At 44.2% G+C, this 71,791-nt stretch overlaps 2 protein-coding genes and 2 long non-coding RNA genes across 5 annotated transcripts; 2 read left to right on the top strand and 2 right to left on the bottom strand.

Annotated features, from left to right (window-relative positions):
• Positions 1-25,131: 25,131 nt before the first annotated feature.
• Positions 25,132-26,064, bottom strand: LOC123144944 (uncharacterized). The gene is made up of 3 exons (XR_006472022.1): positions 25,775-26,064; positions 25,529-25,660; positions 25,132-25,445 (listed from the first exon to the last, which is right to left on the bottom strand). It is a non-coding gene; the product is annotated as an uncharacterized lncRNA (long non-coding RNA).
• Positions 26,065-26,571: 507 nt separating this feature from the next.
• Positions 26,572-31,076, top strand: LOC123144943 (vesicle-associated protein 1-2). The gene is made up of 8 exons (XM_044564217.1): positions 26,572-26,890; positions 27,194-27,264; positions 28,706-28,787; positions 28,895-29,010; positions 29,134-29,262; positions 29,442-29,483; positions 30,252-30,332; positions 30,622-31,076. The coding sequence occupies exons 1-8, from the start codon at positions 26,833-26,835 to the stop codon at positions 30,727-30,729; spliced, it is 687 nt and encodes a 228-aa protein (XP_044420152.1). The 5' UTR covers positions 26,572-26,832; the 3' UTR covers positions 30,730-31,076.
• Positions 31,077-32,645: 1,569 nt separating this feature from the next.
• Positions 32,646-37,516, bottom strand: LOC123144942 (O-glucosyltransferase rumi homolog). Of its 2 annotated transcripts, XM_044564215.1 has the most exons (8): positions 37,224-37,516; positions 36,408-36,673; positions 36,250-36,294; positions 35,005-35,627; positions 34,236-34,428; positions 33,947-34,011; positions 33,657-33,867; positions 32,646-33,501 (listed from the first exon to the last, which is right to left on the bottom strand). In XM_044564215.1, the coding sequence occupies exons 2-8, from the start codon at positions 36,561-36,563 to the stop codon at positions 32,842-32,844; spliced, it is 1,953 nt and encodes a 650-aa protein (XP_044420150.1). In that variant the 5' UTR covers positions 36,564-36,673; positions 37,224-37,516; the 3' UTR covers positions 32,646-32,841. The 2 variants fall into 2 exon arrangements, with proteins under 2 accessions (XP_044420150.1, XP_044420151.1); XM_044564216.1 differs by lacking the exon at positions 37,224-37,516 and having other exon boundaries at positions 36,246-36,294; positions 36,408-36,592.
• Positions 37,517-38,082: 566 nt separating this feature from the next.
• On the top strand, positions 38,083-42,264 carry LOC123144941 (uncharacterized). The gene is made up of 2 exons (XR_006472021.1): positions 38,083-41,777; positions 41,994-42,264. It is a non-coding gene; the product is annotated as an uncharacterized lncRNA (long non-coding RNA).
• Positions 42,265-71,791: the final 29,527 nt, after the last annotated feature.

The raw sequence follows: 71,791 nt of genomic DNA, 5'->3' as shown, positions 1-71,791 counted from the left end.
TACAATTCCTTTCAAAACAATAAGGGTATGTATATACACTCTAACTTTTTAAGGTATCAGATATGACAAATAATACAAAACGTCACCCCAAAGGTTTGTGAGTATATTAAGGATGTTCTTGTGCATTTTTCTAAAGTTTTACTTTTCAAGATATCTAGTATTTTTTTTTAAATAAGGCCAGGTCACACTATTAGCGGCTAATATTTATATACAAATTAAGGTGACCAAATAATATAAAATGTGATCCTACTTATTTTTTAACTTGTACGAATATATGATACCCACACATGATTTTTTTTCCTACTTGCATATACCCACCTACGATTCTTTTTAGTTTTAGGAATGTATGTTACATATACCCACATATGATCCTATGTATTTATTATATCGGGGTATATACTCATAAATTTCATGTCGAGGTATGTAAATACGATGAGTATGCACATACAAAAAAATATATTGCGTACCCTGGGTATATACATACACAAAAATCTAATGGATACGTACTAAATAAGTGAATCCATACATACCTAATTCCAATTGGGCTGAAATTTTTGTGTACTATATATTGCGTACTATATATTTCTCTTCTATTCCGTGACCCCGTTTTCTAGCCTTTCACCATTTCTTAAGTTCCCGAAGATCTGTAATTCCATTTGGGCTGAAATTTTAACACGATTTTTATCCGGATATAAGCTTCCTTGCGGCCGAAGGACACCTCCAACCGACCTACAGGGTGGCCACAAGCTTTCCAGGTACGCCCTGGGTAGGAAGGCGCGCCCCTTGAGCTTGTGGGCCTCTCGAGCATCGTCTCGCATTGATTCCACTTCCCAAAAATCACATATATTCCAAAACAAATCTTAGTAAATTTTTATTGCATTTGGACTTCGTTTGTTATGGGTATTTGATACGTCTCCAACGTATCTATAATTTTTGATTGTTCCATGTTGTTTTATTATCAATCTTGGATGTTTTATAATCATTTTATAGTCATTTTATATCATTTTTTGGTACTAACCTATTGACATAGGGCCAAGTGTCAGTTACTGTTTTCTGCATGTTTTTTACATCGCAGGAAATCAATATCAGACGGAGTCCAAATGCCACGAAACTTTACGATGATTTTTTATGGACCAAAAGGATGAAGTTGGGCCCTGGTTGCACCTGGGGGAGTCCCGAGGAAGGGACAACCCACTAGGGCGCGCCAGGAGGCCCAGGCGCGCCCTGGTGGGTTGTGCCCACCTCTGTTGCCCCCGGACCGCCTCTTTGCTCTATAAATACCCCAATATTCTAGAAACCCTAAAGGAGTCGACGAAATATTCATTCAGACACCGCAGAGTCTAGAACCACCAGATCCATTCTAGACACCATCTCGGATGGGGTTCACCACCTCCATTGGTGCCTCTCCAATGACGCGTGAGTAGTTCTTTGTAGACCTTCAGGTCCGTAGTTAGTAGCTAGATGGCTTTCTCTCTCTCGCTGGATTCTCAATACAATGGTCTCTTGGAGATCCATATGATGTAACTCTTTTTGCGGTGTGTTTGTTGGGATCTGATGAACTTCGAGTTTATGATCAGTTATATCTTTTTATATCCATGAAAGTTATTTGAGTTTCTTTGATCTCTTATATGCATGATCTCTTAAAGCCTCATATTTCTTCTCCGATATTTGGGTTTCGTTTGGCCAACTTGATCTATTTATCTTGCAATTGGAAGAGGTCCCCGGTAGTGGGTTCGATCTTACGGTGCATGATCCCAGTGACTGATAACCCACAAGTATAGGGGATCGCAACAGTTTTCGAGGGTAGAGTATTCAACCCAAATTTATAGATTCGACACAAGGGGAGCAAAAGAATATTTGAAGGTATTAGCAGCTGAGTTGTCAATTCAACCACACATGGAGATTAATTATCTGCAGCAAAGTGATCAGTAGGAAAGTAGTTTGATAGTAGTGATAGCAGCAACGGTAACAGTAACAGTGATAGCAGTAATTTGTAGCAAGTGTAACAGTGATGATGGCAGTAGTAACTTAGCAGAAACAATATAAGATAAATTCGTAGGCATTGGGTCGGTGACTTGTTGGATGATATTCATCATGTGACAGTTATAACCTAGGGCGATACGGCACTAGCTCTAGTTCATCGATATAATGTAGGCATGTATTCCGTAAATAGTCATACGTACTTTATTAAAAGAACTTGCATGACATCTTTTGTCCTACCCTCCCTTGGTAGCGGGGTCCATATTGGAAACTAAGGGATATTAAGGCCTCCTTTTAATAAAGAACTGGAACAAAGCATTAACACATAGTGAATACATGAACTCCTCAAACTACGGTCATCACCGGGAGTGGGCCCGGTTGTTGTCACTCCGGGGTTGCCGGATCATAACACGTAGTAGGTGACTATAACTTGCAAGATCGGATCTAAAACATGGATATAATGATGATAACATAAACGGTTCAGATCTGAGTTCATGGCACCCGGGCCCAAAGTGACAACCATTAAGCATAGCAAAGTCATAGCAACATCAATCTAAGAACATAGTGGATACTAGGGATCAAGCCCTAACAAAACTAACTCGATTACATTGATGAATCTCATCCAACTCCTCACCGACCAGTGAGCCTACGAAGGAATTACTCACTCCCCGTGGGGAGCATCATGGAATTGACGATGGAGATTGGTTGGTGATGACGAAGAACGAAGATCCCCCTCTCCGGAGCCCCAAACGGACTCTAGATCTGCCCTCCCGAGGAAGAACAGGGCTTGGCGGTGGCTCCATCTCGTGGATCGTGATAATTCTTTCTCCCTGATTTTTTCTAGAATAATGTGATTTTGTAGTATTAGGGGGGTCGTCAGCGGGGCCACCAGGTGGGTACAACCCACCTGGGCGCGCCAGGAGAGGGGGGCGCGCCCTGGTGGGTTGTGCCCACCCAGGTGCCCCTCTCCAGCAGGTCTTGGCTCCAGAAATTCTTATTATTGATATAAAAAATCCTCGCAAAGTTTCGTTCCATTCTGAGAACTTTTATTTCTGCACAAAAACAGCATCATGGTAGTTCTGCTGAAAACAGCGTCAGTCCGGGGTTAGTTTCATTCAAATCATGAAAAGTAGAGTCCAAAACAAGAGGAAAAGCGTGAGAAAAAGTAGATACGTTGGAGACGTATCAGTGACAGAAAGGGAAACGGCACGGATGTATCGTTGCTACTAAGGATAAAAAGATGAGATATATATCTACGCAATAGATAAACGGATCTTGTTTACATCATGTCATCGTTCTTATTGCATTACTCCATTTTTCCATGAACTTAATACACTAGATGCATGTTGTATAGCGGTCGATGTGTGGAGTAATAGTAGTAGATGCAGGCAGGAGTCGGTCTACTAATCTTGGATGTGATGCCTATGTAATGATCATTGCCTCGATATCGTCATAATTATTTGAAGTTCTATCAATTGCCCAACAGTAATTTGTTTACCCACTGTTTGCTATTTTTCTCGAGAGAAGCCACTAGTGAAACCTACGGTCCCCGGGTCTTCTTTCTCATATATTTGCTTGCGATCTACTTTTCCTTTGCATTTTTATTCAGATATATTAAACCAAAAATACAAAAAATACTTTGCTGCACTTTATTTTATTTGCAATCTATTATTTCAATCTATTACAAATTTCTGGCATCGTTGCCCGAAATGGATTGACAACCCCTTTAACACGTCGGGTTGCGAGGTGTTGTTATTTGTGTGCAGGTGTTGTTTATGTTGCGTTGCTTGGTTCTCCTATGTAGCGACCAGACCTCAAACAGTCTGTGCTGCTGTGCACCAGTGTCATCCCTGGATCAGTAATGCTGACACGCACAGTACAAATGGAGGATTTATAACAGAGTAGCAATCACACACTTATTACAACGAATATCTCAAAAGAGAATAAGTATGATAAATATGGCTTAAGGCCATCTAATACGATAACAGCGGAAGACTTTGAAGAATAGTGAGTCCATCAACTCCAACGGCATCACTGAGTATAAGACCACGACCTAAGGCACCTTACTCGTCGTCTGAAAATTCTACAACATGAAACGTTGCAGCCCGGAAACGGGTCAGCACATGGAATATGCTGGCAATGTAACACATAGAGAATAATGAACATAATAATGCTATACTACATGCATATATGGCTGGTAGAAAGCTCTATGGTTACAGTTTTGTGAAAAGCCAGTTTTTCCCTACTGCAAAGGAATAAATTTTATTTAACTATCATGGTGGTTGTTAAACATTGAGATGGTTGACAGCATCTCAATCCCAATTAAGTATCATCATTAACCCAGCAAGATTAATTAAAGTAACATGATGAGATTCACATGATAATCCAAGTACTAGATACTCAAGATGTCCATAACCAGGGACATGGCTAACCATGATTAGATTGTACACTCTGCAGAGGTTTGCGCACTTTTCCCCACAAGACTCGATCACCTCCGCTTGATTCTCGCACTACATGATGTTTGAGAAACGGATGACCGAGACACAGTCTTTCAGAAGCGTTAGCACCTTACGATGGGTAGACCGGTACACCTACATCCCCTACATCTGCTAGTCTACCACTGTAAGAGTTCACACAACTTAATCAACTATGCTAGAGCCCATAATAGCTTGTGGCTGCACACGGAAGTTTCTAGCATGAATAATCTCATGATCCCTTTGAACCTGGGTGGCGGTCCAAAAAGAAAAACAAGCAATCCTGGAATACCCAGGTACCTCAATCCACCCAGATGTGAGTTTTAGTTGCCACCTTAAGTAAACCATTAATTAACAATCTCACATCTGTCGTGAATATCTCTCAAACCCAATCCACGTCTACAAGCATAGCATAGCAATATAAGCAAACGTAGAAGTAACTCCCAAAGGTTTGATAATGAAACAGGTGATAGGTACTACCTCTTCTACTTCCCAATACCCACAATTTAATTAGATCCTAATCATGCAATGTTGAGGATTGATCTAATGCAATAAAACTGGGTAGTAAAAGGGGTATGATCAAAGTGTTACTTGCCTTGCTGATGATCCGCGAAACCTAGCGATTTGAAGTAGCAAGCGGCGCACTCCGGGTACTCTATCGTAAACAAACAAGCAAACAATAAGTACTCATCTAATGCACGGGTAAAACTCAAATAAGAGAACTAACCAGAAAGTTCAACTTAAGAACTCCGGTTTGCAAAAAGAATCAAATCGAACGAAGCAACGAAAGTCAAACGGCAAAAGAAACAAACTTCGTTTACTAATCTGGACCTAGGTCAAATTTTACAGAAACAGAAAACTTGTTTGAGTTGGTTAAACGGAAAGATAATTTTGAGACGAAACTCTAGGCGCTTGAATCGCCTGATTCCGATAAACGAGCGAAAAGTTATACTAGTTCGAAAATCTGATCTGAAATCGCGATCAGAAAAATCGCGGAATAAATCCGAGAAAAGAAAAACGTCGAACAGATTAACGAACGAACGTTCGTTAACTGGATCTAAACGACGAACGCGTTCAATAAAACGAACGACCGAGCGAACGCTCGCTAATTAACCTAAACCAAGAAACACCGATCTAAAAAAACGGATCTAGAAAAAAACCGACGAAAAACCGCGGAAAAACCGAACGGTTTTTCGCGAGAAAACCGGCGCCTACCTCCGGCTCCGGTGAGGCGGCGGCTCCGGCAACGAGGTCGGGCGGTGGCGGCGGGACGGCGAGGGGCGGTGACGGCGGCGGCGGCGGGCAGCGCGGCGGCGGCGGCGGCGGCGGCGGGCTGTGGCGGCGCGGGGCTCGAGGCGGCTAGGGTTTGGCCTCGGGCTGGGCCGGCTCGGCACTATATAAAGCCCCGGTCAGGCAGAGTCCTGACCGGTTACGGCCCATAGTTAGTTTCTTTTTTTTAAAATAATTACGCGCAGAAAAACGATTAAGAGAATTACCAAACGGACTCGAAAAATCCCGAAATAAATTTTCCCCGGCTTCTAAAATCAAGCCGGACAAGATGAACATTTATTTGGGGCCTAAATGCAATTTTGAAAAAGGACATTTTTCCTAAATTCAAATAAAATATCCGTAAACTCCGAAATAAAATCTTATTTGATTTTTTTAAATCTTCAATATTCCTATATTTTGGGAAAGTCATTTTATTCCCTCTCTCATATTTTTATAATTGGAATAATTAAGGATAAAATAAATAAAACCAAATGATCCTATTTTCAAATTTTGATAAATCTCAAATACAAAAATAACGAAATCCCCAACTCTCTCCGTGGGTCCTTGAGTTGCGTATAATTTCTAGGATCAAACCAAAATGCAATAAAAATATGATATGCAATGATGATCTAATGTATAGCATTCCAAATTGAAAATTTGGGATGTTACATCCTACTGGTTCGATAACCTTGGATTCATCACTGAGGAGAATACCTACCTTCGCTGTGCTACATCATCCCTTCCTCTTTGGGGAAATACCGACGTAGTCCTAGCAGACAGGAGCTTTCTGGCGCTATAGTCAGGGAGTAATCAAAAGGAATTTCTGGCACTGTTGCCGAGGAGGATTTTCAACATAACCAGGTTCCTAATCACAAATCTCATCTCCTCGCAATTTACATTATTTGCCATTTGCCTCTCATTTTCCTCTCCCCCACTTAACAAAAATTTGCCGTTTTATCCGCCTCTCTTTTTCCGTTCGCCGTTTCCTTGCCAGATCTGTTTTTGAGTGCAATCTTGTTGGGTGGTCATCATGACTCAAGAGAACACCAAATTATGTGATTTCTGAAATACCAACAACAATAATTTTATTGGCACTCCGCTTGCTCCTCCCGCCACTAGTGCGGAGACTTGTGATATTAATACTGCTTTGCTGAATCTTGTTATGAAAGATCAATTTTCCGATACTCCTAATGAGGATGTCGCGTCCCATCTTAATACCTTCGTGGAATTATGCGATATGCAAAAAAAGATGTGGACAATGATGTGGTCAAGATAAAATTATTTATGTTTTCTTTGCGTGATTCTGCAAAAATTTCATTCTCTTCTTTGCCTCGTAATGGTATTGATTCTTGGAATAAGTGCAAAGATGCTTTTATCACTAAGTATTTTCCGCCCGCAAAAATTATTTCCCTTAGAACCCAGATCATGAATTTCAAGCAACTTGAACATGAGCATGTTGCACAATCTTGGGAAAGGATGAAAATGATGCTAAGGAATTGCCCAACTCATGGGTTAAATCTTTGGATGATCATACAAAAAATTTATGCGGGGTTGATTTTTTTTTCTCATAATCTTTTAGATTCTGCCGCGGGTGGTACTTTTATGGAAATTACTTTGGGTGAAGCCACCAAATTTCTTGATAATATCATGGAAAATTATTCACAATGGCATACCGAAAGAGCTCCTACTAGTAAAAAAGTTAACTCGGTTGAAGAAATTTCTTCTTTGAGTGATAAAGTTGATGCTCTTATGAAATTGGTTGCTAGTAAAAGTGGTCCTATTGATTTTAATGATATGCCTTTGTCTACTTTGATTGAGCAAAATAGTGATGCCATTGATGTGAATTTTATTTCTCGCAATAATTTCAACAACAATGCTTATAGAGGAAATTTTAATCCTAGGCCTTTTCCTAGTAATTCCTCTAATAATTATGGTAATTCCTATGGAAATCAATCTTACAATAATAATAGGAATACCTCTGATATTGAGAATAATATTAAATAATTTATCAAGACGCAAAAAGTTTTCAGCACTTCCATAGAAGAAAAGTTGAATAAGATTGATGATTTGTCTAGAAGTGTTGATAGAATTGCTCATGATGTGGAAAATCTCAAGTTGAAAATTTGTGTGCCTAAAGTTGATGAATCAATTAAAGCTCTTTATGTTTCTATGGATGAAAGTAAGAAAAGAACTGCTATGCTTAGAGCTAAAAGAGATTTTTTAGAGAAAGCTTTTTCTAGTGATTATTCTTGCAAAAATGATGAAGATCTTAAAATGATTGGTGTTTCTTCTATTGATTCCTTGTTTAGTAAAGATAAGATTGATGAAAAAGGTACTTGAGAAGAGTCAACTTTAGGTAGAAGGCGTCCCAATATTTCGAAGGGTGAAAATCTTGTTGAGAAAATTGATAAAACTGGGTTTGGCGAGGTCAAAAATTTAGTTAGTGATGCACCCACTCTTTTGGATTACAAAGACTTTAATTATGATAGTTGCTCATTGATTGATTGTATTTCTTTGTTGCAATCCATGCTAAATTCACCCCATGCTTATGAACAAAACAAAGCTTTTACTAAACATATTGTTGATGCTATGATGAAAGCTTTGGAAGAAAAATTGGAATTAGAAGTTTCAATTCCTAGAAAATTGCATGATGAATGGCAACATACTATCAAAGTCAAGATTAAAAATTATGAGTGTTTTTCTTTGTGTGACTTGGGTGCTAGTGTTTCTACAATTCCGAAATCTTTATGTGATGTGCTTGTTCTTACCAATCTTGAAGAATGTTCCTTGAATTTGCACTTGGCGGATTCTACTATTAAAAAGCCTATCAGAAGAATTAATGATGTTATTATTCTTGCAAATAGGAACTATGTGCCCATAGATTTTATTGTTCTTGATATTGATTGCAATCCGTCTTGTCCGGTTATTCTTGGTAGACCGTTTTTACGCACTATCGGTGCCGTGATTGATATGAAAGAAGGCAATATCAAGTTCCAATTTCCTTTGGGTGAGGGTATGGAACACTTTTCTAGAACAAACATCAGGCCACCTTATGAATCAATCATGAGGGCATCTTATGTATCTCGAACCAAAGATGACAAAACTTAGATCCTTGCCTTACGCCTAGCTAAGGGTGTAAAACTATAGTGCTTGTTGGGAGGCAACCCAATGAATAAAATTTATTTTTGCTTTTTACTTTCTGTTCTTGTGTGTTTGCACAATTATGCTACTGGTATGATTGTCTTTTTATGTTTTAATTAGTGTTTGTGACAAGTAAAGCCTTTAGGATCTTCTTGGGTGATAGTTGTTTGATCTTGCTGAAAAAAACAGAAACTTTGATGCTCACGAAAACAATTGTTAAAAATCACCAGAACGTGATAAAATGCCAATTCTTTTTGCATAAGATCAATATACAAATTACCCTGGTCTTCCTAATTTTTCAGAATTTTTGGAGTTACAAAAGTATTCGAAAGTGTCAGATTACTACAGACTGTTCTGTTTTGACAGATTCTGTTTTCTTTGTGTTGTGTGCTTATTTTGATGGCTCTATGTTTTCTTTGATGAGTTTTTGCCATAGAAAAGTTGGAATACAGTAGATATAATACAAAAACAAAATATGAATTGGTTTGATACAACACTTATAGTAGTGGTTTGCTTTCTTTTACTAACGGATCTCACAGAGGTTTTGTTGAGTTTTGTGTGATTGAAGTTTTCAAGTTTTGGGTTATCTTACGATGGATGAAAGAAGGATAGAAGAGCCTAAGCTTGGGGATGCCCCGGCATCCCAAGCTATTATCCAAGAATGAGCAACCAACTAAGCTTGGGGATGCCCCCGAGTGGCATCCACTCTTTCTTCTAACGACCATCGGTATTTTACTCGAGACTATATTTTTATTCGTCACATGATATGTGTTTTGCTTGGAGCGTCTTGTATGATATGTGTCTTTGCTTGTTTTATTTTGTGTTTTAAGTCATCAATCCTTGCTGGTCACACCTATTTGAGAGAGCCAAAATTATATCATGACTTGTTAGAATTGCTCTCTGTGCTTCACTTAAATCTTTTATGAGCTAGGACTTGCTCTAGTGCTTCACTTATATCTTTTTGAGCACGGTGTGCTTAGTATTTTTTGAAGAAATGCTCTCTTGCTTCACTTAGATTTATTTGAGAGTTAGTAAAATTTTGAAGAAATTCTCTCTTGCTTCACTTAAATTATTTTGAGAGAAATAAAATGTTTTATGCTCATGATCTTCACTTATATTTGTTTGAGCTTATGAAAAGCAACACATGAAAATTAGTCCCAAAGTGATAGATATCCAAGAAGGATAAAGTAAAAAAATTGTCATGAAGATCATTGGACAAAATAAACTTGATTCTTAGTAATAGTTTTGAGATATGATGATGTGATATGTGAGTTATGTTGATGAGTAATTGTGCTCTAGTAAGAATATTTGTGTTAAGGTTTGTGATCCCTATGCATGCACGAAAGTCATAATCATGCAATGAAAATTATATCCTACTTGTGGTGCATTATTCGGTGTTAATTATGCTTAACGCTTGCTTATGAGATTATTCGTTTCTTGGTTGGTCGCTTCTCAATCTTTTTGCTAGCCTTCATTTTGCACTAAGTATGACCTCTACTTGTGCATCCAAAATACTTAAACCAGTTTTGCCACATGAGTCCACTATATCTACCTATATGCGGTGTTCTCTTGCCGTTCTAAGCAAATTTACATGTGACATCTCTAATTTTCAAAATAAACTTCTCTTTTGTGTGTTTGTTTCACTCGCGGAACGGTAACGGGTGGCTAATTTCCATGCTGGATGTGTTATTCTCACAATGAGTGTTTATTCACTTGTCATTGCACGAGAGTAAGGCAAAGGTTTTAGGGATTCCCAGTCCCGAAATGCAAAAATGAATTTATTTTATGTTGTCAAATAATAAATTCCTTGGAAAGTGTTGGTATGGAAGGCACCCGTGGATACGGTTAGCCATGGAAAGTGAAAGTATGGTGGAAAAAGGAATAAACTTTATTTTCTGTTTGGAAAACAGCCTATGGCATATCTAGCATGGTAAGTGTTCGTAGCTCTACGTCGTTTTCATTGGTGGGATGGATACACCTCCCAAAATGTTTTTATCTCTATTTTTTCGCTTTGAGCTCTGGCACCTCTACAAATCCCTACTTCCCTCTACGAAGGGCCTTTCTTTTACTTTATGCAATTTTTATTTTGAATTTGAGTCTCCATCTTCTCTTATAAAAGCACCAATTAAGTGTAACACCCCCAGTGTCATGCTACAGTAATCCCCTGTTAATGGTGCCATGTCATCATGTTACTGTTGCTAATCTTCACTTGATCCAAATCACCATTCAAATTCAAATCCAATCTAAAGTCAAAAATTCATATTTATCAGACATGAAATCTAAAATGTTCATCTTTTGGCAACTAATTATTTGTTAATATTGGTGGTGAACCAACATTTTTGCAAGGTGTTTAAATGGCCTAAACCAATTAAAGCAGTGGCTAAAACAATAGATTAAATGGCTTTTAATTTATAAAAATTGCAAACTATTTCAAAAGCCTCACAATCTTTTTGTGGCAGTGCCAACTATTGCAATGTAATTATGTGGCCAAGTCCCACATTTTACGGAATCCTTTTGGCAGCTCAAATATTGCAGAGCATTTTTTCTGTAAAAAGAAAGGAAAAAGGAAAAGAGAGAAGCCACCCCCTTGCCCCACTGGGCTTTAGCCCACCCCAGCAAGCCGGCCCACCTTCCCCGCGTGGTCGATCCCCTTCCTCACTGCTCCTCCGACCGGGGCGCATCCCCGCCAGACCGGGCGCGCTGCCCCGTACTGCCACGTCGCCGACGAAGGGATAAGGGCAGCCCCGACGCCTCGGGCTCCCTCCCCACTCACCTGCCCTCCGCCCAGATCCATTCGCCCCCTCTCTCTTGCTCACTCGCTTTCCCCCTTTTCCCCCGAACGCTGCCGTCACCATTCGTCGTCGATCCCGCGGCCACCGGCCGGCCCGCGCCAAGCTGGAATGTCCATGAGCTCCACCGCGTTCGTCCTCATCGCCTGGGGCCAGCCGTTCCTGCGGGGGAGCACTGCAGGCCCCGGATCAAACCGGCGTCCGCCTCGGATCACCGGAGCTCCACCGCTTCGTTCGTCGCCTCCCCTGCGCTACAAAGCCGTCGAGGGCTTTTCTTAGCCGCACGGCGAGCTCCACCTCTCCTCCCTCCTCTTCCTGCTCGCCTTTGGGCATGTGCGCAACCGCCACCGCAACCGAGCTCCGGCCGCAGCCATTGCTGCCGTTGTGGTGCTCCCGAGCCGTTACGAGCTCGGCCGACTACCCTGGCGTGCTCCTCGTGCGCCGTAGACCCCGCCTAGTTGGTTACTTTGGCCGCTCGCGCGCTCTAACGCCGAACCCGCTCGAGCCCGAACTCCGGCGCCGCTTCTGCTCGTCGCCGGCGCTGTTCCGGTCGTTCCCGGCCCCAGCCATCACCTCCATCTTGCGTGCGACGTCGAGCCGCGTTGAACGCATCTAGCTACGACCCCGGAAACCCCCTGTGCGCGAAACCCGACCCCTCTCACGACGTGCGCCGCTGCGGGAGGCTCGCCGGAGCAACTCCGGTAGCCAGCGCCGACGTGGCCGGCCGGGGCCACTCCTCTAGTCACTGCCTCGTAGGCCCTGGGAGCTCCGTTGACTGGGTTGACCCAGTCAACGTGCTGACTGGGCAGCCAGTGTCACTGACATGCGGTCCCCACTGCATAATTAGTTTAACTAAAATGTTTTTTATAATTAAAATTAATTGGTTAGTTAAATGAGTCACTGACATGTGGGGTCCAGTAGCTAATTAACTCTGCTTAGTTTAAATAAAACTCTGTTAGCCCCTATGTTTATGACAGGTGGGACCCACTGGCCAGTTTGACCAGTCAGCGGGTCTGTTGACCTGCTGATGTCCTGCTGACACTCTGCTGACATCATAATTCCATTTCTGTTAATTTAAATAATTTTTGGAAATGCTAAAATCTTTGAAAAATCGTAGAAAAATAATCGTAACTCAGATGAAAAAGTTTTATATATGAAAGTTGCTCAGAACGATGAGACAAATACAAATACGTGATCTATTTACCTGTTAGATGCCTCTAACTATCTAAACATGGAACTTTCCCCCTCCGGTCATCTGTCTCACATAGGTCCGGAACTGGGAAAACATTCCCGGTTGTTTTCCCCCTTCACCTATTTCGTGCAGCACTACGTTAGGTCGACCCTAGTTCTGCTTTTCGCCATGTCATGCTTAGTCATGTATCTGTGTGCTTTATATTTACTGTTTCTTCCCCCTCTTCTCTCTGGTAGACCCCGAGACCGATGCTGCCCCTGTGATCGACTACGTCACCGACGACTCTTCTTCCTTTGCAGCAGAGCTTCCAGGCAAGCCCCCCCCCCTTTGATCATCCTGATATCGCCCATTCCATTCTCTCATGCTTGCATTAGATTTTGCTACTATAATTGATCGCTCCTATTCTGATGCATAGCCTGCTTTTGTAACCTGCTTATTATTACCTACCTGCTTATCCTAAACTGCTTAGTATAGGTTGGTTAGTGATCCATCAGTGACCCCCACCTTGTCACAGTTGCCCCGCTTTATGTTCGATGACTCGATCAACGTGATCGATGTCCAGGCCCCGACACCGCACATCACCCCTCTAGTTGTACGACTCTGTAAGGTTACTATCGAGTGCCGAGGGTGATCCCTCATCAGCACTTCTGATGTTAACCCTGTAGTGTAGCTATTCGGTCGTGGTCATCGAGGGTGATTCCTCTTTGACCACTCCCGATAATCACTCTGTCGTGCAACCCCTCAAGTGTGAACCTAGAGGGTGGTTCCTCTTATGTTCACCTTGATGATTACATCAAGTGGAATCCACCGAGGGTGGTTCCTCAGGGTTCCCCTTGGTGTTAGACACATAGTTACTATGGTTACTATGACTTTACACTGATCCATGTTACTAAAGACGGGTCGGCCCTGAGGGGTACCCGCGCGAGCTTAATTGCGAGTGATGTGGAGTCTGGTTGACCTGGAAGGTGCCCGCGAGATACTTACGAGGCATGGCCAGGCATTCTTAGCCCTTGCCGCAAGTCCTCGAGACGGGGCAACGGGGTCACATCGATTGTGAGTCTCTGCTCGTTACCGCGTGCTCCTAATCCACTATGATTTGGATATTTGATCCGAGGGGCCTCTGGCCTGATAGCACTAACCATCACGTGGGCATAGTATGGGCGTTCTGCGTCGTATGCATCAGCCGAAGCTTAATAGACGTCAGCGACTGACTGGCGCGCGCTGGGTTGGACTGCGTAAGCACCTGCCTTTTTTAGGAGGTAGCTAGGTCTGCTCACCGGCCGCGTACGCAACGTGCAGGAGTTCCCGGGGCGATGGCCCATGACCCCTGCGGGCATAGGTTTAGTCCGGCGTGCTGACCTCTCTATTAAGCCTAGGTCGGGTTGCAGCGTATTGTTTGGCCGAGGCCGGGCATGACCCAGGAAAGTGTGTCCGGCCGGAGTTAAGCGAGCGTGGTGGGTAAGTTGGTGCACCCCTGCAGGGAAGAAAACATCTATCGATAGCCTGTCCTCCGGTAATGGACACTTGGAGTTGTATCCCGATCGATACAACTAGAACCTGACACTTGAGGTGATAACTGGATAGTATGGCTCTGGGATTGCTTTCTCGCAGGGAGTCGAGAAAGTATCTCTGGCCGAGGTTGATAACACTACTACTACTTTACTTTATGCCACTCTTATCTCTTCTGATGCTGCAAGATGCTTGGAGCTGCTTGAAGATGCTAGTCTTCGATAGGCTAGGCTTTCCCCTTCTCTTATGACATTCTGCAGTTCAGTCCACATATACTACCCATTTCATTGACACCGATGCATATGCAGTGTAGATCCTTGCTTGCGAGTACTTTGGATGAGTACTCACGGTTGCTTTGCTCCCCCTTTTCCCCCCTTTTCCATTCTTCCCGGACGTCGCAACCAGATGGTGGAGCCCAGGATCCTGATGCCACCTTCGACGACGACTGCTACTACACTGAGGGTGCCTGCTACTATGTGGAGGCCGCCGACGACCAGGAGTAGTTAGGAGGCTCCCAGGCAGGAGGCCTTGCCTTTTCGATCGATGTTGCTTTTGTGCTAGCCTTCTTAAGGCAGACTTGTCTAACCTATGTCTGTACTCAGATATTGTTGCTTCCGCTGACTCTTGTGTATTCGAGCTTATGTATTCGAGCCCTCGAGGCCCATGGCTTGTAATATAAAGCTTGTTTTATTTTATTTGTGTCTAGAGTTGTGTTGTGATATCTTCCCGTGAGTCCTTGATCTTGATTGTACACATTTGCGTGTATGATTAGTGTACGATTGAATCAAGGGTGTCACATTAAGAGACAATATGATCATGCTTAAGTATTGGGTGTAGCTAATATTCGAGTGTGTTTCATGAATGGATCAATGTTTGAGCATGATGGGCTAGGGATAACTTATTTTAGCGTTGATATTTTGAAAGACATGGTTGCTTGTTGATATGCTTGAGTATCTAAATTATTATGTCAAAACTAGACTATTGCTTTGAATCACATAAAAGTCCAAATGTCCATGCTATAAAGAAAAAAAATGATATGACATGATAAACAGCACCCCACATCAAAAATTCTGTTTTTATCACTTACCTACTTGAGGACGAGGAGTTAAGCTTGGGGATGCTGATACGTCTCCAACATATATATAATTTTTGATTGTTCCATGCTGTTTTATTATCAATCTTGGACGTTTTATAGTCATTTTATATCATTTTTTGGTACTAACCTATTGACATAGTGCCAAGTGCCAATTGCTATTTTCTGCATGTTTTTTACATCGCAGGAAATCAATATCAGACGGAGTCCAAATGCCACGAAACTTTACGATGATTTTTTATGGACCAAAAGGGAGAAGTTAGGCCCTGGTTGCAACTAGGGGAGTCCCGAGGAGGGGACAACCCACCAGGGCGCGCTAGGAGGCCCAGGCGCGCCCTGGTGGGTTGTGCCCACCTCGGGTGCCCCCCGGACCGCCTGTTTGCTCTATAAATACCCCAATATTCCAGAAACCCTAAAGGAGTTGACGAAATATTCATCCAGCCGTCGCAGAGTCCAGAACCACCAGATCCAATCTAGACACCATCTCGGATGGGGTTCACCACCTCCATTGGTGCCTCTCCGATGATGTGTGAGTAGTTCTTTGTAGACCTTCGGGTCCGTAGTTAGTAGCTAGATGGCTTTCTCTCTCTCTCTCGCTGAATTCTCAATACAATGGTCCATTGGAGATCCATATGATGTAACTCTTTTTGCGGTGTGTTTATTGGGATCTGATGAACTTCGAGTTTATGATCAGTTATATCTTTTTATATCCATGAAAGTTATTTGAGTTTCTTTGATCTCTTATATGCATTATCTCTTATAGCCTCGCATTTCTTCTCCGATTTGGTTTTTTTGGCCAACTTGATCTATTTATCTTGCAATGGGAAGAGGTGCCCGGTAGTGGGTTCGATCTTACGGTGCTTTATCCCAGTGACAGAAAGGGAAACGACACGTGTGTATCGTTGCTACTAAGGATAAAAAGATGGGATCTATATCTACGCAATAGATAAACGGATCTTGTCTACATCATGTCATCGTTCTTATTGCATTACTCCGTTTTTCCATGAACTTAATACACTAGATGCATGCTGGATAGCAGTCGATGTGTGGAGTAATAGTAGTAGATGCAGGCAGGAGTCGGTCTACTAATCTTGGACGTGATGCCTATGTAATGATCATTGCCTGGATATCATCATAATTATTTGAAGTTCTATCAATTGCCCAACAGTAATTTGTTTACCCACTGTTTTCTATTTTTCTCGAGAGAAGCCACTGGTGAAACCTACGGCCCCCGGGTCTTCTTTCTCATATATTTGCTTGCGATCTACTTTTCCTTTGCATTTTTATTTAGATCTATTAAACCAAAAATACAAAAATACTTTGCTGCACTTTATTTTATTTGCGATCTATTATTTCAATCTATTACAAATTTCTGGCATCGTTACCCGAAAGGGATTGACAACCCCTTTAACACATCGGGTTGCGACGTGTTGTTATTTGTGTGCAGGTGCTGTTTACGTTGTGTTGCTTGGTTCTCCTACTAGTCCGATAACCTTGGTTTCACCACTGAGCGAAATACCTACCTTCGCTGTGCTACATCATCCCTTCCTCTTTGGGGAAATACCGACGTAGTCCTAGCAGACAGGAGCTTTCTGGCGCTATAGTCAGAGAGTAATCAGTATTTTGCGAAACAAAAAACATGCAACAAACAGGAACTGGCATTGGGCACTGAATGAATATGTTAGTCCCAAAAATAATATAAAATATTGCCAAAAGTATATGAAAGTTGTGGAATATTGGCATGACAGAATCATTTAGCAAGCATAGCCAAATTAAAACTCTGGATATCCCGAAAGCCCATTCCACCTCTGTTTTTAGGAACACACATCTTCCATCACGCAAACCAATGCATTTTACGTTGGTCTTCACTGTCAGCCCACCAGTAATGTGATATTGCATCAGTGATCCCCTTGCAAATTTCCTTGGGAAATTTGAATACACTCATCGCATATGTTGGAATAGCATGTGCCACCGCTTTAATCAAGGCCTCCTTACCCCCATAGGATAATGTTCTTTCTTTCCATCCATTAACAAGTTTCTGAATTCTCTCTATAAGGTGTTTGAAACAGTCAACACGGTCTACCCCAATCATAGATGGGAGACCCAGGTATTTATCAGAGAGGGATTCAGTCATTATACCAAGGATTTGACAAACAACCACTTTATCATCCACATCAGTATTGAGGCTAAAGTAAATAGATGACTTAACATCACTCACCATGTGAGCTGAAGCGGCACAATAGTCATCCAATATTCTCTTTAGGAATTAGCATTTCTATCATTTGCTTGCATCAATATAAGGGAGTCATCAGCAAATAATAGATGAGAAATTATCGGTGAGTCACGACAAACCTTTACTCCCTTTAGGTTACCCATTGCTTCTTCATGGGCAATTAAAGCAGACAGGCCTTCAGCACAAAGCAGGAATAGATAGGGAGATAGGGGATCCCCCTATCTCAATCCCTTGTAGAGCTAAAAGGCGCAGTCTCGTTGGAATTAAACCTCGCTTTATATTCCACTAACGACACACAGGCCATGATGAGTTGCACCTAACGACCATCAAAGCCTAGCTTTAGTAACATGGCCTTTAGGAACACCCACTCCACACAATCACATGCTTTGTGCATATCTAATTTAACTGCACATGACCCAATTTTACCTTTCTTCTTCTTCTTCATTGCATGCAAGCATTCATACACCACAATTACATTATCAGTAATGATACGACCTGGCACAAAAGCACTTTGATTCTCGCTTATAATTTCTGGCAAGGAGATTTTCAATCTTGCAGCTAGCATCTTAGCAATCACCTTATAAACGACATTACACAAGCTGATGGGTCTGAACTGTGTTACCTTCTCTGGTTTGTGAACTTTGGGAATCATAACTATAGTAGTTGAATTCCATCCCTCTGGAATGACTCCGCTATTAATAGACTACAAAACTTCTTTCACCAGATCATCTCCTACAAGGTGCCAAATTTTTTTGTAGAAAATTGCATGTAGCCCGTCTGCCCGGGCGCTTTCAGATCGCCTATGCAACAAGGAACCCATTAGTGGGATAGTGCAGTATTGGTACGTTGCCCTTATTCGTTAGTTGTTTCTTTTTTTCTTTTGTTTATATTTTAAATACATATATTCCAAAATTTAATTTACTTCAATTTTGAAAATTTCTCACCTCATATTTAATAAAAGTTCATGCAGTATAAAAATAATCTTCACACAACTTCTAAAATATGTTGATAGCATTCCAAACTATGTTTGTGCCATTACAAAATGTTCACACATTTCAAAAATATGGTCGTCATATGTCAAATATTGTTTATGCAATGTAAAATACTCACATAAATTAGAAAAAGAATATTATTCATACCACTCAAAAAAAATGTTTGTGCCATTTAGTAAGAAATGTTCACGTGTTTGCAAAAAATCTTTGTGACATTTTTAGAAAATGTTTATACAATGTAAAAAAAATTCGCTTAATTTTAGAAAAGATGTTTCATACCATTCAAAAATATGTGCGTGAAAATTTTAAAAATGTTCATACATTTAACAAATGTTTTGTGCGTTTAAAAAATGTTCAATGTCTATTAAAGAAATGTTCACCATGTATGAAAATGTTCAAAATTGGTTCAAAAAATGTTCAATCTTTATCTAAAAAGTTTTAAACATGTATATGAAAAGATGTATTTTTTAAAAATCAGCGTGTATTTGAAAAAGAAAATAGAAAAACCAATGAAATCCAAAAATAAAGCGAGAAGAAACTAGAAGAAACAAACAAATATAACCACTGAAAACTAGTAGGAAAACACACACAATAAATGTGTGGAAGATCTAAAACCGGTTCATAGCGGTGCTTAGAACCTTCCCAGAAACTTGCAGTTGAGCCGTTTGAGTTGAGCCTATCTTCCATCTGGCAATAGGTTTTTCCTTAAAGAAAAAAAAGAAGGATCAGGCAGTAGGTTTTCTTTAGGGGCATCTCGCAGTAGGTTTTTTTAGTACATCTCCTAGTAGTTTTTTAGTGGAATCTCATAGTAGATGACATGAAGCTTTTGCGGAGGAGATAAGTCAGCATCGAACAAAATTACATGTGCTCGTAAATAAGCCCACAGAGAGTGTCCTTTGAAATCTCTCAATCACCGGTCAACGGTTAGCCCTTGTAAGGTCACTTCCTACTTTCTCGGCTGCTAACAAATGGCGCACTGCATGTGCATCGCTTGTCGGAACCTGAGAGTTACCCCCTTTTTCGTAGATACGTTTATACAAAATGGTTTTCTATTGAATCGTGCGTCCAAATATCGGACAGTTTTCACTGTTGGATTTCTTGTGTCAAGATCTTCGAAACTAGATCTCACGTTAATAGGTTACTGCGTTGAAACTGGGGAAAAGGGAAAAAAATGAAATCCAAAAAATGAAAACCCTAAAAAATTCAGCAACTGGAAAAAAGAATAACAAAAAAATCAGAAGATAAAAACCGGAGCCATGAAGCACGATTGCGGTTTTCACTTTTTCTTTGGAAAGTCTAGTGGTGCTTTTCCCATTTATAGGAAAGCACAATCTGCTTCTCACGGAAGCTAAGGCGAATGTGCTTCTCGCGGAAGCAAATCTGTGCTCAGAAGTAAACCTGTGTTTCTTGTGGAAGCACAAAGTTTTTTATAAGAAGCACAAATGTGATTAACAAACAAAAAAATCTCAAAAACCTAAGAAAAGCCAAGCAAAAGCCAGAAGGCCAAAAAACCGGAAAAAACCATCTAAAACAAAAAAAACGTACTGAAAAATAAAAAACTGAAATCCAGATGGAACGTCCACCACGCGATACGTGGCGGTGGTTGAATGCACCACTTGACACGCTCTTAGACCACAAAAGCGACCATTGGGGATTCCTGCAAGGTGTAATCGTTTGTTAGTTGGTCTTTTGAAATCTTTCCGCACGAGGGTGAAGTGCCTTTTTATGCAAGAAGAAAAAAGCGTAGCTTGTTTTCTCAAATGGCTTTGCTAATTCTCACCTCATCAACAAAGTCTTATCTAACTCCTACTCTACTTGATTAACCAAATAAAAATAAAAATAAAAAATCTTTCAAATCTTCATGTAAAATTCAAAAGTGTAGGAGTTAGATAAGACATAATTATTTCTTATCTATAGAAGAGAGCTAGATATACCCTTTCTCAAAATAATAATACTCCCCTCCGTTTTAAAATAAGTGTCGTGGTTTTAATACAAATTTAAACTAAAATCACAATACTTATTTTAGATCGGAGGAAATAGTAAACAAGTGCATTTTAGAAAGAAAACAAGTGCAGATTCAGAGAGAGAGAGAGAGAGAGAGAGAGATGAGGCCAGGAATGCAGATGTGCAGCACCCGAGGTCCAGTGCTCTCTATGTTTGAACATTTTTGGAAAGAAGATCGATCTCCCTTGGTTCAGTGCACGCACGTCCCACTCTCAACCAACCCAGCTGTCGACGACGGTCCTACATAGCAGCTGCCGTGACGAAACAAAAGTCCCCCGGCGAGGAAAATAATACCAAGGACCAGATCTCCATTTTCGACCCGTTGCTCGCGACCATGTCATGTCGCTGGACTGGACCGTGAATTCCGACCTGGCACCGTCGCAGTAAAAGCGACTCCTCACCTCTCTTCTCCTTTATTCTTCGGACGATTTGTAGCAGCATTTCGAACCAAGCACTACCGCCCATTCCCATTCCCAAGTTGAGGAAGCGAGATCACAAACCCGTCGTTTGGTGTGACCGTTACGCATCGGTTGTGCCGGCGACCGGAGTACCGGACCAGCTGCTATGACTCCGCCGTGTACGTGGCCAGCGTTTGCCGCTATCCCGGACCACTGTTTGTCAGCAAGCTGGACTTCCTGCGGAGTCCACCGACGGTCATATATAACTCAAAGTCAGGGTAGACCATTTTTTTCTTCTCTTTTGTGAACACGTTTCTCGGATATTATTATTGATTCAGCACTAGTATAATCACACTGACCAAAAGAAACAGCTTTCTGCAGGGGCTTCCATTTTTATTTTTCCGTTTTAAGGACCGGGTCCAGGATTGCAAGAGTTTATTGCAGCCCAAAAATGCCATGTCCTATGTGCCTTTGAATCTGCTAATATCTTCGGCATGTTCCTTTGCACTTTGCAGGGAGTGCCATGTGATAGTGGATATTCTTGTTTGTTTGCATTACTGCAAATATGTCCATCGAAGGCAGATCGCACGTACTATATTCACCCAATAAAACAGGGAGATCGCATGTACTCAATATACCGCTGTTATATATTTTTAATTTGTTGTTATATATTGTCGAAAAAACATACTTTCGGCGTGGTGTGTTTAGATAGATATCAGAGGATACAGTGTAAGATTGACGATTTCAGTCGGACTTTACAGAGGGTGCGTAGAAACTACTACACACGCAAAGGGAGCAACCTCATGTTCTTTTCAACGCAGAAGACGTTGAAAATGACAGCGCGAACTAATTGTAAATCTGCCCTTTCGGAACGGTGCAGATTAATCGACGGCGTCCAACAAGAGAAGGGTGGAGCCAGGAGGTTCAAAGCGCAAGAAAAATTGACAGCTACAGAAGTCCGTAGTTATCTAGAACTGGTACTACCTTTTCTAGACTGGTCACTACAGGAACAGAGTACTCACACAAGATGGCCCAAAAGTCGTATACATCTGGGTTAATCCGGTCGAGTGCACAGCTTGGGTTACTGCTCTCAGACGTACTGTACGGGGCATGCATGCTTGCCATCTTGGTTGGGATCAGGATCACGAGTCGAAAGGGACCTCCTTCTCTTTTGACAACGGGTAGTACATTAATGGATCAACCATGAGCAGGTTACAGTTAACCTTGTTTGGTTGGAAGTCGTATGCCACTACCACAAAGAAGATAAATTTTGATATTCCTCATCGCGTATGGTTGGGAAAAAACGTCACTCAGGCAAACATCGCACACAGTTAAGTTCATTTAATTGTATGTACACGATGTGCATGTGCTCAGCCAAATTTACCTTCACGAAGCAGGCTTGAGCTTATAGACGAATAGCTGCAGCAGCGCTATTCGTCACGTAAGAAATTCTTATTCCTCACCCCACCCATCTAGCAGGAACACAACACACGGGAGGTAAAATTATGGATACTAGAGGCCGTTCCGTAGTTTACTACTTACGGCAGCATGGAGTGGAGTGTAATCTTACGGCCTGGAGTGCAATGTAATCATACGGAGAGGAGGCGTGGAGCACTAAGGGCATGCCCTGTATCTGTATGTAACATAATTTTACGGGAAGAGATTAGTAAATTACCTCGATATATCTGCTATACATGGGCATTGCGGCGTCATAATTGTCTCCCTATCACAGGTCAATTTTTTAAAAAAACTTTATATTCAATTCCTAGGCCTGTAAGAAATTTGGAATCCAAAAAGCAAACAAGAGGTTCTAATTTTATTTTGACGGTAAAGAAACAAGTTCTATTAATTCAGATGAGAAACACGTCCTACTTGTATTTTATTTTGTGACACAAGAAACACGTTCTACTAATTCAGTTGAGATCCGAACGTAAGAAATTTGGCAGTAGACGTAAACAAGAGTATCTTCAACGTTCCATAAAAAAAGAGTATCTTCAACGTGTATGGTCCAGTAACTGAATGTCATGTCAACGTATGACTTACTTGTAAAATGATAGGCAAATGTAATAATTTATGCGGCATATTCCAAACTATTTTGTAATATTATTTCCGTCACACAACACTTAAGCCTGAAGGCCATCTCATCGACGTCATTTGTGGCTGACTCAATCTGATCTCAATACTCTACCTCATCAGAGGATCAAGGACATAGAGCTGAGCTTTTTTTTTTAAAGAAAGACTCGAGCTTAACCTGACTTTGAATTAACAAAGCGACCAGCCGGCTAGAATTACAATAACCACCAACACCTCTAAGAAAACACCAACAAACAAAGAAAAGAAAACAACAAAAGATACAAGGGGTTCAGCAAACCACTCACAAGTTACAACAAAAGCAACAAGCTAAGATAAACAACTAAGGCACATTTCCAGCTTAAAGTAGATGAAGCCCTTCTCGACGAACAAGACAGTAATCAGCAGCAAAAGCAGAGCCTTGGGAACGATGAACAACCAGCAGGAGAGGAAGCATCCTCGACATCACCATGGGCACAAGAGAAAATTAGTTGTGAGCTCATCCATCTCCGGAGGGCACTCCCTGCCCCCTCGCCTTGGCACAGGAGGCAACAATCCATCGGAAGATGGAGACGCTCCCTCGAGACCTCAGCTGAAAACAACCGCTGAGACCAACCGGATTACAAAATGACCACCGCTGAGACCAACCGGAATACAAAATGACCACCGCCACTGTGCTAAGCCGAGCTCATGGAGGTAGAAACTTCACTTGTTGAACAACACATCACACTCAAGGACGAGCAAATGCACAGAGGATGCTGCAAATGACAATAAGCAAAGCAACGGAGATAGCTGAGACAATACTTAGGAGCGACACCTAGTCTACAAGGAGTATCGGGCTCATGCCACCCCCGACACGCCACAGCAACTAGGGGACCCCTATGCCCTTCCAACAAGACCACGAAAGCAGCACACCGGCCAACCATATAAAAGAAGCAATTGGCAGCTGTAGAAATATTCATCTCACAGTCTGCACAGACAACCATAGCCTTCACCCTCCTCAGTTTATCACAAGAGATAAATTCATTCTCCAAAACATAAAAAATGTTGGCAATATCTCAGAATATTCATGCGTGTTGATTTATAAAATGGGCACAACTAACCTCCAAGTTCCTCATTGCACTGTAATGAAACAAAAAGTACCGAAAATAAAACCCAGCAAAGATTGACGCCCTGAAGAGGATCAGAATTCACCTCTTTGCAATGGAAATAAATCTAACTGGAAATTGGTACTAACCAAGCATTGCTCCGAACAGCATCAAACGAGAAAAAATTGACTACTCTGGATTCAGATAAATAATCAATGTAACTCATGCGGTCGGCTGAAGATATAATAGCTGGTTGCTTTTCTCGAAATAATCAATGTTACTCATGTAGAGAACTGTACATACAGATTTTTTGCTAGCCTAAACTCCAGTCAGTTATTTTTGTTTCAATGCATGTCTCATTTTCCCATTGTTTCAATAGGCAGTACATTCTATATAGGATCATGTGGTGCCGTTTTCTTGACTAGTGGTAAACTAATAACCATCTCCAAATGGCACGAAAGAAATAGCTTTATTTCCCTGACTGAGATGTACCTGAGGTTGTTGTTCATGTCGCAAGTAGGCATCACATGCAGAGCAATCAGAGGACGCACCGGCCTACCATGGCAATTCTTATGCACTTGTCTAACTACTTGAGTTAGCTTCTGAAAATTGTGTGGAAAAGAAAATGATTAACGAAATGCAGTGTTCTCAGCTGTCACTTAGAAGTACATGGGACTGAAACAAGGTGATAACATCAGCTCCATGCTTCAATTGGTTATATGGTGTAAGCCTGAAGAAACTGTATGCCATTTGCATTACTCCGACTAGAATCACGACTATTATCAATATTCATACTCTCCCAACATGAACTTAAAAAACAGTAACACAACCAGAGCTTCCAAAAACATTGCATGTCTAATATAAATCAGAGTGTGTTCCTAAGAAAAAACAATAAAAAAAAGTATACCATGCAAACACGAGCACGCATATAGCAGGTATGACATTTCGTCTCATGATCTCTCCATACTACCGATTCGACAGAAATCGAACACCGATTTAGCAATTTGGAAAGAACCAGTTCCCTAAGAGTTGTAACCCTGGTCCTTAATTAATGAAATTCCATTTCAGGTTGGATACCCCCTTCCCTTATTGCTTCAGAAAAACAGAAAATTTGGAAAGAACACAGACATAAAAGAAGTGTAAATATATTGGAACTGGGATCAGGGTTTCTCACATCCTCCCATGAGCTCCCCACCTGCAACCTTGCGGCTTCCTGTGGATGAGTATTACACACATCAATGACTCGCTCAACTCCATGCACCACACTCAGAAAGGTATCTGAAACACAAAGTTCACCTCAAATGGGGTGCTATATGGCTGTTGCCGCTCTCCACATCTAGGAGATGGCACACGTGCCCCCTCGTCCATGTCAGCTTCTGCCTACTTCCCAGGATACTTCTTCTCCATCTTCTTCCTAAACTACTGCAGCTTCAGGCAGACAACCCCAAACACTCAATCAGCCTGAAAATCGAAAAAAATCCTAAAAATAAAAATAGAAAACGTTGGACTCAGTACCTTCTAGCACCACCTCAACACACTTACCGCAGAGCCGCCGCATCCATTCACGGTAGAGCCACCGCGACCACCATATATACAAGGGCCGCCCAACATCGACACCAGCCGTTGAGCACCATGCCGCCCCGCCTGCCCGCCGACCACCGCACTATTGATCCCACGAGCAGCCCCTCACCGCATCGCCTGATTGGAATAGAACGGGAGGTGGGCCGCCAACACCGAGCAGTATCCACGAGCACCGCTGAAGATTTGCCGCCGAGGACCTCCCGTTAACGTTCGGCGCGCGCTGTCCAGACTCCAGAAACCGCTCGTATAGAATAGGATGGGGAACGGGGTATCTCCCAATCCCCACGATCAGCTAACTATCAAGGGAAAAGTAAAATTACATCGGTGCTAGTAGAAATTTACAGCGGTACGACAGTGTCTTGGTTCGGTTTAGCCCAACCTCCGTCTAGGTCGATCGACCAGGGTGATGGAAAACTATTATTTCATGAATTATACGCCATGCACTAATAAAAATCACCTGCCATAATGGGCCTAGGTGCCCCAAACAATTTACCTATATATATATATGTTAATTTTCGCAAAGACCTAGTAGTATACTTCAACGCTTGTGACATTTGAATTGACTGATGGACCGGTGGAAATGCAAATGCCATGATGTAACCACGGAACCACCTCCTGAAAGAAGCCCACGCTCCGTTTCTTCCCTTCACACCCGTTAATTCTCCGCCGGGGAAAACGTGAGAGCAAGAGAAAAATTTCTAAAAGTTGACAAGAAAGTACTCCTACTTACATATGAAAGGGTAGAAAGCGACGTCCATTTCTCTCGAACTCTCGATGTGGGTATATACGCACGTTGCCTACCGCGAGCAGGTGGCTCCTGTTTCCCTCACAAATTCGGCCCAGAAATTCCATGTTTCCACATCTTCCTCCGCTTCCTCCTCTGCTGCTCCAGGAATAGAAGAGGCGAATAGCGGGGACAGGGGGTGCGCAGGCAGAGGGGATCGAGAATATCCCAGCTTCCCAAACCCCACTCTAGCTAGACCCGTGCCGATTGATTTCCGGCTGAAATTCTGCGGAAGATGAGCTCCGAGTCCAGGGAGCTGCTCGGAATCGACCCCAACGAGCTCCGCTTCGCCTGTACGTTCTCTCGCCTTTCTTTCTTTATTTCTTTGTTTCTTGTCCTGAATTGCTTCAATTTTACAGTACTTGTTATTTCGGCAGTTTCGATGGGTTTCCGCGTAAAATATTTCTGCTTCCAAGTTCGTGACATGAAAGTCTTTTTTGTGGGGCTGATTTTGATGTTTCTCCTCTCTTGTTTTTCCTGACTTTGAGGCTCTCTTTTCAGCACTTCTTTTTTTTGGGTGTTATTATGATCGTATTTGTTCGCTCACTTTGCTAACTCTCCCCGTTTCTGTTTCCTCTGTTTATTCGACCATGCAGTCGAGCTAAAGAAGCAGATCTCGTGTTCACTGCATCTGACAAACAGGACAGACCAATACATCGCCTTCAAGGTGATCGAATCATTCTGATTGCTGTTTATTTGTTTCGCTCAAAATCTGAGCAAATTTACAGTCATCTTCCATCTAAGAAACAATATGGTCAGATGGTACCGAAATGAGCCCGCTCCCCCCGCGTCGCCCCCGCTCGGGCGACTCGGGCGGGATCGCAACCCTAGCCGCCGGGGCTCCTCGTCCTTCCTTCCCTCCCTCCGCCGCCGTCGAAGGACGCCGCCGGCCTATAGCCCGGGGGCTGACGGCGGTGGCGGGGGCCTTTCCTCTCTCCTGCGTCATGGGGGCGGGGCCGCCCCGCGGCGTGTGGTGGCACGGCCGATCTGGCCTTGGTGGCGCGGCAGGCCTGCCTTGACCGGCGGCGGCGCGGCAGCCGCCTCGGCCTAGGGTGGCGGCGGTGGCGGGTGCGGCGGCCGGCCCTGCTTCGGGCAGCGGCGGCGCCGGGTCTGCGGCGACAGACCATCTGACCTCGGATCGGCGGTGGCGGCATGGAGGGCCTGGTGGTGGGTCGGCGCCATGTGTGGTTTGCCCTCAGGACAGATCTGATCTGGCCGATGCGGCTTGCTCGATGTGCGGCGGCTCAGATTGGCGGCGACCCGTGCACACGATGCTTGATGGAGGTTCTTCGAGCGGATCCGGGTGAAAACCTCGTTCTCGGCTTGATGCCAAGACCGGCGTTGGCGGCACTCTTTTGTGTCATTACCTTCTTGAAGGCATCGCCGTGGAGAAGTTCCAGACCTCTATCCGCTACCTCCGGGGGAAACCCTAGATCAGTAGATCGGATGACGGCGGCGTGTTGGTGTCGTTTCCTCCTTGGGGGCGTCATTCTTGGAGGTGTACACGGGATCGAGGGACCAGTGGGCGGCTTTTTTGGTGGAGCTGTGATTCATCCTACACATTGATGACGGCGGATCTCGGTGGCGTGGCGCAGTGGAGACTAGGCACCCGATGCGCGGTGATAGACTCGCGCAGGAGGAGGCAGTTGTCTGGCGTCATGGTGGCGCGATGGCAGAGTGGCCTGACAAGGTAGAAGCCTCAATATCTGCTCTGAAGACGGACGTGTGGAAGATGGCGGCGACGACACATGTGAGTGCGTCAGACCAGTTTATGCCCCAGACCCGGTATGTGGCTCGGCTAGGGCTTCTGGCTTTTGATGATAGGCTTAGGTGAGTGGTCTATGTATTTGGCCCAGCTAGCACCCCTTCATCATATGGATAGGAGTAGTGGCATATGTTGCCAAGATGGCGGATTCAGGCATATTGTTATAATACTTTATAAGGTCCTCGAGAATAATCAATGAAGTGGCCGCATGCATCTCCCAGATGCAGAGGCCGGGGGTCATCCTCCTTTTCTAAAAAAAAATCTAAGAAAAAACTTACAGTTCTGTACAAAAATGTACTGTGGTAGTGACTCCTACTAAATTAGTGCAACCTTAGGTCTGTAGGTTAAGACAACGAGCCCAAAGAAGTACTGTGTCCGGCCAAACAACGGCATTGTGGCGCCGCGATCCACATTTGATGTTCTCGGTAAGTCGATGGACGGCATCAGTCAATCACTATGCATGTTGTTTTCTTGAAGCATCAGCTATCTATGCTAAGGTCTTGTCTTGTGCTCTCTGAATTGTTGTTTTCAGTAACCATGCAAGCACAGCGGGAGGCGCCGCCGGATATGCAATGCAGGGACAAGTTCCTTGTGCAGAGTGCCGTGGTCAGCCAGGACATTTCACCAAAGGATATCAACGGAGACATGGTACCCCATGTTATACTAGGCTGACTTCTATGTTTTATAGTACCATCTATTGTCAGTTTTCCTTTTCTTTTGGCGGGGAATTGTCAGTTTACCTTGAATAACCCTAGTGAGGTATTTTTGTAGTTCACCAAAGAATCGGGCAATGTGGTGGACGAGGTGAAGCTGCAGGTTGTTTATGCTCCACCGTCGAAACCGACGTCCGTAAATGAGGGTTCTGATCAGGAAAGTCTGGGCAGTTGGAGTTATCAAGAGGTAAAATCTTGATCTTATAGGTGCTCCCTACGGCTGTAACAACATCAGCTAAGTTTTCTTATTGCTGTCAAACTGTCAATTGAATTACTGTAGCAGATAATAACCCACGGTCATTCTCTGTTAGCCCTGTACCGACTAAATTCCAGTAGCAGATAATGAGTGCTGTTCTTTCTTTGCAGACAACAAGAGAACTTGCAGAACCAGAAACAATACCGTCTGACGTAAGCTCCCTATCAACAAAAATTCAACAAGCTATGTCTGAATCTTACTCTACGGATCGGTCTTTTGAATCTCACATGAAAGATTAGAAAGACTGAACTAACTCCTATTGGCCACGTCGGTGACTACTGCTAGAGAGGACACATCTAATAGTTTTGGTGTTTTTAAGAACACTAAGATTGTTAAATTTTTTTAGAAATCAACCATGGTGTATACAGTGTTGGTCGTCCAATATATCTTAGCATTCTTGAAGAAATCTGTGATGCAATTATATTCTTCAACTGCATTTTCTCATAACTCAAAACTTTTTAATTCCACATCGTCTTAGCCTATTTATGTCTTATCTTATGCCATATCATTTTGCACTATCATGCAGGTATTGTCCATGTTCAGTTATCACTCAATAAATGTGTTGAAAACATTTCATTTCTGAATTCAACCATGTTCTTTTCATTCGTTCCAAGTTCCAACCCCACCTCATATGCTAAATTTATAGTTGCTATTTGATCATGTTTTGTGAGTCGACATCTGTTACCTTTCTATTTATTGTGGTCTTTCTTTCCTATTTAGCTAGTCATATTTTTTCGTTATTAGTTGGAATTTCTATGTACTGTGCAATTGCTTGAATTTGGGAGGTGGTATCTACTATGTTGGAACTCAATGTGTCATTGTTCTGTACGTACTGTGTACTAAGTTCTCTTTAGCATTTCTGATGTTGCCCGGTGATGCCAAAGAACAACACATTGATCTCGTTATTTATATCTGTGCAGCCCTTGGCATTAATTTTGAAGTTGATGAAGGAGGAGAAGAATTTTGCTGTTCAAGAGAACAATAAGCTTCGAGAGGAACTGGTTAGTGGGTTGTACCTGATACTGATAATTCTACCTAGCTTTGTAGTAAAAATATTCACTCGTTGCTTTTACATTGCCTAAACGTGGTTTTGGATTTGCGCTTTGTGTCTTCAAGTACTATTGCATTTCATGATCTCAACAAGTGCAGAACTCTGCACCTATTTCCTGATCATTACGTTTTCATTACTTCTCTGTTACATCGTTTTCTGCATTTCAGTGAGATCTCCATGCCGGCATACAGTTTAGTTCAGTTTTTGACAAAGTTTATTGGTTCATTGATTAAATGCAGCGTCTCCTAAGACGGGAAATCAGCAGGCAGAACGTTGGTTTCTCGCTACTTTTCGTGCTCGTGGCGGCTATTCTAGGCATCCTACTAGGCTTCTTCATGAAGAGATGAGCTTGTGTAACCATGCAGGTTGTTTCAGTTCTCTGTCAAGACCTGAATACCATACGTGCTCTAGGTCTTGTTAGCCATATGTACAACTCATGGCCTCTTATCTTAGGATCTGATGCCTCTTGTAATTTTTTAATTCATATTAGCTGCTATAGTCACTCAATAAGTTGCCAGTCGCCCTAAGCTCCCGGTATTTGTGTCAGCTTGTTAGTGGCCCTACGGTTTAGCCTATTCGATTAGGTAAATATTATGGCTAATTATTTGCATCTTTTGGCACCTGTAAACAGAATAGTTGCTTTGGTACTATGGCTTTGCAGTAATATATACTCCCTCCGTAAAGAAATATAAGAGTGTTTAGATCACTAAAGAAATATAAGAGTGTTACTAAATTATATGTAGAAGTACATTACTATATTATTTGTAGAAGTTATCTTGTTACTTTCATCATATGACAAATGCTGCAGTATGTCTTTCAGGCATTTCTCACTTGAATAGTAGAAACTGAGACTGGTATGTGGTTTGCCCAGCCCAGTAGGTTCCTTTTATGCAAGGTTTGTCCTGGTTGGGAACTTGAAAGAGAGCATTTGGACCTAGCCATAATCTCTATGGAGTGTTGACCCTGCAGAATCATAGTTGAGTCCTGGCTGATATACATGATCAGGAGTTCCTGAATTCTGCTGCTTCGTTGTCGAGACTTCATCTGTCGCGTGGCCAACGGTTTGGTTAATGTGTGTCGATGCGCAGTCGGTGTCCTGTTGATATATGCTGACTTCGATACATAAATGCTCCATTTTTTCTCTTTTATTAAACCATAAAATGAGTGCGCTTTTCTAGAAGAAGAAAAATGCACTGTCGCTTACGCTTAAGTACAGTACAAAACAGAAGTATGAGTATAATGTAAAAAAAACAGAAGTATGAGCAGGCCTAGCTTTCCATGCTAATGCTAAGCTCCTTTTTTTGGCGAGGACTAATGCTAAGCTCCTTGAGAAAGAAAAAATGCTCTAAATGTTCAAACACGTGCAAAATTGTCTGTAATTGTATCGTACTAAAACTTCAGTACTTTTTTTCGAGAGCACGTAAATTGCGTGCCTTAGATTAAAATAGAAGGCAGGGGTAAAATATAAGAACGACGGACAGCTCCCACCACAACCTAGAGGAAGCAAATAATCCCTCCGTACTTGAAAGTTTTACATTTGTCCTAAGTCAAACTAGTTAATGGTGTCAAAAGCGCTCATATATTATGGGACGGAGGGAGTATATTCCAGAACCATGAATCGGTTGCGAGATCTTATGGGTTTTCAGCTCTAGCCTACCCAGTTTGTTTGGGACTAGAGGCTTTGTTGTTGTTGTTGTTGTTGTTGTTATTATTGTTGTTGTTGCAACTAGTTTAAGTTTGACCAACTATATAGAAAAATGTGCTACGATCTACAAAACCAAATACACATAATATAAAAATCTATTTCATAAAGAATCTCATGGGGCTAATTTGGTGTTCCAGATGTTAATATATTTTTCTATAGACTTGGTCAAAATTTTAACAAGTTTGACTTAGGACAAACCTAGAACTTCAATTATTTTGGAACAGAGGTAATAGCTTCTTTTGGTAAGCGAGACCACAACAAGCAGTCATAATACCCTGCAAACTTAAAGTTGGATATCTGATAACAGGCATATTCATTTTGGTCTTGAAGTTTAAGAAACGTAATTGCAGATGTAAAGAACATTGTCGCAGTAGGTTAACCCAAAATAACGCATTCACTATGGACATAATCGATCAAAGGAATGGCAAAAAAAAGAACATAATCTTAATAGGATTTCTAATACCCTTACAAAATATATTGCTCCAACTAAAATAACAAATGGAAACAAAGGCTAATGTAAAAAAAATCTTCAACAAGACGTAAATGGAAGGGGATCAGTGAGATACAAAATAATCTTTAACTTTTCTAGATGTTACACGTATGAACATTCAAATAAGAAGCTGTTGATATTACAATACAAAATTAGTACAACCATGAATACTAAAAAATTGAGCAAACTTTATACGTGAGTCCTCGGGGAAGTAAAAAAACTAGGGAGTTCTCAACGATTGCTATCCTCAAGTTTTGAAGCATTTCACTCCTTGGGCTTTGAAGCATTTCGCTCCTCGGGATTGCTATCCTCGGGTTTTGAAGCATTTCGCTCCTCGGGATTGCTATCCTCAGGTTTTGAAGCATTTCGTTCCTCGGGCTTTGAAGCATTTCGCTCCTCGGGATTGCTATCCTCAGGTTTTGAAGCATTTCGCTCCTCGGGCTTTGAAGCATTTCGCTCCTCGGGATTGCTATCCTTAGGTTTTGAAGCATTTCGCTCCCCGGGATTGCTATCCTCAGGTTTTGAAGCATTTCGCTCCCCGGGATTGCTATCCTCAGGTTTTGAAGCATTTCGCTCCTCGAGCTTTGAAGCATTTTGATCCAACGTTTCGACCTGTTTAATTGACTTTTCTTTCCTCTGTTGTAGCTTTTTGTATTCCTCAGGGCTGAAGGGAGGAGGCAGATTGCATGGGCCTGCAACGTTCGCAGACTTCACCATGGAGTCTTGCATAAACTTCTTCTCCCGACCTATGGCTTGGCAGGCCAAAGATTCGGGACAGACCTCAACAGCTTCAGGTGGCTTGGTTGGCTTGAATCTTAGGAGCTTAGCATACTCAGTTAAGAGGTGAAACATGTAATCGTATATATAGTCCATACTAAGTTCTTGTTGAATGAACTTGCTTGCCTTCTTTCCTATTTGCTGTGCCTGTGAACAGTTTTTGAAGGGGAGGTGTGAGAAACATGTTATAAGCATACAAAATGTTGAGTGGCATGATATTTTCTACAAAAGAACAATGTGTTTCAGCTCATAGAAAAGCCAGTATGGTCATTGTAGCTGCTAGATAGTGCTGCATAGCATACCTTTTTCTTGTGAGAATTTCCCCAGTCAACAGCATACTTTATGGAGCCACACTTATTGTCATCTCGAACTGGCCAATAATGCTGAGTGGGCATCAGCACCCTTGAGAAGAAATCGTAGTATTTTGGTTTAATCACCAGCGTCATCGAATCACAAGCTAGGATATACTTCTCACTGACTGACCATGCTGATCCTTCAATGTAGATCTTGTACCTATCACCCATCATAACAACTTCAATACTGACGACAGAACAAACAAGTCTTGCCTAACTTTTAATGAAAGAAAACGAACCTATGGGTGCATTGACTGGCCAAATTTGATTTCTTGTATCCTGCCTTGCTTTCTTTGATCCAATCCTAAATGAGAATGCAAAAGTAAAAACTCTATTCAGCCATAGGCATCATCAAAATTATTTTCTTTGGAAAAAAGGTTAAGCTCTAGGATCAGAAGGATTAGAAGATTTGTAAAAAAAAGATTTGACAAGATATAATAGGGTTTTCTACTTGTGAGAATAAAATGGAATGTTAAAACTCCCTTCAAGTATAACAGAGTGCACTGCAACATAAACACAAACAAGTACCTGTTTGAAAATCCGTGCATTCCATTCTTGTTTACTGGACACATTACACTTAACCAGCTCTTGCCTTATAGCTGCGACATCTGGATTCCCTTTCCAGTAAGCATAAGGTTCTCTATCTATCCATCTCACCCTCTTATTGCCTTCATTCAAATCCTTCTGCAGTGCATCCCACGGCTTTATGTTTATCTCGGCCCTGTAAGCACAGAAGTTAATTTAAGCATTTGTACTTTGTTTAAAAAAATCAAAGCATAGAAAAACAGAGCTAATTTTGGTTCACCATTTACTATTAACTTAAACTTATATACTTCCCAAGATACTGAACTTCAGGAAAGTGTACTGCTCTTTCTTCCCTTGTTTCCGGTTTGCGTTCATTGATTTACTCTCATAGCAACAGAACAGGGGACCCAGTTGATACTAAAGTAAAGATATGCATCCACGTTTCATGCATGCACAAAATATACTGTAGTCAGTACGACAGAGATATGTTTATCGGCCATGACTATTTTGAAGTTTGGGAAGTCCTTGGGCCTGTCAACGAATCAAAACTTATGTACTCCAAACCATGTGTCACATGAAGAACATTGTCTTTGTACTATTCATTCCTAGTAAAAACATGATTATCATAACAGTAATGGTGCATGAATCACAGGTGATGATTCAAGACTCCGGTCTCATTGCATTATTAGCGAGCAGCAACTCAGATGTTAGGAAGGAATGCCAAAATGCGTAAGAAATATAAGAGCGAAAGAAGGGAGGAGCAGTTGCTTACCAGCCCCAGAAGGACCAGTCCGGGAAGACCACGTCGAGCGTCTCGTTGTCGCCGCAGTAGCGGAAAAGCGGCGGCATGGCGGTGGCGTTGTCCCCCTGGTACTCGTCGGCGTGGACAACCGGCCAGTCCACGCAGTCGAACATGAGGTCGAGGTCGGGGACGCGGCCAGGGTAGCGGCGGAGCAGCTGGAGGATGCCCCAGATGGTGAAGAGGTCGCGCGTCTGGAAGGCCGGCGCGATGCGCTCGATGTAGGCGCGGCCGCGGAGCACGACGAGGCGGAAGTTGGCGGTGGCGCGCGCGCGGTCGAGCATCGCGCGCGTGATGCCCCCCGCCGCGCGCCATGGGTGGAGGTCCTCGTGGATGAAGCGGAAGTAGGTGGGGCAGGTGGCGTTGGCGTCGGCGTCGGCGTCGGCGGCGGGGGGGATCGGCTGGGGGTCGGGGACGGAGGCGCAGGTGGCGTTGGAGGAGAGCGCGAGGGAGAGGGTCTGGGAGATGTTGCTGGGGATGTCGGGGTCGCGGGTGAGCGGCGGCGCCGAGCAGGAGAGGGAGTAGGTGGGGCGCGGCGGCGGCGGGCCGGCCGGGATGGCGGGGATGGAGGTGGTTAGCGTGGCCGTCAGGATTGCCTGCACGGAGATCGGATCGACGGCTGTGAGTATTCCTGTTTGAAAAGCTGATATTTCGCAGCAAATTTGAAATTCCAGTGTTCTACACAAGCCAACAGCATTGTATCCTACGTGAAAAATGTTGTTATAATTCCATATATGCAGAAAATTATCCTTTCTTAAACAAATATTCTTGGACGAATCAACCCTGTAAAGTTCATTGTTGATAAGAAAATAGTCGCTTATATAGTCCCCTCTGTCCTATAATCTAAGATATTTTTTAACACTAGACTAGTGCCGAAAAACGTCCTACATTATAGAACGAAGGGAGTACAAATTTAGTGCATAATTATACTAATACTAAATAAACGACAGTAATATGAATCGGAGGCAGTAACGTAATTCCTGTCTGTCATCAAAACATTTCCTAGCCTAGGAAGAGTGATCTGGTGTTGGAAACAAGAACTTATAGTAGTACTGAAGCATCTACACTACCGATGTTCAAAAGTATATTAAATTACGAACAGAGAGAAGGAAAAAGCATAGGATATATATACTGTATGCATGTACCCATGTCACTCTCTCTAGTGGAGAGTAAAATAAGTTATTTGATTCAAAATAAGAAGGTTGTGAGCTTACCTACCGGCTGTGTGCGCCACTGATCCAGATTGGTGATTGCCAGATGAGTCTGCACGCATGATGACAAATCAAATCCGTGTAAGTAAGAGCCTAACGGATCCTTAAGTGGTGGTTCTTCCCTAAACATTCGCAACTTGCGAGCAAAAAAAAGGCCGGACTCACGGTGGTGGTGATCCAACGGGCGGAGACGAGGACGCCGACCACGACGACGAAGAAGAAGAGGAAGATGGCGGTGGTGACCGGCGACGAAGGACCGGCCTTGCTCCACCTCCGGGCGTCAGGGACGGCGGCGGCGGCGTCGGCGGCAGCCGTGGCCATCGCCCGCCTGGCCGCCCTCGACCTCCCTTCCACCTCTGCGTCTGCCTGCTTCGCGATTTATCTGCAAGTTTGTTTCCCTCCGCGGTTGGCTGGGCTGGCTCAACTGCCTCCTGAAAACAGAAAGGGCAGACGAATGGAGTGAGCCCGTGCCCCGTGCGTCATCGCGGAAGAACGTTGCGTTTCGCGCCGATCGCTCAGGAGGAGGCGTCCACGTAGCTGCAGCCTGCACTGCAGGTGTCTTGGGCCAGGACGCGGTCAGCACAAGTTTGTTTCGCTCACGTGAGGTGGATGGACGGTGCTTCCCTCGGAGAAAGAAAATGCGACGTGGACCATTTGGATTTGTGCTACTAGCATGTCCTGTCTCTGCGGCCCTATCCCTAGCATGTCCTCGTCGGTGTTCCATTTCGGGGAACGCATCGTCTTATCGTGAGCCTTCATTCCACACACACGTGAGCTTCATGTACTATGCTATGCAGATTATATCATGGTAATGCCTTGTAATAAAGGGCACGACAAACGACGCGATTTTCAAGACCTAAACCACGAGGCCAAGGCAGACAGATGCTGCGTCTGCTCCCAACACGGACGGAAACGGGAGCGAAATCTGACGGAGATTCCACGGAGGGGATCGTCAAAACAAGAAGGGAGAAAAGGCATGACCTTCTAGGCGCCCAACATCAATCGGCAGGTCCCCTTGCCGCTGCCGCCGTTCATGGCCGGCTACAAGAGATCGCCTTGGTGCGTACGTCTCTCTCTTCCGGCGCTCCCCTGGCGTGGCACCCACACGCCGGAATGGCCCGGCAGCGACTGAGATGATGACCGGGGCCAGTCCCGGGTGCCTTCACTACTGGAAGAACCAAGTGGTGGGGAAGGCTCCGAAGATGCGCGCGCGCGCGCGCATGTCTAGCTGGATCTCACTGGTTTGGAGGAAGACCGGAGCCGCAGGAGCATGTCTAAGCCTCAATATAAGGACGCCTTCGCATGGGCTGCCATGACTATGTCAAACTATCTGAGTGCATTTTTTTTCCCTTTTTATTATTATTACGGTAGGGAGACAGGTCAAAAGGCGAACCAGATTCGCGGGCGTGATGACAGGTCAACAGCTACGAACCTGATTCCTTATACTAAATTCGGAACCTAAAACAACCCAGATGCTTAATAGTGCAGCTGCACTGTTTCGTTGAAACGAGCTGCACTGTATATATGACTGTGACACGTGACTGTGGTAGGGACCGTGTGGTACTAGTGATGGTAGTGCACAGGGCTTAAGAATTGGACGGGGATTGCCTGCTCCCTCCCGGTGCTCCCGGTCCATCAATTCTTCATCCAATGGCCACGTTAGTTTCCACCCCAGGCTTTCTTTTTGCAACGAAAGAAAAGATAAATAAATCACGTATTTTCTTCTCCCATCCTAAATACTCAACGCAGTACGTACAAAAATACTGATGCCATGGGAGCACGCACAGAAGGGTGTCTCGCGCCATGGGAGCACGTACGTGACTGGGAGACATCTACATCGTTGCCGCTCCGCTTGAGCTCCATCGGGACGTGTGGTGGGACAGCCTGCGACGCCTCTGGGAGATCGAGATCGATGTAGAACAACAATGAAGGCATGACCCACGGCACCGCCGGCGCCAGCTTCTTGTGGTGTATGTCCGCTTGCGCATGAGGTCGCCGGTCGTCTCGTCGGACGCGGTCTGTCGTTGTTGATGGCCGGCAACCACGACAGAAGTGACGTCGGCGCGGCAGTGCGATGGCGCAACCGCGCAGCGGACAGAAGCTTCAAGTTGCTGAATTTCTGCTTTGTCGCGGACAGAAGCTGCTACGACGGTAGCGGGCAGCCTGCTTCGGTGATGGGACCAAGATCGAGGATGACATGTTTCACAGGTATAATCACCGCTCAAGCGACCGTATTGTACCGAAAGAGAAAAGGAACGGATTTGCTATTTTACAGTCGAGTGTTTTTCAATTCGTCGTCAATCAAATCCGTGTCCGTCCATTCTCGCGCAGAGATTCGTGTTGATTTCTTTTTGGCGTTCCATTTGTTCGGGTTGATTCGTGTTGGTTTCTCGGGTTTGGTTTTCCTGTCTCAGCCCGTTACCGCCCCCGGCCCGGCACTGTCTCCACTTTCATTTGGGGGGTTCTGTTTTGATAAGGCAAGGAGAAGGGAAGGAGCTCGAGCGGCGGAGGAGAGGAAGCGATTTCTTATGTTCATGGCGATTCCGGGCTATTCCACCGCCCGATTTTGATTTCTCCTCCCTTTTCTCTTCGATCCCCGCTGCCGCGGTTGGTTGTCCTTGTCTCTCGCGTTTCCCTGTGTTGTGGCTGTGTAGTTCCGGATCTAGGTAAGTTTTGGATCCGTGGTTCATCTGTTATTGGTGTTGTCCGTGGATCCGTGGTAGGTGCATGTTGCTGCCGTGTTTGTTTCTAGTCCGCCATGCCTAGCGCTCCATTTCCCATCCTTCTGCCCGCCTGAGTTGTGTAGGAGCTTGTTGTATGTGGGGAGTTCTAATCCATCTGCTTGTTGTGGTCCTTTTCTCCCCTGCTTGTAGATGTAGAGGTAGGCGTAGGTTGTTTATTCTGATGTAGATGTAGAGGTAGGCGAAGTTATAGTTGCAGCGGTGGATTCGCCCTATCAATTTTATTTCTGCTGGCCTGGGTGTCTGTTCCTTTGTCGTTAGATGTAGTTGCAGATGGTCTAGCATGGGTTTCTGCCTGCTTCTGCAGTTTACTTGTAGTTGCTGTTAGCTGCTGATGTTTGCTGTTGTAGTCCCTGGAATTCAGTATGATTTTTTTTTGTTAGATGTAGGTGTTCATTTCACCCGGTACCTGAATCTCTCTGAATTTGTGTGTACTAGGCTGCAGTGTTGTTGTAGTGTTAGTCCAGGAATCTCTCTGAATTTCATGCTTCTTTACGGTGTATTTTTACTCCAGACTTGAAGTGTAACTTACCCCTAGAATTACAGTGTATCCCCATCCAGAATTACTGTGTAATTTAACTCATAATTACAGTGTAACTTGCCCCATAATTGCAGTGCATTTACAGTGTATCCTGATGCTTCTTTATTTGTTGTTACTCTGTAATTTGTCCTAGTAGTACTGTGTATTTCCCCCCTAATTACAGTGTAATCCTGATGCTTCTTTCTTCAGTGTAAATTTTGCTATAATTACTGTGTAACATGTCGTAGAATTACACTGTAGGTTACCCTGCAATTACAGTGCAATATACCGTGATTACCGTGTGTTTTTTGTGCTTCTTTATTTGTAATTACTGTGTAATTTGTCCTAGAATTACTGTGTAATATTTCCCCCCATTACAGTGTAATTCTCATGTGTCGTAGAATCACACTGTAGGTTAGCCTGCAATTACAGTGTAATATACCGTAATTACATTGTTTTTTTCGTGCTTCTTTATTTTGTAATTACTGTGTAATTTTCCCTAGAGTTATTGTGTAATATTTCCCCCCGTTACAGTGTAATTCTCATGCTTCTTTCAGTGTAAATTGCAGTGTATATTTTTCAGTGTAATACTGCGCCAGTTTCTTTGTTATTTACATTGTAATTTTTCTCAGATGTTTTGCATGCATTCATGTGGTTTTGCACTGTAATATCCCCCATTCTTACTATATAATTTATCTTCAGTTTTTGGCAGTGTACTTCCTCTACCTTTTCATTGTAAGTTGCCCTAATTATTGTGTATTTTGACTCAGAGTTTCACTGTATTTAGGTTGGTTTTTACACTGTATTTTAAGTGATTCTTGCACTGTATTAATATGCCCCATTATTCTATAGTTCCCCTGATTGCTGCCTTTCAGTGTATTTGTTGTGAGATTTCCCTTGTAATTGAGCCCCATTACTCTATAATTTTCAACTTTCTTTAATTTCTTTTTTTCGTGTGTCATGTATTCTGTTTTGTTAGGTTTAGGTCAATGGGGAGACTACGGAAAGTCTCTCACAAGGATGTTTCGGTAGTTTCTTCTATCGTGAGTGCTGATTCTTGGAATGATCCTTTTGTGCCTAATGACTTTGCGGAAGATGGTTCTAATGCTATGTCTTTGGTAGTTATTTATGTCTTGTTCTCTACTTTCATTTTCGTTTTATTCTTTCTTTCAGTTTATTATTATTTTTTGTTTGTTGATTGAATTATTTTTCAGGATCTTTCTAGTGATGATAGAGGGTTTGATAAAGCTATTTTTCAAGAATTTCATTGCAATCCCCATGCTTCCTTTTTGTAATTGCAGTGTAATATACCCTAGAATTGCAGTGTAATTTAGCCCAGATTTTAGTGTAATCCCAATGCTTCATTTTTTTAATTACAGTGTAATTTTCCTAGAATTACAATGTAAACTCCATGCTTCATTTATGTAATTACAGTGTAATTTTCCCCATAATTACAGTTTAAACTTCATGCTTTATTTATGTAATTATAGTGTAATTATTCCCCAAATTGCAGTGTAATTTTTCCTAGAACTTCAGTGTAAATTTCATTTTTTTTCTAAACAAAGTAGTGTAATTTTCCTGCTGAACCTCTATTACTTGATATTTGAGCTTCATTCTTGTTCAGCTTTGCTTGAATTACAGTGGATTTTAACTCTGTTTAGTGCGATTATCCTGTGTAGTTCCTTGGTTATTATCATTGTAATCCACTAGTGTGATTATTCATTTCCTTCACTGTCCATGTGTACGAGCACTGTAACAAGCTCTGCTTTTCATTGTCAATATTAATGCCTTCATCTGATAGGACTTGTGTTCTTTATGCTGATAGGTATGTCTTTGTATTCATGACTTCGTCTGAACTTGCATGTATCTCTGTAATCCACTGAGTTCATGTTAGTTACATTGCCCTGTATCGCAGCAAAGATTTTTTCATGTGTACTACAGCAAAGATTTTTTCATGTGTACCTTACACTGGAATTCGTGTTGGTGTAGTGTTTTGACAGTGAAATATTAACAGTTTTACCTTCCGACAGTTAGAATTTTTCCCCTGATGATTCCAAAATTTTCACTAGATTGTATGACGTTTTTTTTTCTACAGGCTAGTTCATGTAGGAGGTGTATGTAGAGCAGCGGGGTGAGGAAAAACATGGAAGAGTTCAATAGAAGTGTGATCAAAAGGAGTAGGACATTACGTGAGCTGTGGACCGTCTCTTGGATGATCTTCCTCTGTCCTCCACCAATTATTCGGATCTGTTCTTCCCCCTTGCTTCTCTCCAGGTACTTGCCCCTCTGATGTGCCTCTCTGACTTGTTTTTGTTCTTCCTTCTTCTCACTCCCTCTCTCCCATGACGTCTCTCTGATGTTTTTCTACTCTTTCTTCTCCTCATTTCCCCTATCCCATGGCGCCTCCCAGATGACTTGTGTGATGCAAGTTAAAGGAGGGTCCTGGGAGACGCCAGTATTCTGCTGATTTTTGTTCCTTTTCTTCGTCAGGTGATTTGTTGTCCAGGAAAGGAAAAAAGAGCGTGGGTAACGGTCCAGGTGGGTTTCGTGATAGTTGCCTTGTTTTGTTTTGGTTATTAGTTAGAACCGGGTCAGATTTTAGCGGCCCGACCCATTTTTTTGGAAATACAAGCATACAATTGTCCATGGTATTTGGACATAGGTGTCAGCGCTTGATTTGTCAGGAAATTTGACTATAATATAGTGCTTTTTACCTTTGTATTGGATGACTTTCTTCGTTATTTAACTTGTTTACCCCTAACCCGGGTCTGATGTTCACCCCTGACCCGTTTAGGCGTTCTTTTTTGCTTTATGTTGATTTTCCTGCTCATACAGGTGTAATGTGTTGATTGGTCAGGAAATTTGACTGTTTTTGAATTGAAAAACAGTCAAATGTCAAATAGACAGTCCCAAAAGGGAAGTGGAAAGAAGGAAATACGTATGGTGGGCAGTCGGAAATACCGAAGCTGTGTGTTTTTTTCCCAGAAAATGAATGCGGTGACGGAGAAAAATATGAGTTGTTGGATGGATCGGGAGCACAGATGGGAACACCGGGAGGGAGCAGGCAAGCCCCGTCCATAAGAATTGGCTACATGCATGTGCCGATGTCATCTCACTTTATTTCGTCTTAATTTTTTTTAAAGCTATAACTTTTTAACCGAGAGTCAGAACAAAGATCCGTTTCCACTGTTACGTTTCTCGCGACGAGCTCTTCAAAACTAGATCACATATGGATATGTTTTGCGGATATTTTTTCAGAAGCAACTTTGGTTCTAGATGAGGCAACTTTAGTGCTAAACAGAAACAACTTCCTTGCACCATATGTACTAGTGAATTTACCTAGCAAGTACTCCCTTCGTCCCAAAATTCTTGTCTTAGATTTGTCTAAATACAAATGTATCAAGTCATGTTTTAGTATTACGCACATCCGTATCTAGACAAATTTTAAAAAAGAATTTTGGGATGGAGGGAGTATATTGTAGAGAACGTAGAAACCATGCCAGACTAATTTTCATCGTATATAGGCAACTGAGCATCATTCGTAGGCAACTTTGGCATTGCACTAAGGCAACTTTCAACACTAAATGAGGCAACTCCTATTATGAAGATGCATACAACATATATTATGCATATGTGATCCTATTATCGCCTATCCATGTTTTGTAAAAAGCAGATTTCTCCAGGTTGTCTACTATAATTACTATAATTATGAAGTTGCCTATAACATCACCAGTAGGCAACTAAGCATCACCGGTAGGCAACTTCATAGTGTTTGTACACAACTTAGAAAAACAATGATAAGCAACTTCACAATATTGTAGGCAACCAGTTTGTAAAGTTAGGCAACTGAGCAGCAATGGTAGGCAATTAATTACCAATTGCACCAACTGGGCATCAATGGTAGGTAATTTCATAGTATTTGTAGGCAACTGAGCATCAACCGCGGGCAACTGAACATCAACAATAGGCAACTGAGCATCAACCGCAGGCAACTGAACATCAACGATAGGCAACTGAGCAACCACGATAAGCAAGTAGAGATAATGTTAGCAAAATTCAAAGGTGCACATAGTGCAGGGAAATTGCTTATATGTAGCACTAAATGCACCTCATGTGTGTGATTTTCCTTTTTTTTACAAACCAACCTAATGTGTAGTTGTACTAGGCCAAAAAGAAGAAGTTGCTTCTCTATATCACTAAAGTTGACTCCATTGCATCCAAAGTTGCCCATGAAATAAAGTTTGATAAAATCTACCCACATGGGATCTAGTTTTGAAGAACTCGTCGTGGGAAATCCAATGGTGAAAACGGATCTGAATTTTGACACTCGAATCAAAAGTTATGACTTTTTTACATTTTTTCTCAAATGGAAAATAAATGCACGTTGGACAAAGGTCTTGGTTGATTCTATGGTAGCGTAGTAGGCACACGAAAGGTGGTGGGAGGGGGGACCAGGTGGCTTTCTATTCTGCTTGATCAAATGGACAAGCGCACATGCGCCCTAGCCACGTCCCTAAAACAATCCATCTGTAAACGTGACAGTGATGCGATAGTCGGCCATCCAATCGTGTTTGCATACATTTCAAAGTGAATTTGATCAAATCACATGTTTTTCATGCAAACCAGACCACATTCAATACATTTTTGACATCTTTCATTAAACAAAAGCATCGGTACTCTAACCTATTCGGCAGCGCCTACCTTCCAAGTCCTTGTTGCCTTCCCCCGCCCCATCAGTGTCATGTCAGGCTACCGTGTTCATGTCAGGCGGTCGTGAGACCTGCGAAGTGAAGGTGCGGTTGCTGGAAAGGAAGAGTAGGATATGGGATACAGACCGGCCAACATGGAACTCGAGGCCCCGCCGTCTCTCATGCCATACTCCTCATTGGAGTTCAAGACCTAACCGTCGACGATGGACGTTGACGGGCTGGCCCCATGGTCGTAGTGTCGAAGCTAAATCCGGCAAATCCCTCAGTAGGGTATCCTAATCTAGGTGCCTTCGGACGATGGTAATAAGGACATAAAGTTACCCTGGTTCAGACTCTCCAGAGGTGATAATGAAGGAAATATGCCCTAGAGGCAATAATAAAGTTGTCATTTTATATTTCCTTATTCATGATAAAGGTTTATTATTCATGCTAGAATTGTATTGATTGGAAACTTAAATACATGTGTGAATACATAAACAAATACCGTGTCTCTAGTAAGCCTCTACTAGACTAGCTCGTTGATCAAAGATGGTTAAGGTTTCCTAACCATAGACATGTGTTGTCATTCGATAATGGGATCACGTCATTAGGAGAATGATGTGATGGACAAGACTCATCCGTTAGCCTAGCATAGTGATCGTTCAGTTTATTGCTATTGCTTTCTTGATGACAAATACATATTCCTTCGACTATGAGATTATGCAAATCTTGGATACCGGAGGAATACCTTGTGTGCTATCAAACGTCACAACGTAATTGAGTGATCATAAAGATTCTCTACAGGTATCTCCGAAGGTGTTTGTTGAGTTAGCATAGATCGAGATTAGGATTTGTTACTCCGAGTATCGCAGAGGTATCTCTGGGCCCTCTCGGTAATACACATCATAAGAAGCCTTGCAAGCAAAGTGACTAACGAGTTAGTTGCAAGATGATGTATTACAGAACGAGTAAAGAGACTTGCCGGTAACGAGATTGAACTAGGTATGAAGATACCGACGATCGAATCTCGGGCAAGTAACATACCGATGGACAAAGGGAATTACGTATGTTGTCATAAGGTTCGACCGATAAAGATCTTCGTAGAATATGTAGGAGACAATATGGGCATCCAGGTTCCACTATTGGTTATTGACCGGAGAGGTGTCTCGGTCATGTCTACATAGTTCTCGAACCCATAGGGTCCGCATGCTTAACGTTCATTGACGATATAGTGTTATACGAGTTATATGATTTGGTGACCAAATGTTGTTCGGAGTCCCGGATGAGATCACGGACATGACGAGGAGCTCCGGAATGGTCCGGAGGTAAAGATTCATATATAGGACGATCGGACACTAGAAGTGTTTCGGAGTGTACCGGGTAGTCATCGGAATACCGGAAGGGGTACCGGACACCCCGGGAGGGTAATGGGCCTATTGGGCCATTAGAGGGGAACACACCAGCCCACAAGGGGCTGGCGCACCCCCTATGGCAGCCGGCCAAGTGGGAGAAAGGAAAGGGGGGATTCGGCCTCCCCCTTCCTTCCCTCTCCCCCCTTTCCCTTTTCCCCTCCGGCAAATATGGAAGGGGGGGCGCGGCCAAGGGCAGGAGCCCAAGTAGGATTTGGCCCTACTTGGGGCACCCCTTGGCCTCTCCCCTCTCCCCCACCTATATATATGTGGGAGGGGGCGCCACACATAACCACGACAATTGCTTAGCTGTGTGCGGCGCCCCCTCCACCGTTTACACCCTCGGTCATATTTTCGTAGTGCTTAGGTGAAGCCCTGCGAAGATAACTTCACCATCACCGTCACCATGCCGTCGTGATGTCGGAACTCATCCACTACTTTGTCGTCTTGCTGGATCAAGAAGGCGAGGACGTCACCGAGCTGAACGCGGAGGTGTCGTACGTTTGGTACTCGATCGGTTGGAGCACGAAGAAGTTTGACTACATCAACCGCGTTAACAATTGCTTCCGCTTACGGTCTACGAGGGTACGTAGACACACTCTCCCCTCTAGTTTCTATGCATCTCCTTGATAGATCTTGCGTGTGCGTAGATTTTTTTTATTTTCCATGCAACGTTTTCCAACAGATAAAACCCTACGTCCTGCTTATGCTTTATTGCATTAGAGTGTATGAAAAGTACAAAGTATCGAGAGATTGTAATGTGTATCTACGAGCCTTGCCCCTCGGCTTATGTAGCATACCAGGTGGCTCCTAGGTGATGTCTACTGAGGGAGTCCTGGATTACGGGGTCCTCGGGCGTCCGGGTTATGTGATGTGGGCCGGACTGATGGGCCGTGAAGATACAAGACGGAAGACTTTCCCCCGTGTCCGGATGGGACTCTCCTTAGCATGAAAGGCAACTTGGCATGCGGATATGAAGATTCCTTTCTCTGTAAACCGACTTTGTACAACCCTAGCCCCCTCTGGTGTCTATATAAACCGGAGGGTTTAGTCCGTAGAGGCAATCATAATCATACAGGCTAGACATCTAGGGTTTAGCCATTATGATCTCTAGGTAGATCAACTCTTGTAACCCCTATACTCATCAAAGTCAATCAAGCAGGAAGTAGGGTATTACCTCCATTAAGAGGGCCCGAACCTGGATAAACATTGTGTCCCCTGCCTCCTGTTACCATCCTTAGACGCACAGTTCGGGACCCCCTACCCGAGATCTGCCGGTTTTAACACCGACATTGGTGCTTTCATTGAGAGTTCCACTGTGCCATCATCGAAAGGCTCGATGGCTCTGTCGATCATCTACAACAATGCTTTTTTTGACTATAAACAGTAGGGAAAAACACCCCACTGCAATTTTTATAAATAACTAGGCAAGGTCCAGCAGTACAAAGCAACAAAAAGATAGCAAGGGCTTGAGAGGAGCCCCTTAAGAAGAACAGAAAAAAGAAAAGAAGAAGAAGCTAAAGAAGCTAGAAATAACCAAAAAAAGGCCAAGAGAAGGCTAGAGCTAAAGCTAAAGCTAAAGACCTAGGCAGGAAGGAGCTGCCAAGAGAGAGAAATGAAGCTATCCTTGAAGAGCCAGCCATGAGTTAAATTGGTTGGCATGCTTTGGTCTCATTCTGTGCTTGAGTAACTTCAGCTCCATCAAGAAGATGTTCTTCCATCCTTGAAAAGTGGGGTGGATATGTTCAAAGATCTTGTTGTTTCTGGAAATCCAGATAGCCCAGGAGGTAAGTATTATTATGTCCATGAAAAAAGGTAGTCTTAGCTTTTCTTTAATGTCTTGGAATGCCTCAAGAACTGATAAATTTGGGGTTCTGGTGGGACATATGTGATCCCAACATCTCTTAGCAAAAGTGCATCCCCAGAACAAATGGTACAGTGTTTCTTCCTGTTGGCACCCCCTGAGAGCACAGTTATAGTCTTCTAAAACAAATGTTTTCCTTCTTAAAAGATTTCTTGTATTGAGTCTGTCATGTAAAAGCATCCAGAAGAACATTTTGTGCTTGGGTTGGCATGATGAATTCCAGATCCAGTTGAAGTGTGGTGGAGTTTGTTTGTAACCAATCATAACATTGTAAGCCCTGGCAGAGGAAAATTGTTCAGTACCCCAGATGTAGCTCCATGTGTCTGTGTGGTTCTGGTACTGTGATTGCCTCAAGGAGTAACACATCTCTTCAAGCTGCAAGAATTGCTCATGGGCCTCCATTGATAATGGAAGGTGAAAAAGATCTTCAAAGTACTCTGTGGCCAGAACCTGCTGCACTGTAAGTTTGGCATTAATCACAAAAGAGAACAGAGGGGGGAATTGATGCTGCAGTATTTGCTCAGACCATAAGTCAAACCAGAAAAAAGCACTTCTGCCATCTCCCAAGTTGCACCTTGCTAAGCCTTTAAATTGTTGAACTAATTGCAAGTTTTCCTTCCACCAGAAAGAACCTACTAACTCATCTCCTGGCAACTTGTCCTCGTTGTAGTGTGCTTCCCAAATCAAGTTCACCCATGGAATGTCATGTCTGTTGTAAAACTTGTGTAAGTTCTTCATAAGCAGTGCCTTGTTCTGTGTGAAGATATCCATGACTCCTAGCTCTCCCTGGCAGTTTGGTCTACAAACTGTGGTCCATTTTACTAAAGCTGGTCTATGATCTTCCATATCTGTTCCTCTCCACAATCAGTGCCTGAAGTGTTTCAAGATTTGTTGCTTAATAGTGACTGGTACATCCAAGCAGCTCATATAGAAAATTGTGAGAGATGCCAGGACTGATTTAACCATTAACAGTCTGCCTGCATAGGTCATGAATGTGGCAATGCCAGCTAATCTTTTTGCAATCCTGTTAACAAGTGGTAAACACTGCTCCACTGTTGGTTTGTGAAGACCTAAAGGAAGCCCAAGGTATGTGAATGAAAAGTGTCCCATCTGACAATGAAGGGTTCCAGCATAAATTTGAGCCCTCTCTCCCTGAATATTAATGGATACCATGATAGACTTCTGGTAGTTTACCTTTAAACCAATGGCAGATGCAAAAGTGTTCAGAAGGGCTTTAAGACAAATGAGCTGTCTAGAATCAGCTTGCATTATTAACAAGGTGTCATCTGCATACTGGACAATTGGAAAGTCAGAGCTTGAATTTATTTGCAGAGGTGGATGAAGAAGGCCCATTCCCATTGCTTTATTGATTACTGATTGAAGCAGGTCAGCAGCTATAACAAACAACAGTGGTGATAGAGGATCTCCTTGTGGAACTCCCCTTCTACAGTAAATCTTCTACCAGGTACTCCATTCAACATTACAGCAGTTGAAGCAGAGTTAAAGATCATTTCTATCCATGAGATCCACTTATTGCCAAAACCTTTTGCTCTGAGAATATCTATGATTGCTTGGTGTTCAATGGTATCAAAAGCTTTTTCAAAGTCTAATTTCAACACAAGCAATTCTTCCCTGGATTTGTAACATTGGTGAATGTATTCATATGACCACCCCAAACAGTCCTGGATAACCCTGTCCTTAAGAAATCCATATTGGTTAATGTGGATCATTTGCAAAATAACTTTTTGCAATCTATTTGCCAATAACTTGGTGATGATCTTGAGCACCCCATTAAGCAAGGAAATGGGTCTAAAATCACTAGGGGTAAGAGGAGCAGAGTTCTTGGGGATGAGGGTGATATATGAGGTGTTGATGCTCTCTAGAGAAATATTACCTTCATGGAAGGCATGCACCAGGTTTCTTACATCAGCTCCAATAATGTCCCAGCAGGCTTTTATAAACTCATTGTTGAAACCAGCTGGCCCAGGTGATTTATCAGTAGGCAAGTCCTTAACCACATTATTTATTTCCTCATATGAAAATGGCTGTTCAATGTCCTTGAAGACATCTGGGTTGATTTGATTGCCAAGAAGGTTTTCCAAATCAAAATGCATAGTATGTCCCTCAGATTTTCCTAATCTCTGCTTAAAATATTCCCAAAGTAAGCCAGCCTTTCCATCATGATTAGTGATTTCAATTTGATCCTCATTAAGGAGCATAGCAATCTTATTATGTCTGTAATTAATTGAAGCTCTGGTGTGGAAAAACTTTGTATTTTCATCTCCAAATTTTACTCCTTTAACTTTTCCTCTTTGTTTCCAATAAATCTTCTGGTTTTTCAAAATAGCAAGCAAGTGTTCTTTTAGCAAGGATCTACAATTCCACTCTATGGTATCCAGCCTTCTAAATTCCTCAAAGAAATCAAGGAGAAAAATGCACTCATTGATGTCTGCAATCTGCTTCTTAAGACATGTCAAATTCTTTGACCATAATTTTAGGGCCCTCCTTAGGTTTTTAAACTTAGCATTGATCAATGTGGCAGGATTTGTGTAACCCACAGGAATGTCCCAAGCTGCTTTGATTATGTCTTTAAAAGAGTTGTGCTTCAACCAGTAATTCTCAAATCTAAACACTTTTGCTTTTGGAATAGAAGTTCCCACTTTAATCAAACATGGCAGGTGGTCAAAAATAGGTCTTGCAAGAGGAAGAGCTATGGAATCTGGGTATGAAATCATCCAGGAAGCAGAAGTGAAAAACCAGTCAAGTTTTTCTAATAGTGGGTTTTCCTGCATATTACTCCAACTGAATCGTCTGCCTTTTAAAGGTAGTTCAAGCAAACCTAAGTTACTAATAGCTTCATTAAAGAGGAGCATTTGATTGACATCTCCCCCTGCTTTGTTCCTGTCACTAGGAGATCTGATGAAATTGAAGTCACCCATCACTATCCAATCCACATCAGGGGGCATTTGGATGTTACTAAACCATTGCAGAAATTCAGCTTTGTCCTCCTGGTTGCTAGGACCATAGATGTTTGTCAAAACCCAAGACTGATTGGAAATGGTACAAGTGAATTTCATTGAGAGAGAAAACTTGTTTTGGAACAGAACTTCTCCATGAAAAAGAGAGCCAACCCAGATAATAATTATGCCTCCAGAGGCCCCAACAGAAGGTAGGTACTCAAATTTAGAAAATCTGTGAGGACAGAAGTTGTGGACATAAGACAAATCAAACCCCTCTCTTTTGGTCTCCTGCAAACATACGATCCCAGCAGCACTTTCTTCTATTTTTTGCTTTAAAGCTAGCCACTTGGCTTCTGCATTATGCCTCTAATGTTCCAATTTAGTATGTTCCAAGATCTCTTATTATTCATTATGTAACATGTTTGTTATAAAACTGCTATCAAAGACCAGCCTTTGATAGACCACCAAACAACACCCATAGGAACTGAGTAAATACTGAGTGGAACAGATAACTTGCAGAAATCCAGGTGCCCAGATTAGCATCATACAAGTCTTCCAGAAAAGCAAACCATTATAGCAAGAGTCAGACAGACTAGCCTGAAAGATCCCAGTCATACACATAACAAAATGCCACAGGCAGAACATAGAGTTCAATAACATTTTCCCCATGGACCTTGGCTATGCAGCCAACATATATAAAAGGTTTACTAATCATTCTGCACTAGAGTTGGAGTTGTTGTTCTCCTTGGCCTTGGAATTCTTGGCCTCCCCATCAGACTTCTTGCTTCTAGCCCTCTTTGCCATGTTCTCTTGCAGGTCCTCTCCAGCCACCTTGCAAAAGGATGAAGTGAGATTTTTAACTACTTTACTGTGCAAAACTGGGGGAGCAGCATTGCAAGGAAGACATGAGTTTCCAGAGTAAGAATTTCTTTTGAAACCTTTGTTTTCCTCTCTAATTCTTCCACTTCTCCTTACCTGGGTTTCAACTAGGGGTCCCTTTCCCCTCCTTTTCCTGGAAATTGCTTCACCAGCAGGCAAGAGAATCACATTAGTTGGAGAGACCATTTTCAGAGGACTGCCTGCTCCAGAAGAAGAGTGAGCTGCTGGGCTACATCCAGCATTTTCTTTGTTAAAACCAACAGGTGACTGTAACTTGCATACAGGGGCCTGGGAGACAGAGCAGTTATCAGGGATACAAAAAGTCATAGTATCTTCCTCGTTGCAGTTCTCAATTAAGATTTGCCATAAGGGTGATTTCATAAGGTGCAATGTCCAATCAAATTTGTCTGGAGTCAGAAGTAAGTGTAGAATAAAATTAAACCAACTTACTGGGATATCAGAAGTGAAAGAACTTGCCACCTGTGTGGGAGAAGGTGCAAAATGTTTTCCCTAGAGCTCAATGCCTTCCTCAGACATAAGATGGGCACCATCAATAACAGAAAAAGCATGCTGTGAGGCTAACTGAAACACTTCTTGTGGACTGATCAAGGAATTAGAAGAAATATCCAAATTAACATTAGATATACCTGCAGAAGGACCAACATTCTCCTTAAAAGAGCTCAATGGATCCTCAATAGCTGATGGTACTTCTTTGAGAATGCTTTGTTCTGCAGCTAGGTGTGGGTCATCTGAAATTTTCTACACAGCAGCAGCACCAAAGACTTCTACAGCTTCAGGAACTTGAATTTGCAGGGCCTCCTATTGAAGAGGACCAGAGACATTCTGAACAGCTTCAGGCACCTGAACTTGCTGGGCCTCCTGGTGGATGAGGTCAGTGTCATTCTGAATATCATTTACAATGTTCAGACCATGAGCAGGAGCATCAAACTGAACCATCTAATCAGCAAGAGCCACTTGTTGATTCACAGGTGCAATGAGTTCACCCTCTTCCACCTCATTTTCAGCATCAGATGGGTATGCTTGCAGTAAATTATGAAGTCCATCACCAAGAGGGGCCTCAGTGTTTCCCAAAGCCACTTGATTAACCTCTTGATTCTGAATATTAGGTCCACCATTGTGTGAGGACAAACCTTCAGATAAAGAAACTGTTGTGGTAATGCTGTTGTTGGGCAGAACTTCATTTGCATCCATCTGAACTTCCTCCTGCTGTTGCTGCTGGATTATATCCATAGGCTGAGCTGCTGGCCAAGGAAAAGCCCAATGCCCCTGCTCATCCTACTCCTCCCACTCTGCATTATCTGCAGGTGCATTGTTCAACTGCATGTTATGGAATCCTGGGAAATCATTAGCATTCTGAGGAATGGGATGCGGATCAACTCCTGGTGGAGGGAAAGGGTCCTCATCTGCAGGACCACCACCCTGCAATTCCTCCAGCAGAACCTCAACAGAGCTAGTTATAGATCCTTCTTCAAAGTTTTCTCCTTCAGACCAACGAATGCTCTTTGGTATTTCAATCAAGTCAGTCACTCTTGCCTTGACCAGGATCTTGCCCTTGAGAGCATCTTCCTTTTCCCAGTTAATGATTCTCCCAAATTTTGCTATTGCTGTGGCAATATCCTCAGTGTTACAGTGGTCGAAAGGAACACCAACAATCAGCAGCCAGCACACCCTATTAAATTGCACTCTCCTCCAGTTTCTGCCCTCGTTATGCTTAGTAAATGTGATGAAAACATCCCCAAAAGCATGAGGGCTGTCTTTGACCATCCTGTCCCTATCACGGATGTGCCTAAACTGAACATATGCCTCCCCAAATGGGCAAGGCTGAATCTCTCTAAAGCCAACTTGAGCATCTGGGTCATTCTGCAGAAAATATTAGAAAACATCACGGACGTTGGGGAAGTGTACCTCATCTGGAAGAGATTGGATGGTGGTGATGGCCCAATCCTCATGGCGACGCGGTCGAGGCGGAAGAACCACCCTGGTAACTCCATTTCTTCCCTCAATCTGCTGAATCTGGAACCCGTGCGGCACAAACGGCTGAGGATCGATGGGAATGTTCGCCATAATGGCCTCTGCAGATGAGTGGAGCTCCGAGTATGACAGCAATGGCGGAGAGGTTGAACGAGCTTGCACAGAAAGGGAAGCAGGAGTGGAATGCGAGGAGTCTGTCTGCGGTCTTGGTTGAAAATTTAGGAAATGCCTCGAGACAAGCTCCCTAAATGAGGCAGCCAATCTTGGCTCCTGGGTCGGCCCAATGTGCCTGAACCAGTTAGAAACCACCCCCTCGGCCCAGGCCTCGGCTGGTGGGCTACTGAAGGTTGCTACTGGGATAAATGGCCACAAACCAGTTAGCCTAGGCTTTGGACAGTAGCGCGCCAGGTGACCCACGTCACCACATGCAAAGCATGCACGTTTAAAATAACGTGTGTTATTATCAAATTCCGAAATGCGCTCCTGATCTTCAATAATGGGCCCATTAACTGCTGTAGTAAAATTCTCAATTGAAGGCTGACTGAAATCACAATCCGTATCAACTGCCCTGGATAACCGTTGGAAAACCGACCTATGATCCCTCACCGGAGATGCACTCCGACGATCGCCGGAGCAATGAACAATGGCTTTTCCCTTATGACCAACAACAGTCCACTCAGCATCTAACTCTTTGTAAAACAGTAATTCTTCACGACGCCAGTTAGGACCTCCATTACCCCAAAGACTAAAGACCATCTCAAAATATTTCTCAACCACTTTCCCCGCATTGTAAATGTGAAAACCCACCGATTTGGAAGCAACTGAGAACTTGAAAGAACGGTCCTTGAGAGAGGAGACCCTAAAACCTTGAGGATAACCTCCAAAAGTTGACTGAAGAGCAATACTAACCATATGCGTATCCAGCTTGAATGTAGCCCGGCAGAATGACACGACCAAGATGAATTCCTTTTGCCAAAAACCAGGAGAGAAGAACACGGGGGTGCCCAAACGTGCTCCTCATGTAGGCTTGAAACTTCTTGCCCCTCTCAAAGTTGAGAGAAAAAGGTGCCATTGTTCCACCGAGAAATGATCAACGTGGATGAAGCAAGGAGACCAGTGGACGCCGGGGCCGGAGTGGCCACCGGCGTAGAGGGAGGTGGCCGCCGGGGCCGGAGTGGCCATCGGCGGGTGAATCCCCTAGAGGGGCCTAGGAGAGCCTAGGAGAGGAGAGGAGAGGAGAGACTCGATTTCACATACAAATTTGACGGTATATCTACAACAATGCTGCCGGGAAGGAGATTTTCCTCCCCAGCCAGATCTTCATATTCGGCGGCTTCGCACTGTGCGCCAACTCGATTGGCCACCTGGAGCAGATCGACAGCTACACCCCTGGTCACCAGATCAGTTTTGGAAATCTGAACTATGTCGCTGATATCCGAGGATACTTGATCTTCCAAGGGTTTGCGACTTCAACCACCGCTCCGGCCTTAGATCCGGAGCGCGCCACCAGGTCCGAAGACGGGAGTCTAGAGCCCGCTGGACTCTCTGCGGCTATAAAGCTCAACATTGAAGAACCGGAGAGGATAGCGCCACCGGCAGTCATCACAAATCCGGGCTCTTCTACGGACACTGGCTCCGAGCCCTTGAAATCTGCGTCATGCGAGCTCGGCAAGGGAACTTCGGCCCCCGCCCAAGCCTCGCTCTTAAACGAGGCTCTGGACTTAATGTGATCCCTCGTCATCACAGAGGAACCGCTTCTGAATTGCGCCCAACCCGGACTAGGGGCTGAAAATAGGGAATTTTACTTCCCACCCACCTCCCACTTTATAGCCACTGTCGAGGATCTAACCGACATTCTTGACTATGCCTCCGAAGACATCGACGGTATGGACGACGATGCCGGAGAGGAGCAGACCCAAAACCCGCCGTTCACCGAACGCTGGACGGTCACTTCCTCATACGACGTGTACATGGTGGACACACCTAAAGAAGGCGACGGCGATGAGGAGAAGGACCCAGTCGAGGATAAACCTCCTGAGATACCACCAAAACGTCGACGTCAGCGGCGCCGCTCCAAATCGCGTCGCGAAAAAGACAGCAATACCGGCACCGGAAACAATGATATTCCGGAGTACACCGAAGACCAAGACGACCCCATCGAAGCAACATCCGAACAGGATGATCGGGAGGACGGGCAAGTCGACCCTGACGAGCAAGCAGGGAACGAAGACTCGGAGGATAGCAACTATCTACCACTCTCCGAGGACAACGTGATCCTCGGCGACGAAGATTTTATCGTGCCGGAGGAACCCCTCGAACAAGAGCGCTTCAAGCGCCGGTTAATAGCCACGGCGAGAAGCCTGAAAAAGAAATAGCAAAAGCTTCAAGCTGACCAAGATCTGCTCAACGACAGATGGACTAATGTCCTGGCAGCCAAAGAATACGGCCTCGAGCGCCCAACAAAGAGTTACCCGAAGCGTAAGCTGCTGCCCCAATTCGACGATGAGGCACTGGAGCCTATACCACCCACGCGTAACGCGACTGACAGACCCGACCGACCACCACGTGGCCGGGACAGAACGACAACTCAAGCCGAACACCAGCCCGCACCACCTCGCCATAAAAGCAGAGAAACAACAGTTCGGGGATACACATATGACCTACGACAGGACCTGGAAAACAGAGCAGGTCAGACTAGATCAATCTACGGATCACGGAGGCGTGCCCCCGCACGAGAAGACGACTATCAAGCCTGGCGCGACAAGCATAACCACGCCCGGGCCAAAAACCGCATACAGACTTCATCCGAACTGCGTCGTGACATGGGCCGATACAGAGGCGCCGCACACCCCCTATGCTTCACCGATGAGGTAATTGAGCACCAGTTCCCAGAAGGGTTTAAACACGTGAACATTGAATCATACGACGGCACAACAGATCCTAGTATGGATTGAAGATTTTCTTCTCCACGTTCACATGGCTCGCGGTGATGATCTACACACCATCAAATACCTTTCCCTAAAACTTAAGGGGCCAACTCGGCACTGGTTGAACAGCCTCCCAGAAAACTCTATTGGAAGCTGGGAAGACTTGGAGGATGCCTTTAGAGACAACTTCCAAGGCACTTATATCAGGCCCCCGGATGCCGATGACCTTAGTCATATAGTCCAACAGCCCAAAGAGTCGGCCAGGAAATTCTGGACCAGGTTCCTAATTAAAAAGAACTAGATCGTTGACTGTCCGGACGCCGAAGCCCTAGCGGCCTTTAAACACAGCATCTGTGACGAATGGCTGGCCCGACACCTCGGCCAAGAAAAGCCGAAGTCCATGGCAGCCCTTACAACACTAATGACCCGCTTTTGCGCGGGCGAGGATAGCTGGCTAGCCCGTAGCGGCAACAGTGCCTATGACCCCGGCACTTCCGAAGCCAGAAACGGCAATGGAAGGCCCCGACGCAACAAACATAAGCGTCGGAGCAACAATGATGATACAGATAATACGACAGTCAACGCCAGATTCAGTGGCTCCAAATCCGGCCAATGGAAGAAGCCATTCAAACGAAACAAAGACGGTTCATCAAGCCTGGACCACATACTTGGTCGACCTTGCCAGATCCACGGCACTTCTGACAAGCCTGCCAACCACACCAACAAAAGTTGTTGGGTCTTCAAACAGGCCGGCAAGTTAAATGCCGAACATAAGGAGAAAGGGTCGCCCAACGAGGACGACGACGAGGAACCTCGCGCACCGAAAACAGGGGGACAGAAGAGATCCCCCCCGAAGTCAAAACAGTGAATATGATATACGTCACTCATATCCCCAAGAGGGAGCGCAAGCGCGTGCTAAGGGACGTCTACGCGATAGAGCCAGTCGCCTCGAAATTCAACCAATGGTCGTCCTGTCCGATCACCTTTGATCGCAGGGACCATCCGACCAGTATCCGTCACGGAGGTTCGGCCGCATTAGTCCTCGACCCAATCATCGATGGATTCCATCTTATGCGAGTCCTCATGGACGGCGGCAGTAGCCTTAACCTGCTCTATCAGGACACAGTCCGCAAGATGGGTATTTATCCGTCAAGAATCAAGCCCACTAAAACTACCTTTAAAGGAGTAATACCTGGTGTAGAGGCCCGTTGCATGGGCTAAATCACATTGGAGGTCGTCTCCGATACGCCGGACAACTTCCGCAGCGAAGACTTGATCTTCGACATCGTCCCCTTCCGCAGTGGCTACCATGCACTGCTCGGACGAACCGCGTTCGCTCGCTTCAATGTGAGCCCGCACTATGCCTATCTCAAACTCAAGATGCCCAGACCACGCGGTGTCATAACAGTCAATGGAAACATGGAACGGTCCCTCCGTACTGAGGAGCACACCACGGCCCTGGCAACGGAAGCACAGGGAGGCCTTATCAAGCCAACTATTGCATCTACAGCCAAGTGTCCGGACACCGTCAAACGAGTCCGGACTATCCCACAGTACGACAGTCCAGCTCGTCAGGAGCTCGATTAGCAATTCGGCCTCCATCTCAGCCCCTACCAAATTGTGGCATATGTACCACGCATACATAATTACGCACTAAAAATACCATGGGAAAGGATGGAGGCATAATAAAAATAAGGTTCACAATACGGCTAGACCCTATCAAGACACTCATATTTCCTTTTTCTCCTCTTTTATTTTTCTAGGTTCCTTACAACCCACATCACCTTTTCGACGGTACCAAGGCCTCTTTTCGAGGCCTATTATGAAAACACCGGTCGATGATCCTCTTGAAGGACAATACACCAAGGAGAAAATCAGCATAGACGCGTGGCAGAGTACCTAAAGGATCTTTAAAGATCACCTCGTCCGTTTTCAGGACACATACACAGCTTTCCCTTGTGTTCAGCATGTAAAATAGCCTTGGTACTTACTACACTATTTGTACCAATACGTTTTGACATATCAATCAGACTATAATGGAAACAGTTTCTAGCCCAACCTACGCGGTGTTGGCTTATCTTTTAATATGTGTTTCCCTGTTTTTGTCCGATTGTCATGTACACCTCGGTACGACTTAAATCGCCAGGGGCTCTATTAAGCCACGTACATCTTTTAAATACCACAACAAAGTCCGAACACTTTCACAGTGCAATTCGGCGTCCCGAATATAGCATTATATGCATTGGCTCCGAATCATGTCTTTGGTCAATAGTTGGGTTCCCCGGCTCCTGTGGTTGCTACCTTACATTCCGCTTGATCGGCTAAGGTAGTAAAGGGAGAACTACTGCGATTGTGTTTCCGGTTCATCCGAACAAACACCTCAGTAGAGAAACCAAAAGCTGACTGTCATGATGCGGCGAGAGCTGGTCAGCTATTCGGTGACTAAGTATAAATCTCTCACGATTTTTTCCGCATTATGCGATAGGCCGGCCTCCACCCGGCCGGGCATTCACAGCACCCAAGTTTGGATAATCGAACAATACTAGGGGCTGCGCCCACACTCCCATTGCAAAACTCCTATGGCTAAGTGAGAGCGATAAAGCCACATAGTCCGATTGCCTAGTTCGCCGCACTAACACCTCCTTCACGGACCAAGACGTTGGGTCAAGTGTGTTTATCTGCTATCCCGAACACCCCCGTACCACCTACGTGGGGGCTGAAGCCAATGACTAGCTAACTCTCAGATGTCGTAAACAGCTGCACAGGAGGAGATATTTTAAGGTAAAACAATCAACATATCATACATAAAGCCTTGGTTCATAATAAAGGATTGGACATCATAGATACATTCATTAAAAAATGATGTCTTTCGAACACTAACTCTCTACAATACAGGATCCTTCCAGGACATCATCGAAATACCGTTTCGGCGTGCAGTGCTCTTTGCCTGCGGGCGGTCCCTCGGTCGCGAGCTTGACAACGTCCATCTTCGCCCACTGCACCTTGACACGGGCGAAGGCCATCCGCGCACCTTCGATACAGACCGACCGCTTCACGGCGTCAAGCCGAGGGCAGGCACTGACCAGCCGCTTCACGAGACCGAAGTAGCTACTAGGCATGGGTTCGGCGGGCCAAAGACGGATTATCAAATCCCTCATGGCCAATTCGGCTACCCTATGCAGTTTGGTCCACTGCTTTAGCTGATCGCTGAGGGGCACGGGATGCTCTGGCGCAAGGTACTACGACCAGAACAACTTCTCCGTTGAGCTCCCCTCTTCGGACTGGAAGAACTCCGCAGCATCAGCAACACTCCGGGGTAGGTCCGCAAACGCTCCTGGAGAACTCCAAATCCGGGTTAGCAAGATATACCTTTTCCTCACGGATTTGCTTTGCATGTTAAAAGCCTTACCCGCCGCAATCTGGTTTTCCTCTTGGATCTCCCAGACAGCTCTTTGGGCTTCGGCCCGGGCTTCCTGTGCACTTTGGAGTGCCTTAGCAAGTTCAGATTTTTTCTCCGAACTCTTGCGCTCTAAGGACTCGCATTTGCCTATGGCATCCTTGAGCTCTTGCTGGACTTCCTCCACCCGTGATTCATGTTTAAGGCGGGAGGCTCGCTCCTCCTCCGCCTCCTTCTTGGCTTCGGCCAGCACGTTCTTGAGGGTCTCGACCTCCGCCGCGTCAGCTATGAGCATTATTATAAAAGCTCATTAAGACAACAATTCAGAGCTGATCTCATTTCAGACATGTTTTCGGTGTCACATACCTTGTTTTTCCTCTAACTTTCGCCTCAGCTCGGACGCTTCGGTGGCATGGGAAGCTGACGCCTGCATCACGGCCTGTTTTTCAAACAGATATGTATGTTAACCTCCTGCGTGAGTTATTAGATCCTCTGTTCGGTTTTTCTTTCCAAACACCGAACAGAGTCTCAGGGGCTACTATCTATACACATGCATTCCTCTTATACAGCTAAAAGGCATTGTAAAGCACATACCTCAAAGCCTCTTAAAAGGCTAGTGTAGGCTTCGCTCAATCCGCTTTTCGCGGACTGAACCTTTTCAATCACCGTACCCATAAGGGTACGATGTTCTTCCACAATGGTGGCGCTGTAAAGCACTCTCACCAGAGTGTCTGGCGCCTCCGCATTGATAGAGGTCGCCGGTGGGGTAGGCTCACCCCTTCTTGCGAAGGGGGTTGCTCATCCGACTCCGGAACCGTGTGGGTTTCCGGAACGACATTTGGTTGGGGGCCAAATTGGACATGGCCCCCGTCTCCAGTCTCCATGGGGGTCGGTTCCACCATGTTCTTGGTAGCCTCCTGCACCTCTCCCTGTCCTGGACGGGTCCTTCGAGACAGCACCTTGGTGTTATCCGCAGCAGTGGGGGAGGAGGCTGGTGGAGGGGACTCGCTCTCCATCATGTTCGGACCCAGCGAGTTTCCAGAAGATGAAGACCGTTGGGGGAGGATATGAACTGGACTGCAGCACACAGTTTAAACGTATTACAACCACAAGGCAAAGAAGCCGAATATATGTATACCTTTGAGTACTTACGATCCGTCCAGGGGCTTCGGCCTGGGGCACCACTCGTCGGCGTCCGACTCGGAGTCAGCCGCGAGGGAGGTTCTCCCTTGCTTGGACGCTTCCGCCTCTAGATCAGCGGAAGCTACCCTTTTCTTCTTCTCCCCCTTAGGTGGAGGATTGCTCTCTTCCTCCTCCTCTTCTTCTTCGTCAGGGGAGGAGAGAGTGTCGGTGTCCTCGGACACTACGTCCGAAACACCTTTACAGCGGAGGCCACTCTTGGCCTCCTTGCCCTTCTTCTTGGCCTTCTTTTCCGGCGCCTAGTACGGCGTCGGGACTAGCATCCTTGTCAATAGAGGAATAGCTGAGTCTTCGGGTAGTGGAGCCAGACAGTGAATCCGTTCCGCTTTCTTCATCCAGCCCTGCGGAGAGAATGGGGAGTTTAGTATGCCCTTTGGACTCGCAAAGTAAGGTTATCAAAGAACTTACGGGGGTCGCAGCATGGGTGCAGTCGTAGACGAGGTCTTCGGTTGTCTCCAGCCACGACTTCTGGGTCTTGAAAAGCAGCTTCCACATGTCTTTGTGCTTCGTGCCGAAGAACCGCTGCAAGGTCCGGGGACCAGCCGATCGAACTCCCACATGAACTCTTGACGTGCCTGACAAGGGAGAATCCGGCGGAAGAGCATCACCTGGATCACGCTGGGGAGACTGATATTCTTGTCTACCATGCTCTTGACACGCCTCTGTAGAGTCATCACCTCGTTGGACGATGCCCAGTCCAGGCCCTTGTTAAGCCAGGATGTCAGCCGCATCGGACGCCCGGACTTGAATTCGGAGGGAGCGGCCCATGTGGAGTCACGAGGTGCCGGACATATCGTCATTGAAGTTGTAACACCCAGATAATCAAGCTACAGTAATCCCCTTCTAATGATGCCAAGTCATCACTATTATTGTTGCTAATCTCACTTTGATTCGAAACCAATTCAAATTCAATTTTAAAATAAAGTCAAATAAATTATTTCTCCAAACAGTAAAACAAAAATGTTCGCTGGGTTGCAATTTTTCACTAACTAAATGTCATGAGTGATTCAACATCATTTGAGATAGCTAATTTCCCCTGGAAATTAATGCAGTTCGAAATCAGCATTTTTTTAATGCTTTTCCATTTGTGAAAAATCCAAAACAATTCAAACTCCTCCCAAACTTTTTGTGGCAGGTGCCAAATATTGTAATGTATTTATTTGGCCAAGTCCCACATTTTACAGAACTCCTTTTGGCAGCTCAAATAATGCATAGCATTTTTTCTGTAAAAAGAAAATAGAAAAAGGCCACTGTGCACTGGCCTAAGTGCACAGTGCCTAGAGCCCAGCCCACCACGGCCTCCTCCTTCTCCCCCATTCTCTGTTCAAGCGACCGAGGCGCACTCACCGTCGCCGCCGAGCCAGCTCGCCGACAGCGCTACTGGGTGGATAAGGCCTCCACCGAGGCCCCCCCACCTACCTCCACTCACTCCCCTCTCCATCTCGGCCGCTCTCTCTCTCTCTCTGCTCACCCCTCGCCCGAGCGAGATCGCCGCCGAAGCCTCGCCGTAGGCGTGGCCCCGACCACCGTTCGTTGAGTCCCCGAGTCCCCGAGCTCCCTCTACGTCGTCCTCATCGACCCCGCGCTTCAGGACGAGCTGGAGTACCCTGCAGCGGCCAGGTCAAGCTTTTCCCCAACCTCGGTCGCCATCGTCTGCCGCGATCGATTTCGCCTCCCCTCTGCGCTCCCGTTCACTCGAGGGCCTCCGTGTGCCGCGCCGTAAGCCTCTGCACCCTCCTCCTTCCTCTGGTTCCTCCTCATGCACCGTAGATGGCTTGCGGTGCCTCCGTCTCCATTGCCGCATGCGGCCTCGTCCGCGAGCTCGTTGCGCTCACCCCGTCCATCTCCGAGCCAAGTCGTGGCCTCCGTCGAGTTGCTGGAGGTCCGTAGAGCCCGCTAGCGCCGTTTGTTAGCTAGAACGCAGCCCGTAGCGTGGTTTTCGGAGATGCCCATTTTCCGGCGCCGCCCGCGGTCGTTGTTTTGCTCCACTCCGGCCACCCCCGCACCTGGGATCACTCTAGATCGATGCGGGACGATCTACTCGTTCGAACGCCACCGAAAACGCGCGGAATGGTGCACTGTGCGGGAAATCCGAGCAACTCCGGCGAACTTTGGCCGCGGGAATGGTTGCCGGTCTGAGTCCGGTGACGTCACCGACGTGGCACCGCGTGGGCCACTGACTGGTGGGCCCAGGTGCCCCACTTTGACTAGTTGACCGAGGTCAACGCTGACTGGGCCGGCTTCTGTTACAGACATGTGGGCCCCCACTCTGATAATTAGTTTAATAAACGTTTTTATAAAAACAAGTAACTATACTAGCCTAAACACTCACTGACATATGGGGCCCACACCCCTAATTTGCTTAGTTAGATTAGTTTAATCCACTGTTAAGCTAACAGAGGCTGACATGTGGGTCCCGCTGGACCCATGGGTCAGGTTTGACCTGGTCAGCCAACCTGTGTTGACTGCTGACGTCACCCACATGTCATGCTGAAGTCATGTCCCTTTTCTGTTAATTCTATTAATTTAAATAATTTCAGAAAACTATTAAAACTTTAGAAAATCATAGAAAATAAAGCGTAGCTCGGATGGAAAAACTTTATACATGAAAATTGCTCAGAAAAATCTAACGAATCCGAATACGCGGTCCGTTTACTTGTCAGATGCCTCTAACTACCTGAGCATGGAACATTCCCCCCTCCGGTCATCTGTTTGACACAGGTCCGGAACCGGGAAATCATTCATGGTTGAATTCCCCCTTCACCTTTATCGTGTAGCCATACGTTAGGTCACCCCCAGCACAACATATTGCCATGTTATGCTTTGTGATGCTATGCTTGCTTTTATATTTATTGTTTCTTCCCCCTCTTCTCTCCGGTAGACCCCGAGACCGATGCCGCCCCTGTGATCGACTACGTCGATGATGACCCCTCCTTGCCAGAGCAACCAGGCAAGCCCCTCCTTTGATCATCCCGATATCGCCCATTCCATTCTCTCATGCTTGCATTAGATTTTGCTACTGTAATTGATTGCTCCTATTCTGATGCATAGCCTGCTTTTGTAACCTGCTTATTGTTACCTACCTGCTTATCCTAAACTCCTTAGTATAGGTTGGTTAGTGATCCATCAGTGACCCCCACCTTGTCCTTGTTGCCCCTGCTTCATCATCGAAGACCCGATCAACGGGATCGAAGACCAGGCCCCGACACCGCACATCACTTTCCCCTTAGTTGCTCGACACTACTAGGTTACTATCGAGTGCCGAGGGTGAGACCTCTACAGCACTTCTGATGTTAACCCTGTACTGTAGCTATTCGGTCGTGGTCATCGAGGGTGATTCCGCCTTAACCACTTCCAATACGACTCTGTCATGCAACCCCTCAAGTGTGAACCTCGGGGGTGATTCCTCGTACGTTCACCTTGATGATTACATCGAGTGGAATTCACCGGGGGTGATCCCTCGGGTGTTCCCCTTGATGTTTGGACACACGGATACTTGGACTTTACAACTGTTACTTGGAAAGGCGGGTCGACCCTGAGGGGTACCCGCGAGTGATGTGGAGTCGGGTTGACCTGGAGGTTGCCCGCGAGATAATTACGAGGCGTGGCCGGGCATTCCTAGCCCTTGCCGCAAGTCCTCGAGATGGGGCAACGGGGTCACATCTTTCGTGAGTCTCTGCTTGTTACCGCGTGCTCCTAATCCACTACGATTTGGATATTTGATCCGAGGGGCCTCTGGCCTGATAGCACTAACCATCACGTGGGCATAGTATGGGCGTTCTGCGTTGTATGCATCAGCCGAATCTTAATAGACGTCAGCGACTGAGCGGCGCGCGCCGGGTTGGACTGGTAAGCTCCTACCTTTTTAAGGAGGTAGCTAGGTCTGCTCACCGGCCGCCCTCGCAACGTGCAGGAGTTCCCGGGGAGATGGCCAATGACCCCTGGGGGCATAGGTTTAGTCCGGCGTGCTGACCTCTCTATTAAGCCTAGGTCGGGTTGCGGCGTATTGTTTGGCCGAGGCCGGGCATGACCCAGGAAAGTGTGTCCGACCGGAGTTAATCGAGCGTGGTGGGTAAGTTGGTGCACCCCTGCAGGGAAGAAAACATCTATCGATAGCCTGTCCTACGGTAATGGACACTTGGAGTTGTATCCCGATCGATACAACTAGAACTGGATACTTGTGATGAGTAATGGATTGTGATGATAACTGGATAGTATGGCTCTGGGATTGCTTTCTCGCAGGGAGTCGAGAAAGGATCTCTGGCCGAGGTTGATAACACTACTACTACTTTACTTTATGCTATTCTACTCCCTCCTGTTGCTGCAAGATGGTGGTTTCCAGAAGATACTAGTCTTCGATAGGACTAGGCCTTCTCTCTATTCTGGCATTTCTATAGCCCAGTCCACATATACAGCCTTCCTTTGATAATGTTGCATATGTAGTGTAGATCCTTGCTTGCGAGTACTTTGGATGAGTACTCACGGTTGCTTTGCTCCCCCCTTTCCCCCTTTCTTCTTCTTTTTGGTTGATGCAACCAGATGTCGGAGCCCAGGAGCCAGATGCCACCGCCGATGCATATTACTATGTGGAGACCGTTGACGACCAGGAGTAGTTAGGAGGCTCCCAGGCAGGAGGCCTTGCCTCTTCGATCGTGTTGCCTTGTGCTAGCCTTCTTAAGGGAAACTTGTCTAACTTATGTCTGTACTCAGATATTGTTGCTTCCGCTGACTCTTGTGTATTCGAGCCCTCGAGGCCCCTGGCTTGTAATATAAAGCTTGTATTATTTTAATTTGTGTCTAGAGTTGTGTTTGGATATCTTCCCGTGAGTCCTTGATCTTGATCGTACACATTTGCGTGTATGATTAGTGTACGATTGAATCGAGGGCGTCACAGAAGCCAAGTTCAGGGGCTACTGAGGGAGTCCTGGATTACGGGGTCCTCGGTCGTCCGGGTTATGTGACGTGGGCCGGGTTGATGGGCCATGAAGATACAAGACGGAAGACTTTCCCCCGTGTCCGGATGGGACTCTCCTTAGCATGGAAGGCAAGCTTGGCGTGCGGATATGAAGATTCCTTTCTCTGTAAACCGACTCTGTACAACCCTAGCCACCTCCGTTGTCTATATAAACCGGAGGGTTTAGTCCGTAGAGGCAATCATAATCATACAGGCTAGACATCTAGGGTTTATCCATTACGATCTCGAGGTAGATCAACTCTTGTAACCCCTATACTCATCAAATTCAATCACGCAGGAAGTAGGGTATTACCGCCATTAAGAGGGCCCAAACCTGGTTAAACATTGTGTCCCCTGCCTCCTGTTACCCTCGATCCTTAGACGCACAGTTCGGGACCCCCTACCCGAGATCTGCCGGTTTTGACACCGACATCTACTACGCAACTTTATTCTTGTAGACTCGTGTTGGGCCTCCAAGTGCAGAGTTTTATAGGACTGTAGCAAATTTCCCTCAAGTGGATGACCTAAGGTTTATCAATCGGTGGGAGGTGTAGGATGAAGGTGGTCTCTCTCAAACAACCCTGATACGTCCATTCTGCATCATGTTTACGTACTATTATTTATATTGTTTTTATGCATAATAATGCTTCTTTGGAGTAATTCTAATGCCTTTTCTCTCATAATATGCAAGGTTCACACAAAGAGGGAGAATACCGGCAGCTCGAATTCTGGTCTGAAAAAGCTACGTCAGGCTACCTATTTTGCACAACTCCAAATGAGCTCAAACTTTACGGAGATTTTTTATGGGATATATAAGAAATATTGGAGCAAATAAGTACCAAAGGGGCCCACCAGGTGGGCACAACCCACCTAGGCGCACCAGGGAGCCCATGCGCGCCTTGGTGGGTTGTGCCCTCCTCGGCCCACCTTCGGTGCCCCTCTTCTGGTATATAAGTCATTTTGACCAAGAAAAAATAAATAAGAGGAGGACTTTCGGGACGAAGCGCCGCCGTCTCAAGGCGGAACTTGGGCATGAGCACTTTTTCCCTTCGGCGGAGCGATTCGGCCGGGGGAACTTTCCTCCCGGAGGGGGAAATCATCGTCATCATCATCACCAACAACTCTCAAACCCTAGTTCATCTCTTGTGTTCAATCTTTGTATCGGAACCTTACATTGGTGCTTGTGGATGACTAGTAGTGTTGATTACATCTTGTAGTTGATTACTATATGGTTTATTTGGTGGAAGATTATATGTTCAGATTCATTATGCTATTTAATACCCCTCTAATCTTGAGCATGATTATTATTTGTGAGTAGTTACTTTTGTTCTTGAGCTCACACGAGAAATCTTGTTGCAAGTAATCATGTGAATTTGATATGTGTTCGATATTTTGATGGTATGTATGTTGTGATTCCCTTAGTGGTGTCATGTGAACGTCGACTACATGACACTTCAGCATATTTGGGCCTAAGGGAATGCATTCTGGAGTAGTTATTAGATGATGGGTTGCGAGAGTGACAGAAGTTTAAACCCTAGTTTATGCGCTATTTCGTAAGGGACTGATTTGGTTCCAAAAGTTTAATGCTATGGTTAGATTTTATCTTAATACTTTTCTCGTAGTTGTGGATGCTTGCGAGGGGGTTAATCATAAGTAGGAGGCTTGTTCAAGTAAGAACAGCACCTAAGCACTGGTCCACCCACATATCAAATTATCAAAGTAGAGAACACAAATCAAACCAACATGATGAAAGTAACTAGATGAAATTGCCGTGTATCCTCAATAACGCTTTGCCTATCATAAGAGACCACTTTGGCCTGTCCTTTGCCTCAAAAGGATTGGGCTACCTTGCTGCACTTTTTTTTACCATTATTGTTACTTGCTCGTTACATTTATCTTGCTATCAAACTACTCGTTACTTATAATTTCAGTGCTTGCAGAGAATACCTTGCTGAAAACCGCTTTCCATTTCCTTCTTCTCATCGTTGGGTTCGACACTCTTACTTATCGAAAGGACTATGATTGATCCCCTATACTTGTGGGTCATCAAGACTCTTTTCTGGTGCCGTTGCCGGGGAGTGAAGCGCTCTTGGTAAGTGGAAATTGGTAAGGAATTTTTTTTACTACGTGCTGAAATTTACTGTCACTTGTTACTATGGAGAACAATCCTTTGAGGGGTTTTTTCGGGGTATCTTCACCTCGACCAGAACCACAATTAATTCCCCCTCAACCTACTGCACCTACTGAAAATATTGGTTATGAAATTCTTTCGGGTATGATAGAACAACTGCTAGCTAATCCTTATGCAGGAGATGGAACCGACCATCCTGATATGCACTTGATATATGTGGGTGAAATATGTGGATTATTTAAGCTTGAAGGTTTACCCGGAGATGAAGCTAAGAATAAGGTTTTCCCTTTATCTTTGAAGGAAAAAGCATTGGCATGGTATAGGCTATGCGATGATATTGGATCTTGGAATTGGAATCGATTGAAATTGGAATTTCACCAAAAAAAATATCCTATGCGTCTAGTTCATTGTGATCGGAATTATATATATATATATATATATATATATATATATATATATATAATTTTTGGCCCCATGAAGGAGAAAGTACCGCTCTAGTTTGGGGGAGGCTTAAGTCAATGTTATATTCATGCCCCAATCATGAGCTCTCAAGAGAAATTATCATTCAGAATTTTTATGCTCGACTTTCTCGTGATGATCAATCCATGCTTGATACTTCTTGTACTGGTTCCTTCATGAAGAAGACTATTGAGTTCAGGTGGGATCTTTTAGAAAGAATCAAACGCAACTCTAAAGATTGGGAACTCAGCGAAGGTAAAGAGTCAGGTATTAAAGTTTAAGTATGGTTGTGTTAAATCTTTTATGAATACCGATGCTTTTCAAAAGTTTAGCACTAAATATGGACTTGACTCTGAGATAGCGGCCTCCTTTTCTGAATCATTTGTTACTCATGTTGATCTCCCTAAGGAGAACTGGTTTAAATATCATCCACCTATTAAAGAAGAAACTAAATAACCAGTAATAGCTAAATATGAAACTATTATCTATAATGTTGATCCGGTTGTTCCTACTGCTTATACTGAAAAACCACCTTTCCCTTTTAAGATAAAGGAACATTCTAAGGTCTCAACCGTGGTCAATAAAAGTAATATTAGAGCACCTAAACTTGCTGAACAAATTAAAGTAGAACCTAGTGTTGCTATGGTTAAAGATCTCCTGGTTGAAAATTTAGATGGGCATGTTATTTACTTCTGTGATGAAGCTGCTAGAATTGCTAAACCCGATGAAAAAGATAAACATGGACCTGTTATTGGTATGCTTGTTGTCTCAGTTAAAATAGGAGATCACTATTATCATGGTTTATGTGACATAGGTGCTAGCGTGTGTGCTATTCCTTTTAACTTATATCAAGAAATTATGAATGACATAGCACCCGCTGAAATAGAAGACATAGATGTTACTATTAAACTTGCTAGTAGAGACACCATCACACCACTTGGGATTGTTAGAGATGTTGAAGTCTGATGTCTACTACAAATTCTTGTAGACGTTGTTGGGCCTCCAAGTGCAGAGGTTTGTAGGATAGTAGCAAATTTCCCTCAAGTGGATGACCTAAGGTTTATCAATCCGTGGGAGGCGTAGGATGAAGATGGTCTCTCTCAAACAATCCCGCAACCAAATAACAAAGAGTCTCTTGTGTCCCCAACACACCCAATATAATGGTAAATTGTATAGGTGCACTAGTTCGGCGAAGAGATGGTGATACAAGTGCAATATGGATGGTAGATATAGGTTTTTGTAATCTGAAAATATAAAAACAGCAAGGTAACAAGTAATAAAAGTGAGCGTAAACGGTATTGCGATGAGTTGAAGCAAGGCCTAGGGTTCATACTTTCACTAGTGCAAGTTCTCTCAACAATAATAACATATTTGGATCATATAACTATCCCTCAACATGCAACAAAGAGTCACTCCAAAGTCACTAATAGCGGAGAACAAACGAAGAGATTATGGTAGGGTACGAAACCACCTCAAAGTCATTCTTTCTGATCGATCTATTCAAGAGTCCATAGTAAAATAACACGTAGCTATTCTTTCCGTTCGATCTATCATAGAGTTCGTACTAGAATAACACCTTAAGACACAAATTAATCAAAACCCTAATGTCACCTAGATACTCCAATGTCACCACAAGTATCCATGGGCATGATTATACGATATGCATTACACAATCTCAGATTCATCTATTCAAACCAACATAAAGTACTTCAAAGAGTGCCCCAAAGTTTCTACCGGAGAGTCAAGATGAAAACGTGTGCCAACCCCTATGCATAAGTTCACGAGGTCACGGAACCCGCAAGTTGATATATCAAGTAGATCACGTGAATATCCCATTGTCACCATAGATAAGCACATGCAAGACATACATCAAGTGTTCTCAAATCTTTAAAGACTCAATCCGATAAGATAACTTCAAAGGGAAAACTCAATCCATTACAAGAGAGTAGAGGGGGAGAAACATCATAAGATCCAACTATAATAGCAAAGCTCGCGTTACATCAAGATCGTATCACCTCAAGAACACGAGAGAGAGAGAGAGAGAGAGAGAGAGAGAGAGAGAGAGATCAAACACATAGCTACTGGTACATACCCTCAGCCCCGAGGGTGAACTACTCCCTCCTCATCATGGAGAGCGCCGGGATGATGAAGATGGCCACCGGTGAGGGATCCCCCCTCCGGCAGGGTGCCAAAACAGGGTCCCAATTGGTTTTTGGTGGCTACAGAGGCTTGCGGCGGCGGAACTCCCGATCTATTCTGTTCTCCGATGTTTTTAGGGTATATGGACATATATAGGCGAAAGAAGTCGGTCAGGGGAGCCACGAGGGGCCCACGAGGGTGGGGGCACGCCCAGGGAGTAGGGCGCGCCTCCCTGCCTCGTGGCTTCCTCGAAGCTTCCCTGACGTCTACTCCAAGTCTCCTGGATTGCTTATGTTCCAAAAATAACTCTCCCGAAGGTTTCATTCCGTTTGGACTCCGTTTGATATTCCTTTTCTTCGAAACACTGAAATAGGCAAGAAAACAACAATTTGGGCTGGGCCTCTGATTAATAGGTTAGTCCCAAAAATAATATAAAAGTGTTTAGTAAATCCCATAAACATCCAAAACAGAGAATATAATAGCATGAATACTTCATAAATTATAGATACGTTGGAGACGTATCAAAGTCTTATGTGGGAAAATAAAATACCCTACTGATTTTCTAGTTCTTGGTTCCCCACAAGATGACTTTTGTCCCATTATCTTTGGTAGTAGATTGTGAGAAACAAACTGTCGGTGTTATTTTTGGGGATGAGTCTCATGAGTTTAATTTTTCCAAGTTTAGTAGAAAGCATCATAAGAAGGAATTGCCTAGTAAGGATGAAATAATTGGTCTTGCTTCTATTGTCATGCCTCCTACTGATCCGCTAGAACAATATTTGCTAGACCATGAGAATGATATGCATATGCATGAAAGAAATGAGATAGATAAAAATTTCTTTGAACAACGACCTTTGCTTAAACACAATTTTCCTATTGAAACTCTAGGAGGTCCTCCTCCACCTAAAGGTGATCCTGTGTTCGAATTAAAACAGTTGCCAGACACTTTGAAATATGCTTATCTTGATGAGAAAAATATATATCCTGTTATTATTAGTGCTAACCATTCAGAACATGAAGAAGAAAGATTACTGAAGGTTCTGAAGAAGCACCGAGCTGCTATTGGATATACTCTTGATGATTTAAAGGGCATTAGTCCCACTCTCTGTCAGCACAAAATTAATATGGAACCTAATGCTAAACCCGTTGTTGATCACCAACGACATTTAAATCCTAAAATGAAAGAAGTGGTAAGAACCGAAATATTGAAGCTTCTGGAAGCAGGTATAATCTATCCTATAGCTGATAGTAGATGGGTAAGTCATGTTCATTGTGTCTCTAAGAAAGGA

The sequence above is a fragment of the Triticum aestivum genome, chromosome 6D (assembly GCF_018294505.1).
Source record: "Triticum aestivum cultivar Chinese Spring chromosome 6D, IWGSC CS RefSeq v2.1, whole genome shotgun sequence".
NCBI lineage: Eukaryota > Viridiplantae > Streptophyta > Magnoliopsida > Poales > Poaceae > Triticum > Triticum aestivum.
Note: the sequence above shows the minus strand (reverse complement) of the source record. Positions and strands in the feature narration are given on the sequence as shown.

Bases quoted from the DNA above. Each gene is read 5' to 3' on its own strand.
- LOC123144942 (XM_044564215.1), bottom strand. From the start codon at position 36,563: ATGGCCACGGCTGCCGCCGACGCCGCCGCCGCCGTCCCTGACGCCCGG. The intron at 34,429-35,004 runs GTAAGCAACTGC...CTGTGCTTACAG, and splicing joins GACTGGTCCTTCTGGGGCTG to GGCCGAGATAAACATAAAGC. The intron at 34,012-34,235 runs GTACTTGTTTGT...ATTCTCATTTAG, and splicing joins ATGCACGGATTTTCAAACAG to GATTGGATCAAAGAAAGCAA.
- LOC123144943 (XM_044564217.1), top strand. From the start codon at position 26,833: ATGAGCTCCGAGTCCAGGGAGCTGCTCGGAATCGACCCCAACGAGCTC. The intron at 29,263-29,441 runs GTAAAATCTTGA...CTTTCTTTGCAG, and splicing joins GCAGTTGGAGTTATCAAGAG to ACAACAAGAGAACTTGCAGA. The intron at 29,484-30,251 runs GTAAGCTCCCTA...ATATCTGTGCAG, and splicing joins CAGAAACAATACCGTCTGAC to CCCTTGGCATTAATTTTGAA.